The sequence below is a fragment of the Callionymus lyra genome, chromosome 14 (genome assembly GCF_982586985.1).
Source record: "Callionymus lyra chromosome 14, fCalLyr1.hap1.1, whole genome shotgun sequence".
Lineage (NCBI taxonomy): Eukaryota > Metazoa > Chordata > Actinopteri > Syngnathiformes > Callionymidae > Callionymus > Callionymus lyra.
Genome location: NC_141831.1, coordinates 22,426,117 through 22,498,021, shown reverse-complemented (window position 1 = coordinate 22,498,021; position 71,905 = coordinate 22,426,117). Strand labels below are relative to the sequence as shown.

At 38.4% G+C, this 71,905-nt stretch overlaps 4 protein-coding genes across 8 annotated transcripts; 3 read left to right on the top strand and 1 right to left on the bottom strand.

Moving 5' to 3' along the window:
- Window positions 1-22,856: 22,856 nt before the first annotated feature.
- samsn1b (SAM domain, SH3 domain and nuclear localisation signals 1b) lies at window positions 22,857-36,109 on the top strand. The gene is made up of 14 exons (XM_087807404.1): window positions 22,857-22,935; window positions 26,109-26,240; window positions 26,302-26,345; window positions 26,413-26,453; window positions 26,675-26,745; window positions 29,749-29,872; window positions 29,943-30,310; window positions 31,728-31,799; window positions 31,865-31,972; window positions 33,744-33,852; window positions 34,028-34,173; window positions 35,217-35,414; window positions 35,486-35,636; window positions 35,947-36,109. Exons 1-14 carry the CDS (start codon window positions 22,912-22,914, stop codon window positions 36,084-36,086), a joined length of 1,728 nt encoding a protein of 575 aa, XP_087663530.1. The 5' UTR covers window positions 22,857-22,911; the 3' UTR covers window positions 36,087-36,109.
- Window positions 36,110-36,324: 215 nt separating this feature from the next.
- gdpd5a (glycerophosphodiester phosphodiesterase domain containing 5a) lies at window positions 36,325-49,870 on the bottom strand. 5 transcript variants are annotated; one of them, XM_087807508.1, is made up of 17 exons: window positions 49,607-49,870; window positions 47,092-47,266; window positions 44,352-44,455; window positions 44,183-44,276; window positions 44,060-44,119; window positions 43,894-43,992; window positions 43,085-43,178; window positions 42,178-42,323; window positions 41,795-41,877; window positions 41,478-41,628; window positions 40,504-40,734; window positions 40,101-40,246; window positions 38,711-38,858; window positions 38,346-38,428; window positions 38,033-38,047; window positions 37,097-37,209; window positions 36,325-36,851 (listed from the first exon to the last, which is right to left on the bottom strand). In XM_087807508.1, the coding sequence occupies exons 2-17, from the start codon at window positions 47,206-47,208 to the stop codon at window positions 36,763-36,765; spliced, it is 1,773 nt and encodes a 590-aa protein (XP_087663634.1). In that variant the 5' UTR covers window positions 47,209-47,266; window positions 49,607-49,870; the 3' UTR covers window positions 36,325-36,762. The 5 variants fall into 5 exon arrangements, with proteins under 5 accessions (XP_087663634.1, XP_087663636.1, XP_087663635.1 ...); XM_087807510.1 differs by having other exon boundaries at window positions 40,513-40,734; XM_087807509.1 differs by having other exon boundaries at window positions 49,602-49,619.
- A 2,512-nt stretch (window positions 49,871-52,382) lies between these two features.
- On the top strand, window positions 52,383-56,246 carry serpinh1a (serpin peptidase inhibitor, clade H (heat shock protein 47), member 1a). Its single transcript, XM_087807811.1, has 5 exons — window positions 52,383-52,591; window positions 53,839-54,517; window positions 54,582-54,680; window positions 55,126-55,358; window positions 55,509-56,246. The coding sequence occupies exons 2-5, from the start codon at window positions 53,857-53,859 to the stop codon at window positions 55,809-55,811; spliced, it is 1,296 nt and encodes a 431-aa protein (XP_087663937.1). The 5' UTR covers window positions 52,383-52,591; window positions 53,839-53,856; the 3' UTR covers window positions 55,812-56,246.
- Window positions 56,247-57,637: 1,391 nt separating this feature from the next.
- On the top strand, window positions 57,638-64,139 carry acer3 (alkaline ceramidase 3). The gene is made up of 11 exons (XM_087807805.1): window positions 57,638-57,792; window positions 59,024-59,134; window positions 60,021-60,073; window positions 60,139-60,191; window positions 60,378-60,459; window positions 60,526-60,561; window positions 61,978-62,036; window positions 62,107-62,208; window positions 62,272-62,376; window positions 62,438-62,483; window positions 62,569-64,139. The coding sequence occupies exons 1-11, from the start codon at window positions 57,690-57,692 to the stop codon at window positions 62,620-62,622; spliced, it is 804 nt and encodes a 267-aa protein (XP_087663931.1). The 5' UTR covers window positions 57,638-57,689; the 3' UTR covers window positions 62,623-64,139.
- Window positions 64,140-71,905: the final 7,766 nt, after the last annotated feature.

Sequence of the window (71,905 nt, the reverse complement as noted above, 5' to 3'; positions counted from 1 at the left end):
AGAATTTAATCTCTGCAGTTGGTTTTACCGGGAGAAAGCGATACTTCTCCCTGAATTGAACATTGTGAACATCTTTTTTTCTTCATTGTTTTAAAGGGCAGCTAATGTGTTGATTTAAGTGTCTCTTAAATCGATCTTGGACCTCTATGTTACTCATCAGTATGTGTCTGTTTGTATAAGACTCTTTTCCTTGAAATATTTGCATTAGAAAATGTGCTAAAGAACCGCCCATTGAAAATGCTTCATTTTTCTGAAGATTAAATCTTGTTTACCATAACCACACCCAATCTGCTGTGATTGATTAAACATCCAGGGTTTGTCACCACACGTCATCAATCTCAGAAGTCTCCACCTCCAAGGGACTTGTTATATAAACAAAGCGGGTGTGTGAACAGCTGGCTGGAGGAGGAGAGAAGACCATAATAACATTATAATGGGCTGAGAATTCAGGCGGGGGAGAACTTTTAAAGTATTAACTACAAAACATCATCATGATGAGGGACTTACTGCATCTTGGAGAGGAAGACTTCAACATTTGAAACATTTGTGTAAATCAGGAAACGTTTTGACATGAGTCTCCCTTCATTCAATATATTTGTTTGAAAAAAAAATCCACGTTTATAAAAGTTGTTTATGTATTTGAAGTCCAACTAAAACTGGTTTGAAACACAGGTTAACTCTCAATTGACCAAAGGTCTGGCTACCTTTCCAGGTTATCCCTTTCCTTTGTAACTGGGATGTAAAGGAAATAAACTGCAAGTTACAGTGAAAATTGTTGAACAAAGAAAGACTTTACAGAAAAGTTCAATGTTTTTTTGACTACCATCCCTAACGGGTAATGGATTGGCGCCCAAATATTGTGGTCTTTCTTTCGTCATTTTCTTTGATAATTTGAAGTCGATGGGGCTGGCTAATAAAAATTATTTTGTAATTTTTATCTGAAATAGTTTTGATGCAATGGCTTACACCATATTTTGAGTCAATTGATGGTGTTGAGTTGGTTTGAGTTACTTCTTATACATCCCAAATTTGACCGTTGTGATCTCGCCCTGTTTAGCAGGTCGATTATCTTGTATTAAACGGTTTTCTGATACTTTTAAGTATGTTGTCGTTTAGACTTACTACAGCTACTGCCAAAAGCTTGTGGGTGGTCACAACATCATAGTTGAACTTTTTTGGAGTCAGTACGTTCCTCGGTCACTCAGCATTCACTACTTTGTCCTAATAGCTTATTCATTAAAGCAGGCCGGGGCAGAAGTCGAAGGTAAGGTCTCCACTTCCAAAGTAACTCTGCAGCACGGACCTCATTTGCACCCAGACAAGCCTATTGTAACAGCAAATAAAACAATATTGATTTTGCAAGTGGCAACGGGGCTGTGCATCTTATTGATTGGGATCAAGCACTTATCACTCTCCAGACCGGGAGTGTGCCAATGTTAAGCACAGGTTTCAAGTCTTAATTACGACGGTGGCCTTTACATGCCTCCTCGCCTAATGATGCTTCATTTAACCCGCTGAGTTTGACCTTCCTGAAACACCGGTCTCTTACACGTTATAAACATTTTACTGTGGTGTGATTTTAATGCCGGCGAACTGACCGACGTTTGACTCTGCCGCTGTTATTAAATCGTTTCTTTATTGTATTTACCTCAGCTGCTCGGCTCGATCACTCTGTCAGCGCGGATCTATAGAAATGGTGAGCAGACTGCAGTCAGGATAACCTTGTGTACACACACTGACTGTTCCAATAATGGGAGGCTACAGCCTTAACGTCAGGTCCGACCCTGCTGCAACACTGCTACAGGAAGATAAATAAAAAGATAATAGGTTTGTCTGTGATGTTGCACAAGAATTCATTAGGATATTAAATGATTGTAAATCATCATATCTATATGTCTGTTCTTATCAGGACAAGTGTGTTGAGATGTAGCCGATGAAAAAGAGATGTTGTTCACATGCCAGGCCTGTGTGTGGCATTGTAGCACGCTCGCAAGAAACAAGAAGTCATCATGGAAACGTCTTTTTTTTAGACCAGGGGTTTCAAAGGTTGAGATGAGGTCGGAAAAATAATTAAAGGATAACTAATGTGATGATTTAAGTGTGTCTTAAATAGTTCTATGACCTCTATTGTACTCATCAGTATGTGTCTGTTTGTCATTACAAAATGTTCTTAAGGCCTGTGATTGGTCACGCATTGAGGTTTGTCACCGTGCGTCATCAATAACAGAAGTCTCCACCTTGAATCTTGGGCTTAATCTTAATAATATGTGTGTTATTTTCCTACAACACCACTTGTATTGTTATCTGTATAATTGTTGACATCCATTATCCATGTTTCTTATCTCATTTTAAACACGGTCATATTTATAGGTCACCATATCAACATGAATATGAATCTACATTCATTTATCTAAACATAAACTGTAATTACAATCAACAAAGATATGACAAAGAGTTCACCACAGTCCTGCTGGTGCTCATGTTTTGATCAAAACTGATGGCTCTTGACATGACAAGAGACAGAGAGCTATGATGTTTTTGGATGAAGGTGTCGATGCGGCGTTAATCAACCAGTGAGATGATCTTAAAATGATCTGATATAGAGCAGTTCCATCATCTCCAGCTGTGGTAAAAGAAATTGCCTGAAACATACAAATCAGCCAGTATCACGTCCATTAACCCCTGCATTAGCAAGACAATCCACCAATTGCTGTCGGTCGAATGGATCCTTTATCGCCCCCTGCCTTCATCCACCTCGCATTTAGAATGAAATCCCAAGATTTCCCTCCAACACAACATTGCAGCTGTGTGCATCTGGACGTGGTAATAATACACACTTTAAAAAACAACAAGACACTTGTCTGATCATTTGGATGTCAATGATAATAGCACTCACACTCAGAATTAGACATAATGATAGAAATAAAGAGCAATTATCTCCCCATAGACGCTTAACCAAAACGCCTTCCAAAGCCATTGTAGCTCCTTGCACCTTTTGCAAATGTGTTTATTTAATCTGCCTCCAGGGTGAAGACGCCTGTTTAAGACACTATCGTGCCATCAGGAAGATACACCGTGTTATGAAAATGATCTCATGAATATATTACCCATAAATATAGCAGGTGGACCAATCTGGATATGACCATGAAGGAAACAAACATCCCGCTTGAGAAGAATCTATTACAAATAATGGACGTTCTTAAGTTGATCCCGAACATATTCCGTAAGACAACAGGCTTTATTTTCTGCTTTGTTTGTGGAGGAAGAGGTTTAGCCTTTCCTCTGTACGGGTTTATCAGACAGTATTCTGAAAATGAACCGGAGAGCTCAGTCGTAGATTAGCGGGCTAAGAGAGAGCAATGCCACTCAAGGTTCTCCTGTCAATCGTTGAATCTTGGTACTAGGTCAATCAATGGTTCCTCTCCTCTCTCTCCTCTTTTCTCGCTCTCTCACTCTTCCCAGTGATCTTCTCAGATCAGTGGAGGAGGGAGAAAAATCAATGAAGTAAAGTAATCACTTGGCGGAAGATACAGCGAAGGCCCGAGGCCCGCCCAGCTACCTGAGTTCCATTTCACGCATCAGCAGCTGCAACACAAACACACACAGCGAGTCTGTACTCCCATCTTAAACAACATGAGCAGCCCCGGCCCACACTAGCCCCGCTGACCTATTCCTCCCCAGAGGAAACTCCCAGATTGCACTGCAGCACATCGTGCCGTCTACCCACGAGAGGCTATTGATCTGCAGTCTACCGCACACTCTGACAGGTCTGGTCGGACCATATTTCCAAAATATCGTGTGGCAAAATATGCCTCTCTGGCTCTGACATCATCAGCTAATGCACACAAGGACACGTCTGTTTGGATTCATGTCTGTTCTCAACAAGCTCCAAGAAAGTAAGATGAATAAAATGGAGAACAGGTTAGTGATGACTCATCACAGCACGCTGAGAGTAGGAGACAAACTTTGTGAAGCCTTGACTATGAATGTATTACCCTTAATGCTGGTGCAATTTCTCAGCCAATCGATCATCCTCAACTTCTTTGACCTACCTAGTACTGCCATAGTCTAAACCTTTGGTGGCCTTTTGAGACAAAACTAAGTGTTGTCTCTGAATATGATTTAGGGCGCTGGAAAAAAGCAACCCTGATAGTAAAGTAACTGCGCACATAGTTTTTGATCTTTAAACGGACGCAGGGTTTCGCCGGGTCAAGTTTTTTTTAAACAATTATTCTATTTATTTTCAGTATCTTTGTGTCCTTTTGTGAAGAGGGGGTAAAAAGTATCTCTGGTGTTCTGGACAGTTTAGCTTTCCTTTAGATTTTTTTATTTAATCATTTTGTTCATACTGTACGATGTATCTCATAGTATAATTAAAAATGTGTTTTCATTACCATCTAAATAAGGAGCATTAATAAACGTTATTAATTATCATTATATCTCAAAGTGTTGATTTTTTTTTAATGGAATGAATATTTTCTAAGATAAGACTATTATCAACTCGTTCAATGGTATCAGCAGGGAAATGTACTGCACAAGAGCCCCACCTAGAATATTTTTCACCAGCCTCCGATGGAAATCATCTCTGTGTATTAGTTTCATCGGACCACACATTTTCATCATAACAATGTCAAACAAGTTCCAGTGTGACCACATGAGGAATACTGTACATGGTGTCAGGATTGTTGTTCTCTGTCGCATCATCCAAAACTGGATACCGATTCTAGGCGCTTGTTTGAACTTCATTTTGTAGAAAACAAATACTCTAGATACCATCCTGTTACAGAGAAATCCGCCACACCTTGAAGCACTGGTCCCTGAAAACAACAGCTATATTGAACTGGTAGTTCGGAAAAGGTTTAAAAAAGCTAACAATGAAAATGTTTACGTTGTCTTAGTCCAACTTCTGCATGAGGACATAGTCAGTGTCTGGTACTCTGCTGCAATCATGATGACCAAATTAGTATTGAACACAAAAAATAAGTTTAGCATTTGTTTTGAATTAAACATAAACTATTTATATTCGCTTGGATTGATTCGACATTCTAAAAAATTCTCCTGACTAACTTTCACGCACATTTACCCCCTTTCCATTAGAATGAGCTGAACTTTGACCCTTTGCCCCGGCAAACATTTGGAGCCATCTACCCCCCTGTTTGGCCGCTGTCACCTTTGGCTGACATGAGAGAGAGTGGGCGGAGGTTCACCGTGGGTGACAGAGTCATGGGTGGGTATTTGTTTAACAATTCTCGAATGCAAATGCGTGTGTACTCGGAGGAGCTGCTGTACTAACAAAGGTCCTGAGGGAAAGGTCAGCGGGGCTCCAGAGAGGTCAGGATGGGAAGGGTTGGCTGCTGCATTACATCCTAACAAGGCTGGTTTCACCATGTCTTCTCTGTGTGGAAGGTCAATCCATGTTTCTGTGGGATCATTCGTTTGAACCTTCGATTTAACTCGAGGGAATAATTCTGCAAATCATTATTTTAAAAAAAGGAAAAAAAAAGCTTTAGACGGAAACGAATATGCAAAACAGAGCCAGGGAATTGAATTTATTGAAATGATAATGCTCGTAAAGTTTACACAGCAATGTTGTTTGTTCACAGAACTATGGATTGAAAGACAAGTCTGTGATGTTACCTGGTGACATTTATAGGCAGTTGTCTGACAAGAAGTGCTGCATTGTATTTCAGTGTTTAAGTCCAGACTCTACTCTGGTGTATTCCTGCAGGGATTCGTCTGCTTTGTATTTTGGAAAGACCAGACTGGTGACACTGGGACATAGAGACAGGTCAGAGACAGACATTTCGGCACTGTAAAGGTATGCAGTAATGTTCTTTTGAGAATCCAGGTTATGTGTTCCAGAGCAGGATAAAACATACAGTACAGGTTGATTCAAAGTTTTTTTTTTGTCTGTATGACCTTTATTTAACTAATGATGGTCGCTTGTTTCTCTTAATTTAGCTGTTTGGTTCTTGTCATAATATGAATTCTAAGAGTTGTCCTTTATGAGTGTCGGAAGTGTTTTAACCTGATTAATGTAAGACACAACTGATGGACAAAACTCCTTAAAAAAGTCAGGAAATTCCACAAAGCAACCCAGATCTTTGTCTTTATCTTTAGACTTAGATTGTGTCATCTTGTTCTTTCTCTTTATGTTCTTGTTCTTATTTTATTTTGATTTATTTTTTATTTTTCATGAACAATTGCTGTATTTCTGTGGCTTTTGGAAAAAAACAATAGGGATCAATAAAGTTTTACCTTACCTTACAATACACACCTGTGAATTAATCAAGGAAAATGACACAAGTATGAAAAGCAGTAATTGGAACAAAGGTGGCTACTTTGAAGAAACTTGACTATAAGACATGTTTTTATTGACTTCAAATTTGTTTGTTGAGTACATTATTCTGCATGTATGCATGCCTTCCATTCAATATGCCAACACATTGAATGGAAGGGTCTTTCCAAACCTTCGACCTGTACTGTACAAACTACTTGCAAAAACCTTCAGAACATGCTAAAGACACTATTAAATGTTTGTTAGTTTTTGACTGTATCAAGCAGCTTGAATAAGAACATGTTTAAGATAATATGTGCTGTTTCCATAGTGACAAGGTAAATCATGTTTCCAATAAAATGTAGAATGATATTTTACTTACATGGAGATTATTTTGACTTTGTGTCTAATTCTCTCAAGGTCTAGCATTCAGATGAGATCATGGAGCAAAAGTAGATCTGGGGCGATTATTGTCAGCGTTTAAAAACAGTCACAGAGTTGATCTAAAATAACAGGGAAGATGGGAGATGTTGATTGTTGAGATTGTCTTTGTTAGACTCAGGAATGTGTGTAAATGCTGACGTAATTGTCGATGAAGAAGTGAGACTGGTGGTCATTTCTGACGTTGACGAAGGAACATGGACGACGGTTGACACGAGAGGTTCACAGAGTTTCTCTGTCACAGACTAATGCGCATCATAGCTCAGGCGGTGGAGGTTTGTTTGGATTTGACGGGAGGTAGACTCCATTTAACCTGACATATATCACAGCGAGACATCACTGCTGGGATGTTGCCTCCTCTTTATCCCCCCCGCTCCTCTCTCTGTTCTGTTCTGTTCTGTTCGGCTCCACGTCCCTCAACCATGGGATGAATGTTTATTATCTATCATTGAGACTCGGCTAAATGCTTCGCCTAAACACGCCCGCGTCACGTCCAGCTTTTCCCAGAGTTCCGAGAGCGGGAACACGGTCACAGCCAAGGCCGAGGCCCCGCTTCGATAACAGCGCAGCAGATTACAGCGCAGCGAAGTAACGGCTTTTCCTTAAACTTATGGGCAGAACATGTTCCTGAGCGGTGCAGGGTCACCCTGATCTCCGGTGCTCTCCTTCTCCTTGTCTGTGTGTGTTTTTGTGATGTTATCTTTTCACTCTCCTCCCACTCACTGCTGTTCCCTGAAGCGCTCTCAGGGATGAACACCTCATTGTTTTGTCCTAGCGCCGTGTTCCGAAACTGACTTTCTGGATTTGAATGTCAGGCAGACTCAGGTTTAGTTTTGTTTTAAGTTGACACGTCAGCTGCGGTGAACATCCATGGTCTTCACTCTGCAGACGTGTGAGAAAACAAGCGAGGGAACTGCTGTGGTGCAGGTGTGTCGTTCTCCTGCTCCATAATTCAGTTTTATACCCACATGGGGCAATTGAGGCAACACCGATGATTGCAAATAATAAGATTGTGTGACCTACTTTAAAAACTCTTAAAAACGCTTCATGAACAAGGACACGTTAAATGTTTAGATGCTAATGCTAACATCAAGCAGCAAACACAGTGCCCTTAAAAATTAATCGGTACTACTGTTACTACTTTTGTCACTCTTAAATGCTATTTCCATGGTCACAATTGTACATATTTGGCATCTTGAGGGTTATTTAGCCCAATTTAAAACAATAAAGTCAGTGATAAACAGTGAGGCCACAAAGGGAAGAACAATATAAATGGTTTGGAAAGTAAGCATGAAATATGAGAATCAAGTGTATAAGACACAGAGAAATGTAACATATACGTTTTTTTAGACTAAGAAAAACCCAATCATTCAAAAGAACAGGTTCACACTATTATAGCATCGTCATTCTAGCAGAGTTATATTTTTTATAACTATATTTCATATCTTTAATAATAATATACAATCTAAAAAATGTTTCATGGATGATGGATGAGTTGGTGTCAATGAAATATAATTATCAAAAACCCTTCTAATTAAGAAGTAAAATGTCCAGAACTGAATTAAAAACCATTTGAATAAATGCTTTGAAATTGCGGCTTTTACGTCGATGACTCTTGAGACCCAAACATTAACTCGTTAACTTTTACAAAAGATTGTGTTCTGTGAGGAGACACACAACATTATTGTTACTAAGAACACTAGATAGTTTGAATAAACGGAGACAAAAGTGTATTAACCAGGAATGGGCAATTCAATTTCACAACAGCTAACAGCATATACTTAGGGGGCGACAAAAAAAAAAAGCAAAGTCTTAACAATTGAAAAAAAAGATTAAATTAAAAAGATTAATATATTGACATTTATACATTGAGTATTTTATGTTGGCCTGAGGAGGTATAACTACAGAAAAAAAGAAATAAAAATAAACAAAACAAGTTTGTTAGCTTCCAGAATTTCTATAGTTATACCTCAAATGGCCAAGCTTGGCCCCTGGAGCACACTTTTCCCAGTTGTTCTCTGGACAGAAGTGAACAAGTTTTCATCTTCGTCCTAACAACTAAAGAAAACGACATAACTTGAAAGTGACTTAATCAAAACTCAAGGTGGTCTTTATTTGGCCTGGAATTTACCTCTGCTGTTCCCCTTCTCTTGACGAAGATGTTTGAAGGTAACATTTGGCTCTCAACATGCTCGCGCCGCTGTGGCGATGTGCTGCTGTGATGAAACTGCTCAGTAAGTAAAATTTACCAAACAACATACTGTTTCTGACAACTGCCAAATTTCTAATCAGCCGCCTTCCAGTCGCTCGCTGTAGCCGTCTGGAGCGGAGATGCCATCCATCTGTTGGCCCAGGTTAGTTGGGTTTTTATTCCGATCATGCACAGAAGCAGCTTCCACACAAATCAAGTGCACCTTCAGATGTCGTGTCGGCACCACAGGGGGCTGAGTGATCGAGGAGAAGACGCCGCACCTCCTCATGAGGGCTCTGAAATTGATGTGCCCTTTTGGCTTCAGTGAGGGTGACCTTAAAAAATCCCAAACACTCAGCGAGCCACAAAAACACTGATCAATCTGGAGTCTACCTGCGCCACATTCTAACTTTTAACACAAACACCCAGGTGTTTATTCTGACGCCGCCTCGCAGATGTGAGCCGCGTTTTCCTCGTATATAAAGTAAATGTTTCACATCTGAGTACCTTATGTCAGATATCGAGACAGGTGGAGAGAGAAATGTTTAAAACTAACAGATGGCTCCAGAATTCAATGTGACAGACTCTGACAAGCCTTGACGAGTCGGCACTGACTAATTGAATCTTCCTGAAAATGTTCACTCAACACCCAAACATTTGGTTTACAGAGAATCAAATTGAAAAGTCATGTGAGTCTCATGTATACGATGTGTTTAATGAGCTAACCCTCTCAAAGTTTTTACAGAAAAATAAGATTTAAAAATTAAAAATAAATATTAAAGCTGCGCTACGAGGGACTGAGATTTTTTGTTACAGGCTTTACTCACTGTCAGAACATTGTAAAAGCAACCGTGTAAACTGTGGAAAACAAATCCTTGCCATCTTTGTCACCACAGTCAAAGACAAAGGCTTCTCTGAGTACTTCAGCCATGATGGGAATGAAACCCACAACTCTGACGTACTTCAGTTTGGTGGTCACATGGTTGGTCATAAATTCAAAGTGGAAATCAACAATGAAAATTTGACTAGTCTTTGATTGTTTTTGCTATTGGTTTTAATTTATTAAAGTTTTTGGTATATTACATTTAATGTGTGTATTTCCTATTATGATGTTTATTTTTATACGTTTATTATCTTTATCTTTAGACTTAGATTGTATCATCTTGTTCTTTCTCTTTATTTCTCTTTGTTCTTGTTCTTATTTTATTTTGATTTATTTTTGTGAAAAATTGCAGTATTTGCTGTGGCTATTGGACAAAAAAACGTTTTCAATTCATGATCAATAAAGTTCTACCTTACCTTACCTTATTCTGTTCATGTTTATCATATCATATATAATAATCAAGAGAAATATTTAATTTAATAATTTTCTTAGATTTCTTTTTAATGCTGCTTTGGCCAAGGTGGGTAATAATAAAAACATTTTATGTTGCAGCATCTCGTTGACAGTTAATTCATTTAAACTATAATCTTAGTCATGCACATCTTGTCAAATCATATATGTTTTTATTTGTATGTTTAGTTTTATTCAATCCATTTCCCATTGATTTAATTCCATGTCTTTACATTCATCTTTTTTTTCGTAGATATATTCATGTCTTCTGAGGCACGATGATGTTGTTGTTTACACTCTGATAGGTGGTGTCAGAGGTAGGATGAACAGTGATGAATAAACATTTGAATCCCAAAAACAAGTCTAAAAAAAAAAACCTCCATTAAATGATATGTCGTGTTTAGTCCTTCGCTAATGTTGTCGAGTATGTTGTGTTGTGTACTGTCATGTTGTGTTTGCACGCCCGACCACCCCTGTGTGCATCGAGAGCTCCGGCCATAAATCGTTTAATGTGCATGTCTTGATGGACAGGAATGTGAGCGTACATTAAGGTCCCGTCTTCTTCTTCTTTATTGAATCGTTCGTGTCATCATTGTTTTCTCCCTCGCTGTGATGTTGACCTTGAGGAGGAGCACGCACTGTTGACAAGCAGCGTTAGCCGAGCGCACACACGGGGACTCTGGTCGTCCGCTCGAGCCAACTGGAGCAGAAAGGGAAGTTCAGAAAGCGAAAAAAAAAAAAAAGAAGTGATGAAGTGCTGTATAGGCAAGATGTCCCCCCCCCACCCCTCCTCACCCACCCTCGCTACCAGCCCGCCTCCATGGCAACCAGACACATCAGGATTTTGTAGCTGGACACACATGCACACTCTCAATAGCCCATTACCTCAATCTGCTTCTCCACCTCCCCATGACCCTGTCATCCTGTCCTTCCCTCCCTCCCCCCGCCCGGCTCATTACTCCCTCACCAGCTCTCCACCTGTTTGCTCCTCGTCTCCCTGAAGGTTGGATCCCCGTTGAGCAAGGCGGCGTGGTGAGTAAATCTCCCAGTGATCCCAGCTCCTGACCTTTTTTCTGGGCACCTGAAGGAAAAGCGGGATTTTTTCTCCCCCTTCTCGCCGGCGTCTCCCCTCATCCTCAGTGACGGCTTCTGTGGCTCCTGCTCGGACAGTGGAGGAGGGGCGGGCGGGGGGGCTGTCAAGGCGCCGAGTGTCAGGCCTGACCCCCCAGGTGGCCCTGCGAGCTGACAGCAGACAGAGCTGCTATTTGTTGGCTGAAACACCTCTGAGGAAGATGTCAGGCGGCATCACGGCAGAACATCACCTGCCCCTGAGGCCTCTTTATGCACTCTACCTTCACTTTTATGAACCACCTCCGACCAACTGTACAAGTGACATGCATCACCTCCATTTGCTCCATATACAGGTGCCTCTGAGGAGCAGGCCCAGTCACGGCGTCACCGTCATGTTCTCTATCTTCTCTTGTAAAATGGCAGCTTGACCTTTTCTTCACAACAGGACTTCGGCGTGGAGGCGAGCCGCGGATAAATGTTACAATCTTCACAAGGTTAGGATATGAGCTGCATCTCCTCCTCACCTCGGATTGGATTCCATCTTGAAAAATGAGAAGTTCAGATGGATTCTGAACTGGGATTAGATCATGCAATACAATCCTAATTTTAATCCAGATCAAACCTTCTGTTAGTGAATTAAAATTTCTGATTGAAGCGTGTATGTGAGTAAAGTGCAGCAAAATATTGGTCAAATAATCAATTTGAATCACTGTTTATGTAAATACTGGAAAAAGTAGACATGTGATATCAATTAAGCCTGTCAGTATAGATAATAATAAAAATGATCATGTCCCAATGAAACCACAACAGTTTAATAATAAGCAAATATGATAAATTCAATATCCATGTCCTTCATCACTGTATATTAATTTTTAAAAAAAGTAGTAACGTAGTAAAGGCTTGTCTTCCAAACTCCATTAACACTTAATTACTCATCTTGTTTTACAATGAGCAGTGTTACCTGTGCAGGTGAGGTGGCTGAAAGAAAACAAGTGCAGCGAACGTTCTTTATTTTTTCAACTATTTTACTTTCTTTTTTTACAAATCGACAATATGTATTTATGTAAATTAGTTATTTGTTGTAGTTTAGATGCGTGATCACTAAATAAATTATACATAGAAGTGGATGTTTAAGTTATTCTTGTGTTTTATTTCAAACAAAATGGAGGCGGAGACTTCCTGGATTGACGCTTCGGTGACGAACATCGATGCTTGACCAATCACAGCAGAGTGGGTGTGGTTATGGCAAACGTTTAACTTGAGAAAAACAAAGTGTTTTCAGTGGGCGGGGCTTAAGCACATATCACTGATGTAAATATATTTATTAAAAGAGATTTTTGTACAAACATACACTGATGAGTACAATAGAGGTCAAAGGTCTATTTAATACACACTTAAATCAACGCATTAGTTGCACTTAAAACATTACATTGTATTTGATATTTTTACTTAGAAATGGAAAGGGGAAACAAAATTACTTACCATTAACATTATATATATGAATATATTGATTAAGCTTCATAAAATATGTTATAATGGGTTATAATTTATGTATGTCGACTTGTCATAAACCATATGTATTTTATGTGGTGGACATATAGAGCTTTAATTAAACTAAGTTATAATGTGCTATTTATTTCAAGACTTCAGTTCTTCTTTCGGAAACAGAATTATAACACATTATATTTACTGTTTTTATAAAGCATTAATTCCACCATGTATAGTACTTAATAAATCTAAAGTTGACATAGTTCTTTTCAATTTAATATCCAGGTCTTCAAACTATTTGGACTGGTACGCGGCCCATTTATCCATAACATAAAAATGTAGTTTCGCCCATCAGCAGCATTCTGCGACAGATTATTGTTGTTTTTTACGGTAAACCGAAGAGCTCCAGTTTATAAAGTGCAACATGGCACTCTCAAAGTTATGTAAAGTTGACACGAAAACAGAAGATTTAACAACCCATGGAAACATATGAAAGCAAATGCCAGAGGTATTTCTACATGTTTGTGTCACGATGTCTGTGTCGAGTATAACGTGAGGAGACACTTAGCTGTTGCTATTACATAAGTGCTAAAGGAGTTATGACATCGTCTTTCTATTTTTCATCTGTTTTTCTAACATTCAACAGGAAATAGTAGTAGAGGGGTCGACCGGCCCACAGGCTGGACATCCTTCCGACAATCTGACCCTTGTTTTTACATGAATAGCCCTGGTACACATGCATGACTCCAAACCATCAAAGCTTCTTCTACAAATGATTATTATAAAGTCTTATGAACGTGTTACACACGAGACCCTCATAGATCCATTAGCTATTAGCTAATGTCTGTCCAGCAACATTTAAGATGGCGTTTTGCTGGTGTAGCTTTTTCCTGATCTCCATTCTTTAGGCTGACCTAGAAAAGTTTCCGCTAACACATCGTCCTCTTCATTGTCCCTCCAGTGTTGAAGGAGCTGCTGAGACTTCCTTTTTTCTTTCATCAGTTACCAGAATTCTAATTCCAGCAGCACTTTGAGTATGTTTTTGACCCAGATGATCTCGTAACGAAGTGAAGCGGTGTTTGGTCTGGACAGACGCAGAAGATTAACGCTGGCTTCCGTTCACCGAGAACCTCTCATTCTTCCTTCGGCGACGTCGTAAACAGTCATATAATCCCCGCATGTCCACACACATGACACCAGAGGCAGATGGAGGCGGGGTCGCCGGGGTCCGCTGTCCTCTGTAGTTCAACATGAGTGGGAGGTGTTTGATTTCCTCCCTGCCAGAAGCCAAATAACCGCTTTCAGGAACACAAAAATCCGGCAAACAAATTTGATAGCACGACATCACATGGAGAGACGGAGGGAGGGAGGAGGAGGAGAGACGGGTTCACGACGGGGTCGACCAGGTCAAGATGAAAAGATGTCAGCGAGACACAAATACATCTCTTCCCCATCTGGCCTTCAAAGATCCTCGCCGGCACTTCTCTCGGAGGCGAGATTCGGGCTAATTGCCGAGAGAAAGCAGGTTTATTTTTCCGTTGGTGACAGTGTCCTTCCTGTGCTGATCAGAGAGCAGCACTAATGCTCCGGGCTTCACTCACATGTTGAAGTGGGATTCTCAAAATTAGATGTGGGATCACACTGGCGCTATAACAAGTGACAGCTCCTCTCTTTAATACCCTTTACTTCTCCATCCAAGGAGGGAGCTGGTTGTCGAACAAGGCTCAGGAGTCCTCGCTTCCTCGCGATCCCACTGTGACACACTCTTTGTCAGCGACGAGAGCTTTGTAGATATTCCAGTGCCAGGGGAGAGCATTTTCTTCTTTTTTTAATTACTATTATTGCAAACAATGGAGCTCACGCAGGGACAGAAATGGGTCACAAATGGATTATCTATTTTGTGTTTGTTTGTATTTTGACAAGACTTTCATGCTGTTCTATATTTAGTGGCTGCAAGGAAGCGTTTCATTATTCGCTCTTTGATAAAGTTGTGGTGCGCTGCTGCGCACTGGGCCACTTTAAGGCTTCAATTGAAAACACAGGAACTCTTCTCATCTCCAGCTCGGTGGGTAAGTCAGCAGAGAAATATTTGGCGGGAAGAAACACACCCGGATATACCAGGGTGGTTATGAGCAGAATGTTGTAACAAATAAATGAGGCAATGAATTGACATTTGTGTATCATTCCTGGAAAAATATATCAAATACATTTCTTCAATAATATTTTTCTTAATTGAAATTAATTAATATATCTTTTAATTGAAAGCAAATTTTACTAGCATACATGCTAATGAGCACCTTTACTTGACTTTTGTTATGAACTGACAAATAACACTTGTGTTATCTCTGGGTCAAGGTGACCCAAAGGCCTGAAAACGAATGTGTTTGAGGTATCCCTTGTGAGAAATACATACGCAGTGGTGTAGGTTCACCTTGACAGCAGAGATGGCACAAAACCAAAGATACATTTTTTTTCGGGGTCACCTTGACCCTGAGATAACAAAGGGTTAAACTAATCTACTGAAACATTAGTTACAAATCAAATCATCTTTATCATTTAAAACCTTTTTGAAAAGTCAACTGATGACAAAACCCTACATAAAGTAAAAATGTTTTAAATTATGTATTATAACGTTTCCAGTAACTATTCATTTAAGATTTGATCTTTGTCGGTTTTGTAAATACTTTGGTAAAGGTTTATTTTTTAAGGTTTTGGCCAGTAAGAGTATTTATTAAAAATCCCAAACTATTCTACAAAGAAAACAAAACTCTTTAATAAAATTCTCCTAATTTTGCTGATTAAATTAAATATGACTCAAAAGGTGATATGATTTTAGCTCATGGCGACACTAATTATGACATTTTCTTTCATCTGCAGTCAGCAAGTTCTCATCTCTTGACCTTGAGATCATCTTTCAAGTCAAACTTTAGATTAAATAATGTTTTTTATCATATTTAACACTATCGAGAGTGAGCCAACTTTTCTGTGTGGAGTATCTGGAGATAGATAGATGGATAGATAAAACTTTATTTGTTGAGAATTGTATGTTCTCCCTGTGTTGCGTGGGTTTACTCAGGGAACGGTTTCCTCCTACAGTCCAAAAACATACAGAGGTTGTTTGGGAACTTGGGGACATTATCTGTAGGAATGAGTGATTTAACATTTTAAAAATATAAAGAATCCGTTGAGAAAGCATCTCAAGTCGTTATATCACCCCTCAAGCCTCTTGCATCATCAATCATTTGCTTAAGCTTTATTTTCTTTAATTTTCCTTGTTATTTTTCACTTTGTGTCATACACAATCTTCGGGTTGTGTACATCACACACTGATACGGTGTGTGTCCATTAGAAAGACTGGTCAAGTGTGAAAAAATGAATCATAAACTACATTTTAGGGGCCCAAACACACCGAGCATTAAGCTCCATGACCCGGAACATTGAGGTCTCTTCACTCAATCAATCTGGAATTACAACATTCCGCGTCTTTGTCCCATTCCTCATGGAAAGAAGGAAAATGGTGGGCGCTGGCGTGAGAGAAGCGTTTTGAGGCGACCTGTCACGTTCTCGTCCACCTCTGCTCACCTTCATTATTGGAAACACAGCAGCACTCATCGAGACCTCACACTTCCTCGCCATTCTTCACCTCCTTTTATGGCTCTCGGTGACTCACGTTGTGTGTAATTAGCTGAGCTTTCACCACGGCGGCGGGGACGACCTCTGACCCCTGGGTTATCCGGGTCCAGAGGTCACTCCGGGGCCCGGCAGTTAGAAGCTCCTCTCTCCGTGTATCACAGAGTTTAACGACCTGCAGTGACACAATGGATTATATAAACGTGGAGTAAACAGTGACATGAAGACTGGTCTCTGGTACATTACTTTGGGGGTGAAGGGGGGACACAGCCGGGGGTGGGGGGAGGATGTGGGGGTGGTAATGGTGATGGGCTTAGCGAGAGTGACATTTAAGATAAAAATGACATGAAGTGTGGCACTGCAGTGTCCTGTGGCAAGCAATGTCAGCATAATCTGACGTGCCCCCCTTACGAATCTTCTGGGAATCCCACCACCTCTCCCGTAATGCGTCCCCCCCCCTCACCCCTTCCTCCCCCCCTATATCTCTTACACGTGTCAAAAGCATCTCATGCCGAGTGACAGTTAACAAGATTCGGCACCCTCCAGATGTGGATGTGCTGCTTTAGCTGCGGGGCAGATTTACTAAGATGGCTCTTACAGCAGAAAGACAATAAGTGGTCCTTTATTTTGGGGTCTTTTTTTGGGGGTGTATGTGGAGGGGGGTGGGGGTATTACAGCTAAATCCACCCCTGATGTTTTTAAAGTTGTTTGCAGCACAGTCTGTTGACTCAAAGTGTGTCATGTTTTCTATCTGTCTGCCTCTGGATGATCTCGTCACGGGTGGACAGACCCAAGTGGAGCTGAAGGCTCCGCCCACATTAAGGGGGTCTTTCTCTTGTCATCATCGTCATCATTATCACCATCATCATCATCCTCATCATCATCATGCTAACGAGTCATTAAAAGGGAGTAAACAGTTTCATATCAGATTGTGATTTAATCCAAAATGAGTCTCGTGTGTGCGACCACTGGTTCCATCCTGAGGGTCTGCAACTCTGGTTTCCTCCCACCGTCCCAAATACAGAGTTCATTGAATCGCCTTGAATTCTGTGTCAGTGTTTCCAGAACCCAGCCTTTGAAGGAGCTTGAAAAACAATCAAGAGCACATACATACACCAAGAAGCTAATTTCACATGAATGTATAAAATATATGTTTGCTCACATAAAATGCCATAGTAGAGAAGGATGGCAACTACATTTATCAGGGGCCACATTTCATACATAATAATAAAGAGTGAAAAGTATAAAATCAAGCTATATACGCTAGCTACTATTTTTTTAATATCTTTTATTTAAAGAAAATATTACATAAAATAACCTTTTTTTACTTACTAAAGTCGTTTTAAGGGCCAATGAAAATTAAGTGATGAGGGCCACATGCCAGTCAAGGGGCCCCTAACCCATACTTTGCCCAGGTCTGTCATAGCAGGACTCAAACACGTAAACCCTTTTTGCTTCAGAGGATCTTCAAGCAGCACTAAATAAGATGAAATAGTTTCTCTATTGCATCTCTGTTCTGTTTAATCTTCCTGATGACATCATCATCATGAGCGACATGATGTCATTTTATTTTGTGCCTGTTCAACAAGCTAGCTCACGAGCAGTGAGAGACGATACAAGTGAACGTGAAACCCTAGAAATCTTCCTAAATTAAGATGAAATAGATGATATTTGGCAGGACATTTACAAGAATTGTTTTTGTATGTATTTTAAACCACATTATCTTCAATATTGCCTCCAAACAAATGGATTATTCATGCGTTCAAATGTTGTTTAAATATTTTATTAAAACAAATATTTTGTAAATTAATGTAAAAGTAATAATAATAGTAATATGTAGTAATTTCAATTTAAATAATGATCGATAACCAACCAAGAATTAAATTAAAGTATAAAAATTAAAGCCTCATAATCAATACAGTAATATGCAAGGGAAAAAAAGCAAATACAGAAACAAAACTGCAGTTTGTTTATTAGTTGAAGGTATTTATGATGTATTTCACAAAAGAATCTGTCATATATGACGTTTATTTTAAAATGTATCTGCTCAGCTCCTGCCCTGTTGATGTGTATCAACGCTAAGACTTTCTTTCTCGTCCTTCACATCATATATGATCTGAAAGCGTGTTGCAGCGGGCACTTGCGTCACCAGGTAAGCTCTCGCTATCCACAAGGCGCAAAATTCAATTACCTTATCCGTACATGGCTGGGCGACCTTTGACTTCGCATTCAAATGGTGTGTTGGAGCGAGCTGAGCCACAGGAGAGGCGAGGAAATCTTGTTTGTCCTCTGGCTGCGAGCTTATCTCAATCTGGAGCTATATTTTAAGACGAGATTTGTTCTGCGTCCTCCATAAGTCATCAGAACTACAACTCCCAAGGAGAGTGTGGATCAGATACGGAGGTCCAGCATCAAGGACAGGGAAGCCATCTAAAGGTGACGTTTCAGTCAACGCAGCAGATGCCGCCAATCTATCTCCCTCCTCCACGGCTCCTGTACTTTCACGTCCATATCTCCTCTCCCTCGCTATCTTCCTCTTTTCTTTCTCTTCCCTCCTTTTCCTCAATTTGCCTCCATCCCCCCGCTTGTGCTGACGAGGCAGCCGAGAGGAAGCGGTGCAATAAAAGGAAGCACTAATGAAAGGTCAGGCGGGGTCATCGCTCGTGCATACCTTTGCCGGACAAGAGGACCAGAGGTCATTGATTCCAAAGGGGGGAAAGAACTGTTTCACATTTCTTTGACTGAGGGGTGTCGAGAGTTCAGGAGGTCTTGATAAAGGTCACAAGGTGGTGGCCTCTGGGCGAGGTTCTGTGTGTCCTGGGGTCAGAGGTCACCGGAGGAATGTCAGGGTGTGGGGAGGTGCGGGGACATGTCAAAGGTGTGGCCTCCGTCAGGCTTTTAAATGTATTTTTTTCATGAAACTCAGAAACCCTCCACCTGACGTCCTCATTAAAATAGTGATTGACAGGTGTGTGTGTGTGTGTGTGTGTGTGTGTGTGTGTGTGTGGGGGTGTGTGTGTGTGTGTGTGTGTGTGTGTCTAATTAATTACAACACTTAAATCCGTCTTTCAATTGCATTGGAAACAGTCGCTTGGTTCTGCTGGCTCTTGTGAGAAAACCGGCTGAGCAGACGTTGTAGTGGCAGGTTGAGGTGAGTTCAGGGCCACAGCGACCCGCACAGAACCGCAGAGGTTACACTGCCATCTGCAGGAGCAGCGCGGTACTGCAGGAAGGCGCGACAACACCCTACAGTCGCTTTGTTTAACGGAAAATATCCAATCTAAATGATTTAAAACGTAAAAGAATGTATATAATGTTAATTTAAAAACGATATTTGCACAAAGTTAATTACAGGAAGTAAGGTTTTTAGACAGTCAGTATTTTCAGAAGAACAAAGAAACGACAGATGAGAGCAGGTGGACACTCAGGTGTTTGAATTAAAGGATAGTTATTCCTCTATTGTTCTGTTGATAACGTGTTCCTACATAATAACAGATGTGACTTTAAGGCTCTGCCAGTTTTACTCATTCATTATAGTTGCAGAAATCTGCGATTATGTGAGACATAATGAAGGAAAGAAATAAACTGTGATACAACTAAAACGACACAATCTTTGATTTTATGATTAATGGCTGAAATAGTTTCCAATAGGCCTGGTGGCACATAATTAAGTTCAATTGAGGGCTTTGTGTTTGGTTGTTTATTGTGTCTTGGAACAAAGCTCAGGTGACTCCTAAAGGTCAAAACACTCACATGACAATCTCAATCCCGCTGCCATTTGTCACGCTGTGTAGGTCATACCTCTCCCGGCCTTCTCTAGATCATGATAATAGTCGTGTAAAATAAATGAATATCAATCAATTTGAAGAACAGTGAGCAAACACGGCAGCAGCAACAAAGACGTTCGTGCAGCAGAACATTTCTACACCAGGATTATCACAGTTAAACCTCTGTTTGCCAGATGTTCCCTAGTAGAGGTCAGAGGTCACCGACAGCTGCTGAAACCCGTCAACTGTTGACCTTATAATTGTGCTGCGGTGTTTCTCTTTCAGTCGCTTTTGAGCAAGACAGTTGTGAAGTATTCTAAGCTCATAGAATGGAAACAGATTCTGCCCTCTACAGGTTTTTAACGTTGAACCATCTGAACGACTCTGGTCAGACCACTTGTGATTTAAATACAAGATCTTATTTTATATTAAATAGAATAAAGGACAGACACGTATGATCTTTTTTCACAACAACAATCAACATCTAACTCAATTTAGTATTAGATTAAGGTCTAAAATAGTGATGGGTCGACGAGGCTTCATGAAACAGCTGATGAGGTACCATTTTGCAATGTCTTTATTTTGAAAGTCCACTAGATGGCACTATGTGCGTTATAACCTTTGTTTCTAATTCAACAAAACTTGGCATCATTTAAAAGAGAGCTCCATTTAGTGGCCTTTCAAAATGAAGACACAGTATCATGATACCCCATCAACTGTTTCATGAAACCTCATCACCCAAACATATATTTTTTTATCTTTAAAGAACTTTCCAACCATCATTTTTATTGAAATCCATTTTCCTTATTGCATTATTTTAACCTTTCTGATTAAAATGTATTCCCTGTTTGTTTTTTTTTACATTAACACATTGTATTTATTATTTTTTCAAATTGTATTTATTAAACTATTTCTAATAGTCAACTTCATTATGATCACATTATTGTAAAATGTATTTCACTTCCTTGTCACAATTTTTTGCTCACAATATTGCACTTGTTTTTATGAAGATTAAATATTAAGAACTAACTTTGTATTTTATTATAATATCTCTTTTACTTATTTGTACATTTTTACACAGTTTATGTCATTCAACGTATTTATTTTGTATACATAGAATAATTACACTTTTCTAGCTGGTGCCAGATGACAATAAGATACAATTAATTTAAAAAAATGAATTAATTGAAATATTCATGTGTAGATCTAAGAGGAATAAATAAATAAAAACGGTGTTGGTTTAGATAAATACACATTTTAAAACAAATCAAATACATATTACAAACGCAGTGAGGTATCGTTTGGCAGTGGTAAGTACCTGTGCTGGTGTGCTGGATCAAGTGCTATCATCCCTACAGCAGCAACTGTGCTTCAGTGACTAGTAATGAACTAGTTTATTACAGTCTATGACAGCACACACCCAGATGAAAGGGTCTAAAAGACGCATTTTTGACTCGCTGCTACAAATGTAGGTCTTTAGATGTATTTATAGAAAATCCGCCTCTGCTGAATCAAGAAACCGCAGCTGCCAGGGATATGTAACAGTAAGAAACTTTTATATCCCGTGAACTGGGAAATATTGTCCTAATTCTCTGACCTAATTCTACGGCGAGGCTCTGATCACAACAACATGAAAGGTCTTCTTTATCTCCGGATGAGAGCGCCGAAGACAGCGGGGCAGAAGAAGGTGTCGACAAGTGAGCCGCGGAGGGAGATTAACATTCAGCCTGACATCAGTAATATTCGGAATAATGTTATTTTCAGACCGAAGAGAGCCGGAGACTTAAGAACAGATTCTTATCCTGAGAGCAGACGAGTGTAATGAGAGGAGTGCAGGTGGAGATTTACGGATTTACCGGAGTGATGTTTCATCAACGCTGTGATCTTTGACACCTCTTCACATCCCAAATCCTGCGTCATGGTTACTCTTAAAACATGGATGGGTTGGACCTGATCCATAGCTCTGCTTGTCTACGCTCTCCTCTCCCATTCAACAGCTCAATTTTTTTTTATTTCAATCCCAATAATTCATATCTTGTTGACGGCATCATTGAAACTATTGAACATCATTGCAGCACGTGCATGACAAAAAAATACTGAATCGCATTCCTCGAAATTAACCTTTTTATTCAGTTTGAAATGAATTAGGATTCACTTTAATGTCATATTCTACAATATTTATTTAGCACACTATATAAGCTAGCATAGCTTTTTACATTTTGTATTATTATTGACTCTATAAAGTCATAAATGTCATTTTTTATTGTTTTTATTTGTGTCCCGTATTGCTTCTGAAATGTGTATATTTACATTTACAGCTATAATATCTGCTACCAAGGTTCTCATGAAAGGTTAAACTTGTGTATCATCTCCAACACGACACACACACGCACACACACACTAAACAAAGGCCATCTGTGAGTTGTTTATTGTCCTGTTGCTCCGGGTGGCCTTGCCCACTCTGAGCCGTGTGCTGGACACTGACGGCTCACTGCATATATTGGATTATAGGAGGGATTTTCTGCCAGGATTAGGCCACTGGGCTGGAGGCAGCATGGGGGCTGTGTGAGCCTGTAACATCACAGGGTATTGTGTGTGTGTGTGTGTGTGTGTGTGTGTGAGAGGAGGCATGTGTGTGTGATCCCAACGTGTCTCTGGAGGAGCACCGGGACCAGCAGCTCATCCCTGGCCGGCGCTGGACGGACCTTCAAACATGAACCTGTTCTGCTTCACGCTGGTAAGACAGAGATTTCGGTGATTTTTGATCAGTTCCTTAAAAGAGTCGTACTTTCATGTGCTTACGCCGTGATGGTTGTTCTGGTGTTTTTATTGGGATCATAATTTAAAAAACATATCAAATCCTTATGTAGCCTTGCTAAGCTAACTTGCTGCAAATCAATCAACCATTTTTTAAACAACCCTAAATTAAATAATATTTATGTTACTCAAGTTAAATATACGTTGTATTGAATTGTCTTTATTATGAATTTTATGGAAAGTACAAACATGAAACTGCAAGTTTGATGTAAGTAAATTTTTAATATACACGTGATTGATTGTTTCTTTATGTACATGCTTTTAGTAAACTTGTAGAATTTATTGACATTTATTTGTTTTGAATAGTGGCAATTTTAAAAGCTATTAGCAATTAGCTTTAAACGTTAGCTTTGTGTATGTAGCATTCTGGCAACTTCCGCCTGTTCGTTTATACTTTTCCTTGTAAAGTGACTTTAAAAGCAATTTTATTCCAAAGAAACGACAATAGCCTTGGATATATTTTTGTGTTCATTTTAAAGTAACATTTAGTGGTTTTAAATGAGCAAGTATGTCCGTTGATTAACTGATCAGCAAAAGGCAATTTATATAAGTTTAATTTAGCTTTGTAATTTTTATTCATCAATAAAAGTTTATGTTGAAGTTTTATCTATTTTTGCCACATTTATTGAACTTTCAATGAAGCGAAACTAATGCACGTTTTTCTATCTAACTATAGGAAGATGAAGACAACTGACAGATAATAACTTAACTGCTCCCATATTTGATACTGAAATGAACAGGATTGTAACAGTATTGATTGTAAACATAAAATAAATACATTTTAAATTGGGTTTTTAACAACGTTAGTAATCCTTGTCTTGAAATATTGTGGCTCGCCCTGCAGAACTGAACCTGTCAGACACATAGGATAATATGAAGCATTCATTTATAAGTGGCTGTTTGAGACCAAATTCTGTTTGTCTTTCACACCTTCTATCAAACTCTGTCATATCTTCTATCAAACTCGCTCACATCTACTATCAAACTCTCTCACATCTACTATCAAACTCTCTCACACCTTCTATTAAACTCCCTCACATCTACTATCAAACTCTCTCACACCTTCTATTAAACTCCCTCACATCTACTATCAAACTCTCTCACATCTTCTATCAAATTCTCACATCTACTATTAAACTCTCTCACACCTTTGATCAAACTCTCTCACACCTTCTATCAAACTCTCTCACACCTTCTATTAAACTCCCTCACATCTACTATCAAACTCTCTCACATCTTCTATCAAACTCTCACATCTACTATTAAACTCTCTCACACCTTTGATCAAACTCTCTCACATCTTCTATCAAACTCTCTCACACCTTCTATCAAACTCTCTCACACCTTCTTTCAAACTGTCTCACATATTCTATCAAACTCTCTCACATCTACTATCAAAATATATTACATCTTCTATCAAACTCTCACATCTTCTATCAAACTCTCTCACATCTACTATTAAACTCTCTCACACCGTCTATCAAACTCGCTCACATCTTCTATTAAACTCTCTCACACCTTCTATCAAACTCTCTCACACCTTCTATCAAACTCTCTCACATCTTCTATCTAACTCTCTCACATCTACTATCAAACTCTCTCACACCTTCTTTCAAACTCTCTCACATCTCCTTTCAAACTCTCTCACATCTACTATCAAACTCTCTCACATCTACTATCAAACTCTCTCACACCTTCTTTCAAACTCTCTCACATCTCCTTTCAAACTCTCTCACATCTACTATCAAACTCTCTCACACCTTCTATCAAACTCTCATATCTTCTATCAAACACTCACATCTTCTATCAAACTCTCTCACGCCTTCTTTCAAACTCTCTCACACCTTCTTTCAAACTCTCTCACATCTTCTATCAAACTCTCTCACATCTTCTTTCAAACTCTCACATCTTCTAGCAAACTCTCTCACACCTTCTATTAAAATCTCTCGTCTTCTATAAAAACTCACTCACACCATCTATCGTTTAAACTCTCACACCTTCTATCAAACTCTCTCACACCTTCTATCAAACTCTCACATCTTCTATAAAAACCCACTCACACTATCTATCAAACTCTCACACCTTCTATCAAACTCTCTCACACCTTCTATCAAACTCTCTCACACCTTCTATCAAACTCTCTCAACAGAGCTGTTTCAGAGTTTAAAAGTCAAACATCTTGTATCAACACCAACTAAAGCCAGTTATTAAGGAAACTATCCTGCCCAGAGATGTCCGATCTTGCCTGAGGCCTTACATGAAAACAAATTCTATAATTGGTCTGATATGTTTTGAGCTAAAGACTCCTGACTGGGGTTCCCTGAGGTAAGTCGGCCTGCACAGCAGGAACTGTCTTGCCAAGGGTTGTGGCGTGTCACCAATCCTTTTGGTGACCTTTAAAATCGGATTTCTCTCTGCTCTTCGGCCAGGGAGTCATTTTGTGGCCTGAGCATGGTCTGTCTGGTCTTCAAATAAATATAGAAAACTGTCTGGACAAATGTAGTAAATTATAACAAAGGTTACACTTGCATAACACACACGGTCATCTCTTGTGACAGCTCTAGACTCAGACCAGCAGGATCAATGGACAGATTTCCAGAGGTCAAGTTTGTGTCCTAATTTGCTCCTGCAATCTAGACTTTAAAGATTTGTACCAGGTGTGTTTATCTTGTTTTACAACATGGTGGGAAGAACAAAAATAAGTAAATTTACTTACCCATTACAAATCAGCTGTAATAGTGATCATTTATGAATAATATCACAAGTGTGATGTGTATTTGTTTGTTGTCTCCTCCTTGCCATGCCACAAGTTACGTCTATATATCCTACTTTTGTCGAATGTATTCCAACAAGTAGTAGTTTGCGGGTACAATCAAACAGTTTCTCTCTTGACAATCACTTTAGACATGCTTTTATTACAAACCTTTTCACAATTAGCCTCCGCTTCCTGATGTAGTTTGTCTATTGGGGCTGCCGTAGTTCCTCCTAGCAGACGTGCATTGACTTTTTTTTTACCAAACCAAAATCGACAAAACAAACCAACAAATACAGGAAACCATCAAAATGTGTTCACCAATTCGATTATTCTTGCAGGACGGCTCCACAGAAAGCGTTTATGAACCAGCGAATGATCCAAATTTAAAAGAACGTAAGTCCAAGTGTCATAGAAGTCCTCTTCTGAGACGAAAACCAGAGTGGGCCAACTCAGATCCTTCCATTAACTGTGTAAGTTTGAGTAGTTCTGATTGTTTACATGTTCGGTAAAATGTTGCTTTTTTTCGCACAGAACCAACTCCAGAGTCCAGTCAGGCCCAAAGGCAGCAACAGGAGGTACTGTATGTTCATCTTATTCTCATTAACAATAAAAGATCATGACATGTTATCTATAACATTTTAGATCGTGTGCACCTTCAACATCGCTGGACTTTGAGACGTTAGGTCAGTAGATTCAAAACAAAGTTTACTAGACTCATATCAGTGAGTGTTTTCAAGTTGACTTGCATCTTTCAGAAGTACACGACAATCATGTCTGCTGGGTGTCATGTGGGGAAAGAGAGTCGTCACACCGCAGACAGACCAGAGGTAGAGAAGCATGTTCAAGCCATATAAACCAACATTAGTGTGTTTAATATTGTGTTGCATGTGTGCGTGTCCTGCAGAAACACGCGAGTCTCCATGTCAAAGCGGGATCGTGATCCGTGAGAGGAGGAAAACAGATCTACAGTCCAGGGTTAGTCTCAACACTTGTAATCAATACACTTTTATTTCATTTATTTTGCCTAAATCTGTGATGTGAAACCTGCTTACCACAAGAACGGTTGTGTCATTTAAGGGTTTAATTCCTAGGACTGAATAAACAGGGCAAGGTGTCAAACTTTTACATGTATCTGAGTCATTGTGGCCTGATTTTCTGGGACTCCTGTGTTGTTCTCAGTGTTGTTATCTTGATCTTTTTATTATATCTTTTTGAGTATTTTTCTTTGATTGTTTAATGTTTTTTTTAACCGTGGTCTAGAAAAGCGCTCTATAAATATAAATTACTTACTTACTTATTTACTTACTTAACTTGAGTGGAAACACTGCCACCCGTGGCTGGAGGTTGTAACTACATTATTTGACATTTGCTTTTTGGTTCTTTAATTCATTTATATCATAGTTTGTTTCCACTATTTCAACTGGTTTAAAAGTTTATTCTTTGATTAAATTACTTAAGATAATGTTACTTAAAAAATACGATATTTAAAAAAAAAAGCCTTTCAGACATTAATAATCAATAGAAGAGAAATTATAGGAATGAAAATGACTGCTTTCAAGGGCTTGAGTCATCTCTCTGGTTCCAGCAAGTCGAGTCGCCAGTGAGCTGCAGGGAAATCAAACTTTCAATTTTGATCAGGTCTATCAGAGTCAGTCTCCGCGACATCTCTGCCGGTGAGATATTACCTTAATTGACACAGAGTTTATTGGCAGCCAACTGAAATAATAATGTTAGCTAAAAAAGATGAGACACAGGTTAAAAAGTACATCGCCAACGTGCCAATGATTCCAATTTTCAAAGACCGGGTCACTTTGAACTTCTGATTGGAATTGAAGTGAGTTTGAACTGTTGTAAACAGAAGGGCAGGCGTGTGTAAAAAAAATCAACAAGACAAATGGCGATTGTTTGCCACGCTAAGCAGTTGTAATCCCTGTTGGCTCTGCGTGACTTCCTGTCATGGTACCTGGCACACCTCAAATGTCAGTGCACGTGACTGACACATGACCCAACAGTTTGTTTTTCCACCCCCAAGTGGAAATATTGACACAAAAAGGCGTGTGACAGAAGATCGAAGCAGGAAAAAGGAGCCACACATTCAGGAAGCAGAGATAACGTGAGGCCGGGCGTCCAGTGTCAGCCAAATCAGATCCACTGGTCACTTTAATCTGCTTCATAATCTCTAATCTCCGTCATAAAGCCCCTTTATACCTGAACAACAGGATTTACTGTTTGTCAACACGGTTAAACACTCGACACCGGTCATCTGCCTCTCATCTCTCGAGGCACCCGAGCAGATCTCGGGGGGCCAAGAGGAGCCACCAGTGGCAGGTTATATAGCAGGTTCTGGGAGCATTAATGTGATTAAAAGATTATCTTGATGTCTCCTCGTGAAGGTTCTGTCAGGATAATTTAGTTGATTAAGAGTTTAGGATTACCAGTATCTTGGGAAAACTTTCCAACACAGGTGCTGGGGGGGGGGGGGGGGTCAGGCACAAAGTCAGAGTAAAACACTTACATTTTCAATTTAACAGGAAGGTTAAAGGACGATGCCAGATACACTCTTTTCATTCCTTAGTATTGCTGCTTTCATACTTTTTATTGTAGGTTAGTTCGTGTCAAACTCATTTTACACAAGGTCGCGGGCCAAACAAATATATACAGTTGTTACTATTTATTACTATTTTTTTTTTTTAACTCCCACATTGAAGGAAATTCACAAAGATATGACATTTTCATCTTCCACTTGTGGAAGTAAACATTTAATAAGAATGATTATTTAAACTGCACTGACTTGCAAACTCAATATTGCATATAAGGAGCCATCCCTATAAACATTCTACTTAGTAACGGTAACTTGAACGCTTTGCCGCCCAGCCAACCAATCACAGTTGATCTGCCATTTAAATTGATCACCAGTTTTAACATTGATATTAATGACAAGGAACTTTGCTCTTCCTGATTGAATCTTGCTACAATATACAGTACAATGTGCAAAAAAATAAATATTATTCTGATTGTGACAGTATTTTCACACTCATCACAAATTCCTTTCCCTGGACACGACTTTTATTCTTATTGGAAGTTTCTGTTTGAATGTTGACATCGATGGTATTTATTCCTTATCTTATCTTAAATACTAGCATCTTAGTAGATCAGCCACATGAACATTACACTGCGTGGATGTTGAGCGAACCATCCAGCAAATAAAATGACCAAAAACATTCCTATGCTGTGTTTACAACACTGGCGATGAAAGTTTCTGATTCTGGTTCTAAATGTTTCACTCGTCACTACAAAAACAATAAACAATAACTAAATAAACAACTGAGAAAAATCTCTAAACTTATGAAAATGTTGTCACAACATGATCTGGAGCTTGTAATCCATGCGTTTGTGTCTTCTTGGCTGGACTATTGTAACAGTTTATTTTCATGTCTAAACAAGAAGGATCTGTCTCGCCTGCAGTTGATTCAGAACTCTGCAGAATTCTGACCCGCTCAAGTAGAAGAACTCACATTTCTCCAATCCTTAAAACTCTTCACTGGCTTCCAGTTTCTTTCAGGATCAACTTTAAAATTCTGGTTCTTACTTTCAGGCTCCTACTTACATCACTGATCCAGCCTTACACCCCAGCTCGGGCTCTGAGGTCTGTGGATCAGAATCTACTGATGGTTCCTCGCACACGGTTCAGGACCAGAGGAGAGAAATCCTTCCAGGCTGTTGCTCCTAAGCTTTGGAACGATCTTCCTCTCTCTTTGCGCTTGATGGATCTACTGACTCCTTTAAGAAACATCTTAAGACGTTATTATTTGTTCAGGCTTTTCCTTGATTTTCTGGAACTCCTGTTGTGTTCTCAGTTTTATTTTGATCTTTAAAATATATACTTTATTGAGTATTGTTTTGATTGTTTAAGTGCTTTGTGACCCTGGTCTGGAAAAGCGCTATACAAATAAAAATGACTTACTTACTTACTTACAGGGAGCAGCTGACACACCTGAGTCGCCACAAACAACCACAAGGCTAAAGAAGCTGCACAACCTCGTGCAGGCGAGGAAGACACGACAGCGAGGAGCAGAAAAAGTAGTGAAGAGAAAGACGGATGGTAACAACACGAAAGTGTGTGTATTCAGAATTCTTGTCTTTTTAATCACAAATCGTGTTTTCTTACTCAGACGCGAGCGGCAACTCTGTGTTGACCTGCATAGGTCTGGGGAGGAACTCGGACAAGAGCGAGTCGTCTTCCTCCGATCTGGACGAGAAGCTCTCTGAGAATCCGTGTGGAACTCTGGGTTGGAGTCCACGGCTGGACGAGCGTCTGTGGAGCCCGTTCGACCGCTCGCAGCCCCCGACCAGCCTCTCGCACACCTGTCACCTGCCGCCGCACCAGCTCCGCCTCCTCAGCGGCGACCTGACGCTTCCTCGCGCCACAGAGTGGGACAAATTCCAGCGAATGATTTCGGAGCTCGACGGGAAACAGGGAGATCGTCGAGCTCCGCAAATGATCCGCTCCATCACCGACCTGCACTGTTACCAAAACACAGTAAGAGACTTTCACACTTCATTTTATCTGAGCATAAGGAAGTCTCATATTATATAGTGTTGATAATTAGCATACTTTGGATTAGCATTTAGCACTATCCACCCACTTTCCCGCTTAAAAATGGAACAATATTTCACTCTATTATGGCTTCTCAAACAAAAGTCATTAAAGGCAGATTTGTTCTTTATTATTCCATAAAAAAAAGTTGCTTCAATTAAAAAAAAAAAACAGGCTTTCAATAAAAACGTGTTCAAGCCCTTTTTTTTTTACTGAAAATATATATTTTCATTTGAATAAAAAAACAATAAATTGGAAATACAATTTTTAATCACATTTTTTTTTTTTTTTATTCAAAAAAAATAATATATATATATATATATATATATATTTTATTGGTGATATTTGTTTGACTGAAGCTTTCTTTTTTTGATGGAATAATAAAAAAAAAAAAGCCATTCTGCCATAAAAAGTTACATACAGTGTAAACATAATTCCATATTATCTATTTATTATCTTAAACTGGAGCTGGCTGAGGATTTATTTATTCATATAACATATTTCATATGTATATACTTATATATATATATATATTATATATATAATAAATTATATGTATATGAGTATTGTTTTGATTGTTTAAGCGCTTTGTGACCCTGGTCTGGAAAAGCGCTATACAAATAAAAATGACTTACTTACTTACTTACTTACTTAATTGATTCAGACAATGTTGACTAATCATGTCACGACAAAACCGACATAGTCAACAATTCCAAAAAGCTTGAGCAGTTGATAAACTCAGTTAAGAGCTATGTTGTTATATCATGTTTCAAGCCTGTATCGTAAAGAGTTGGTGAAGCGTTTGACCTTAGGACTCTGAGGGGTCGCAGGGGTCAGGCTGTGTCGCAGCAGAGGTCAGCCCGTTGAGTAAAAATCTGCAAGCTCAGCAGAAGTTGAGCCTTTCATGTTGCTGTAAAAAACTGAAACTCTTATTTGACGTGACATTTATACACGAGAAATACTCGCAGCTGGTCACGGATATTTGTTGTTACTTTAAACCGTGGCGTCAGTTTGCTGACAGTCAACGTCGGGATCAGAGCCAAACATCAGTAGAACAGATGTTTCCGCGGCGAGATAAGCGGCCAATAAACAAGAGTAGAGGCGGGAAAAGCGAGAGTTCATTTGGTGCCATTTGTAAAATAGAGATTTATCTAATAAAAATATGCTGAGCCTGCAAAAAATGTATTTAAATACATTTTTCTTCCCTTAACTAATAAAAACCGCTATATTTTTAATGTATTATAATAGTTTTTTCAGCTCTGACCTCATTCCAGATCATTACCATCAACAATGCTTGTATTGACACGTTAATACCATCTGTCACCAAACACACATTTTAATCTCCTCTCAACCCAAACAGTCGACGAGATTCGGCAGATTTGAAGCCTCCAGAGAACACCAGGCCATGACACCGCAGGACAAAGAAGACTCGGTAGGTCGCCTCAAACCTGGGCTCCATCTAGGGACTCGCTAGCATCACCGTCTCTGTGATCGCAGAACCTCGCCACGTCCTCGCCGAGGCTGAAGAGGAGCGAGATGGACGACTCGTCGCCGGCTGAGAGGCGCGTCGAGGCCACTCCGGAGAAACCGCCGACTGCCGTCACAGTATGTCACGCACGCTACAAAGCTTCTGTTAATACAAACCACTTGAAATCTCACAGTTCTGCAGACACAGCTGTCAGCCCCGCACCTGTTCTGTCATACCTGCTCCATTAATCAACCGCCGTGTCTTGACAGACAGCGGTGAAATTAGCATGGAGAGTGAGAGCGAGAGTGACAGGCAGGAAACAAGAGTGTTCGCCGCAATAACATCTGAAGTGGTTTCTAGTGGACCATACATTTATAGAAGAAGAATATTGATGTTTATTGACATGTAGAAGTCACATTTTGTATCTAAATACAATACAAACGAAATTAATCAGTGATTGACAAAGAGTTATATTTAAAATGTTAAATGTTTTTTATTGAAATATTATTTTAAGCATTTTAAGCACTTTGTTGGGTTCTTAATAATTGATTTCAATTATTTTTATATTATAAGTTCGCCTTTTTTATGTATAATTTTAAATTGAAAGCTATGAAACGTTTTTATAATAATTTTAATTTTTTCAGTATGAACATCATTTTTTACACATAGAGATGGATATTTTAATCAAAAATGATTAATAAATACTTTTCAAAATTCAATATTTTTCTATATAAGAAGCCCTTTAATTTCAATGTATAAAAGTGAGTATAATAGCGCCACCTTACCAGACTAATCCAATCGAGCACTGAGCCATTCGCTCAAATTTTTAACCAAGTGGTCAAAGAAACTTTAATTCCAAATTGCTGAAATCTTGCCAGTACTTCTACGTCGTCACGTCATCCGTGCATCGAATGACGTCCGATCAAGTAGCTCGGTACTCTTTTGGTAATGCCTGGTGGTTATGCCAACATACATTGAATTTAAAAGGCTAAGAATTTAAAATATTGAATTTATTAACTGTTTTAGAATAACTTGAATTAGAGAATCACACTAAGTGTGAAAAAAACATTAATTTCAAAATAAATAAATAAACCTTTCAATATGCAAATTATTTATTAAATTGAAAACCCCAAACAATTGTGAGGACAAAAAACAAATTTTAAATGTTAAATTCAACCATTCTATATTCTGATGCCACTGAACTCACTGACAGGAAGGAAAACCTCTTAGCTTGATAGTACTTGACCTCCTGGTCGGTCTACGAGTTAGTCCGCGTTTGACCAGTAGGTGGACGTAATCCGCGATGAGTCGATTACGTTAAGAAGCTTGACACAGTGGTGGTCTGTCGATGTACTCGGTGAAGACCACCTGTGGTGAAGACGGCACTTCCTGTCCGTCAGGAAATAGGAAGTAGCTGCTCTTTGCAGAATGAGAAACTTTTATTGCCAGTGTTGTAAACACAAAATAGGATTTTTTTGTGGTGTCAGAATAAACGAGTGAAAATAATACTTCACACAAAACAAGCAATAAGAAGCCTGAACAAGCACCGAGGCAGCCATTGTTGTTGTCATTCACTATCACAAGTCTTTATCCACTATGACAAAAGCAGGACTCGAGTAAACACCAGACACACTCCAAGTTTGGAAAGTGCTCTCAGGGAAACCAGGAAGTTAAAAGCTGAGCGCAGGTAAACGAGGATTATCGCACAACTCTCAGCTATTAAAAGGCAACACTTGGAGGATTAAGTATTTGGCCTCCTGAAGGAGACGTGCCAGCGTAAACTGGGATCCTTCCTCGCCAGGAGAATCAAACGCGGTCCTGACTCAGCTCTCGCTGGTTTGCACGCCTGTAGCGAGCGATAACACACAACAGTGAAGGACAAGAGAAAATGCAAGTCTGTGTTTTCAGGGGGAGAAGAGGGAGGACGATCGAGGCAGGCCACCGATGAAAACACACAAGCTGTCTTGCAAGAGCCTGGAAAGTCTGTACAGCCTCCGCAGTGGACAGAGCTCCTCCAGTAAGTCTCTGACCTCGGACACAACAGCAGCTGTTGAATTATTCATCTGTGCCTTTGTAATCTGTCGGCTCCTAATGTGCAGCAGAGTTCACTCCCAGTGACTCTCGACTGATGTTCTTCTTATTGACTCGCTCATCGTATTCTAGTAATGAGCTGTTTGTCTGCCGGTCTGCAGGCGGCGTCACCAGTGGCTGCTCCAGCAACAGAGACAGTCTGAGGCTGGAGGACGAGCCGCTCTACGCCCGGCAGTCCTGCAGCAGAGCCAGAGTTCACACCGACTTCATGCCCAGTCCCTACGACACAGAGTCTCTCAAGCTCAAGGTGCCCCCCTGCTGTCCAACTCAGCTTACTGCATCCATCATGTTTCAAATGATAAAAAAGTTAATTAAAAAGCAGAGTTCTAATGTTCATTAACTTATAAATGTTATCCTTTTTATTTATTGACTATTTAACTAATATTAAGTGCTTGATTTTGAACTTAAAATACAAGTTTTATATCTGTCGAAAAATCAAAATCAAAAAATCCCAACAAAAAAACGTTAATGGAAATAACATTGTTTAAAAATATAGCTTGTTTTTCAAGCATCATACTTGAAAAAAAGATTAATACTATAATAGACAAAACAACAATGATTTGAGAATACTTCCTAAAACAACCTTCCAGAGCAATATTCTAAGTATGTTATATTATCTCTTTTTAGACAAAACTGTTTTGATGACACACTAGTGAAGTGAAGCATTTGAACAGGACTGGTATCTTAGTCCTACAGACTTTTGATAAAGAATAATATTATATTATATCATATCTAAGAAGACACAAACCAAACTTTGTTTTTCAATTCATCAACAATTCTCTATAGAGACTCATTGTTTTTCCTTCAGCGGAGAAATTTGCTGAGGTACTTACTAGGGGTTAAGGCAAACAACGATACACTTCAATTTTGAAATATTTTTATACATGATACAATATTGATATTTAACTGTATCAATTTTTGATTTGCTAAGGAAATCTTTTTTTTTCATTTGTTTATCCAAAAATTCTTAGAAATACTTGTATTTCTTCTCTTTTGAAATACAAATATACAGAATATATGTATTTATTGTTTACAATTTTCCTACAGTAAAATGATATATCAATATATCATTGTTTCTAAGTGTCTAGACATTATGTCTCCACACTCTTGCCAATACACACCCCTGGTACTTTCCACTGCACACCAGAAACCTCAGATTATGACCTCAGCTTGAATGTTCACTGCATGGATATGATTCACCGTGTTGGAAATGTCACTTGATGCTGTGTAAGAAGCAGGATTTGGCAACTGATCTGAGGTGAGAGTAACAAGAGTGAAACCTTCCTGCAGGTGGGGGATGTCATTGACATCATCGCTAAGCCCCCCATGGGAACATGGACCGGCATTCTCCACAACAAAGTGGGGAGTTTCAAGTTCATCTACGTGGATGTGCTCACGGAAACAAGTCCTGAGGGGGTTCAACCCTCCATAGCTACACACAAATGTAAATCCACCGTCCAAGAGGTGCTCAAGAGGCTGAGTCTGGAGGTATTTCATGTCGGATCATCCTCACCTGAGGCCTTCAAACTGAGCAGGGTCTTCTTTAATCCTCACACCAGGACTACTCGTCGTCGCTTCAGATGAACGGCTTCCAAACCGTGGACGACCTGATGAGTCTCGGGGAGGACAACCTGACGGAGCTGGAGGTGACTGACCCGGAGCACCGACAGCGTCTGCTGGCCGCCGTCCACTCCCTGCAGAAACTCAGCTGTGAGAGACGCACCACACCTGGACGCTCACCCCGAGACCTCCGGCCAACACGCTCACTTGCACAATCAATCATTCAACAGTCACATTTCATAGTAGAAAGGAAAGACAGCTATTAAAAAACCTTTTCCAACTTCTGTCATTTCCATGGTTCAGCAACAATACAGCTACTTTATGGTACAACAGTGACCCCTGCTGGACAACATTGCAACCGCAGCAGATACATTGTATTCTGAATAATAACTAAAATAAGAGGTGTTTTTTTAAATGCATAAATGTAGATTTAAAAATGTGTTTTATTTGCTCTTTGCAGCAACATGTCCTTCTGAGGACCAGCAGACGACCCGTGACGTGAACAGTGGACCAAGAGACTCTGGGTGTCTAATGGCGTCTGACAGTGTAGAGGACTCACAAGTCCAGTCTTCGCTCTCCGTCCCTGCTGAGACCTCCTGAGAGATATTTGAGATGAACTACTGCTGCTTCACCTCCTGGTGTTAACTGGACTTTGAATGCTGCTTGTCATGAACATCAATACTGTCAATACTGAAAGACTTTTAGTTATTTTGTTGTAAGAAAATGTGATTTACACCAATAATAAACAGAGTGATTTTAACATTTATTTCTCTCAAGTGGTTGTTTCCTGTAATGCACATGTTCGTAGCATTATTTGAGTGAAGAAATGACCCTGGTGTTTATGAGAAACGATCCTTTTATTGATCTCATCTGCAGCTACTTACAGAGCAACACAAGTATATGCACTTTATTAGTAACTACGCACAGTTTAACAAGAAGGCAGCCGTGTGAAAGTCGCAGTTGCTACTTGACTCGGTCATGGCATGAGCGGAAAGAGGCAGAGTAAAGATGTGTCACTCTAGAAGACAAGCTTCGTTTTCACTCTTTTGAGATCCTCATCAATATATGGACAAATACTGATCACAGCGGGACGATGAAAACATATTTACATCTGAATGTATCACAGAACAAAAGTACACTCTTTTGTGTTTTGAATTTCCACACTTAAAACTCATAATACAAATAGAATAATCGGAATTCCTTTAATTTCTTGATGAACATGTTTGCAAACAGTAAAAGCATGAACTGGAGTTTTTTCTTCAAGATCGGGCAGTTTTCATCGACTCAGACCTCGAGAATAAGTCACATGGCCGTTCTCTGGATGCAAAGCCAGCTCTTCCGTGCTGCTCATTCCGTTGTCCAGATCTGACAGAAATATTTGGATTAATAATTTGATTAAAATCCAGATAAAATGAAGATAAATTAAATTGCAATACAATCCAGTTTTATGATAATATTTCAAATGAAAAATCAGTTGAAAAATGAATAAACTGAACCAAATGAATGAAGTACAAAAAAAATAAATTAGCATCAATATTATTAAAAATTAATAAAAATTAAATTTAAAAATAATTCAACAACATTCATGCGAGCATATAATGGATTTAAACCTGCAAAAATAAGTTTCTCCTTCATGATGTTGACGTCTCTGGTTGCTCGGTGGTTGACAGCACTCAACATGATCTGCTCTGGGTTGTAGTTCTGCATGCCACTCATCCTCCACCTGCAAGAAACCACATATTTATATCAAACAAAAGGCAAAAGGGGCCAAATTTGGTCGACCATGTCATTTCACATGATCCACTTTAGCTTGTAATACATTTCCACATCCACGTTATTTACTTTGTGTAATATGCTCTATGCTCTTTCTATTTGCTCTTTGTTCTTGTTCTTGCTTTTATGAAACTTGCTGTACCTTCTATTATCTGCTGTGAACTGGAAATCTTATTTCCCGCAGGAGATCTCCAGAGGGATTAATAAAGTCAATCTGGATCTGATCTGATGTAGACATGATTTGAATGCACGTTATTTTTATCCACACATTTCTTTGTGCTACATTTTAGGGCAAATATTCACAAAAAAATCAAATTTAAAAATGAGAAAATACTTAAAACAAGTTAATGACTAAAATATATACCTGATCAGTTTGATTTTTTTACCTTGTTTGTTTTACCTATTGAAAGGGCCACATTTGTTTCGGCGTCCTTTTTTTTTTACCAACGACATTACGGCCTCCCGCCACTAGAGAGCAGCATTCTACCTGCTGTATGGCAAAAAAGAATTTAACCACAATTGATTGCTAGGAAAAATAAAACCCCCACGAACATAAAGATTGTAGAAATTAACTTTTTGGTTAAATATATTTACTCTGTGTTGAAACTAAACTAGTTATTGTCTTTGAGTTCATATCTGACTTTTGATTTTTTCTTCAAACTAACAAAACAAAAAAGCTTCCTCAGTCACAGAAACATGGCAAGGAAAGAGCTGCAGTGACTTCATGGAGCAGATGAAAAAACACACAGAGGCGGAAGCAGCCCTGAACGTACCTGATCATATGAAAGCTGACAGAAGCCAGGGGGCAGCGCAGCAAAGGTTGCATGCAGATCAGGAGAAATGAAGAGAGAAGAAGACAGGAGAGAGGAGGAGGCGAAGGTCAGAGAGTGGAGTTGAGACATGAAATACAGAAGCGCATGAACTCTTTAAAGAGCTTCAGTGGAATCAAATGTTTAGTTAATGACAAAAACAATTAAAACAGAAACGCCATGTTTGTTATGTTGCAGGAGGTGATTCTGCTGCCACCTGCTGGTGGCTTTCCATACATTTCTTCCTCCTGATTTTACTGACTAATGTTAGACTTACTTCTGAAAACCGAAGATGACCAGGATGATGGCGAGGGAGAGCAGATCGGACGCGATCCAGATGAAGTTAAAAGCACTCTGGCTCTGCAAGACGACAAGACACGCATCAGCCACCGGAGGTCACTGTCGGCGCGCACGTCACGCTCGCGGCTAAAACCAAAGACAGCTGCTTCTAAAGATGTGTGCCCCTCGTTCCCATGCTCGGGTTGTTTTGTAGCGCCACGCTGGGCGCCCTCGTATTTCTCTGCAGCCCTCTGGTCACGCTGCTCTCTCGTCAGTCTCTGTCCTCGCCGCCGCTGTCTTGCTGCGCGACCTTGTGTGTGTGTGGGTGTGTGTGTGTGTGTGAGACCAAGGAGACTTGTTTACCATCAGCCAGATGGGGTAAGGCACCTTTCGAAGGACTTGGGGGGCATCAGAGGACACAGAAGGCACCCCGCTACACCACAGCAGCGAGTAGAGCCAGGGCTTGTTCACCGGGTAGATGCTCACGCTGATGTTGTTGGCCAGATATTCCCTGAAGGGAGACTCATGTCAGGACTGCAAAAAATAACTCTCACGGTCACTCTGCTTCTTCTCCAACACTACATTGTGACTGTCAGTCATCTTAGACGGGTCAAAACGAACCACTAAAAAGTGTTTAATGGAAGGTCAAACATAAACTGTTGCATGTTCAATCAAGCATTAGATCATAGGATATCTAAGAGTGACATCAAACGGAGCTTGGGATGGCAACACATTTCCTGTTTCACTCTGTGTGTGTGTGTGTGCTGAGAAATCTAACTGGAAAACACATTTATCACACTTGCCCAGCACTGTTCAGGACTGTGTGATGGCTTTTATTTCGTCACTGTCCTTCCTGTTTCCCTTTTTGGTTTCACAAATTGACCTATTTTCTCTCATACAGGGCTCTGCAGCTGTACTGCACACTCTTGGTGCAGCTCATGCAGTTTAGAGTGAACACATTTAGATATAAATCCTTATTAATGTGAACAAATAACACTCAATTAAAATATATTTACTGTACTTTTAGACTGACTAGTTGATTTATGATGAGTAAAGTTAGTAACTCTGCTGAGATTAAAATAAAATCTTATTTTTCTTATATTTGTTTGTTTGTGAGTAAATCTCACCCCAGAAGCTTAATTTGGTTTTGACTATAGATTCACTAAACTACATTAAAGCTTTATCGAGAAAAAAAAACAACCAATATCTTTTTTATTTTCGATGTGATGGTTTTTATATAGCGGTAATATATTTTAATGGACTTTTAACAGTGTTAGCACCAGGAGCTCTAAAGGGAGTTTTTAAATTTGACCCGGAACTCTCTTAAGTGACTGTGCATGAAAGAAAGTTGCGAAAAATGGACTATAAGAGCCTTCGTGTTTGGACGAGACGCTGCATCTTAATGAATCAATCTGTGAGTGTGAGTCTCAGTTGAACAAACTAATAACTTCATGCATAGTTTTCCCACAAATGTATGAAAAACAACAACATAACAATTATTGTTTGGAACAATAACATCCAATAGATCCAATAATAAGATCCAGATGTGTGAACAAAATAAATTGTTGGAACTTACATTTTGATATTAGACACTGATGCTATGTTTATATTTAACTAAATGAACAAAACATATGTGAACATGTTTTTTTTTCAGTTTTTGTTGTGGACTACAAAATCCCGTTCACACTGAATTTTGTACAGATGTACACACATATCTGTTGTGGTGAAGGAGTTACATGTTCCTTCTTCTTACTGTATGTCCTCGTGGCTGACTTTGCTGTAATGGAGAGTCAGGCTTGTGATTCCTCGCTGACGTATCTCAGCCATCGACAGCTTCTCATGCGAGGCCTGCTGAAAACCTCGGACCCTCCCCCTGTCTGTGTCAGGGGTCCACGTCACCTGTCGCAAACACATTTGTACTCAGGTCACTATAAAAAACTATAACAGAGTCAAGACAGGAAATAAAATGCTTGCCCCAGTAAAATTATACTTATAATTATACGAAGGAAACATGTCTTCCTTTTTCTTTCTTTGAATATTGAGCATCATGTAGTAAAAACGAGCAGCAACAAGATAGAAACTTGATTTTCTCAAGAAGTACAAGAACATTTTCTTTGCATCAACTGGTTTAAGAGGATGTTTATGGAGGCACATACAGTCCTCACCCTCTTCTGGGGAATGCCGGCCTTCTGCACGGCCCACATGGTGTCCATGAACCAGTTCCTGGACCTGGGGTGCTGCGGGGGAGGCTTGCGAATGTTGAGCAGCACAGAACTGTTGGCCCGGACAGCCAGACGCAGCAGATCGACCAGACTGCACACCGTTTGGTTCTGGATTCTGTTGCGATCCCTCGCTGTCAGTGTTTCCACCGTCCAGTAGGGGTCAGTCTAGAGGCAGAAGATGTTTTGGTGGGATGGAAAAAAAATGTCCAGTCTTTTCAGCCAGTTCCTTTGAACCTCTAAATAGTTTTTCTTGATTTTACATTTTTAGATGGTTTAGACTTAATGATTCATTTTCCTCCTTATCTTTCATGAAATGGATGCTTTGAAACTTAAAGAGATAATATATTCTCCACAATATAAAAAAGTTCTGTATTTCATGGATTACTGATTTACATTTCATGTAACATACTCTGTTGTTTGAATCTGGTTGCTATAAAAACATGGCGAACCAAGACGGTCCATTGAGCTTATGCGTTCAGGGATCGTGCAGGTTTCACAGAATGTTTATAGACAAGATTATATAAAATAAAAATGTGTCCCAATCACTTCCTGTTGTATTTTATTTTGTATTCCACTTCCTGCTTTTTTCTTTAATAAAGAAGGAGAAATGCTTATCGATCAAATGTTTCTAAATCACTTCCTGTTTTCTTTGTCTTTTATTTTGTCTCTCTGATTCCTTCTTTTCTGTTTAATAAAACAAACAAGAATAGCTAATTATCCCTTAGTTACCTTCTTGTCTGTTAATAAAATGTGTATATTTATCATATGTATTGATAAATGTTTTTTTGATTGATAAACAAGAAGTAGTGATTTATAAAATTGGTCACTATTACTTCCTGTTGTCTTTTATTTTGTCTCTCAGCTTCCTCTCTTTAATAAACAAGGATAAATGCTTAAATGTGTCACACCTTCAGAAACCACTGCCCGGCGTTGAGCGAGCGTAACTCTGTCCAGTTGAAAAGCGAGGCATCTTCGTACTGTCTGGACGGGAAGACGGTGTCGACATCCGTGGTTCTCCTCAGGGTGCTGTCACGCATGAGGAAGGGAACGCCTTCCACGCTAAGAGACGCCAAACACATCAATCAGTTCTTCATTATTAACGCGCTTAATCATCTGGGCTGTTTTTCCTCGGCGCAGGAAGCGCACGTGAGACTGGAGATGAGTGTGAATGCATGAGTGACGGGGAAGCGAGGATTGACGTGCGATGAGTGTTTAGACTGATAACCTGAGCGTGACGTCGGCCTCCAGGGAGCTGGCGCCGTACTGCAGCGCTCGGTTAAAGGACACCATGGTGTTTTCAGGAGCCAGCTGCCGGAGAGAGGAGGATTTCTGTCAGTAACCATGGCAACCGGCACACATCCAATGAGGTGTATTTAACGAAGAAAGGAGCTTTAATTAAAGCACATGCTAATGAAAAGGTGAAAGAGGTGCCAGAAGTGGCGAGAAAGTCAAACATGTCTAAATGTGAAAAGAACACAGTGAGACTCATTTTTTCTCTCGGTGCAGAGATAATCGCTGAGGTCTTGACGGTGACATCATGTCTCCTGATGGCTCTGCTGGAACAGTTATCTGGATCAGACAATGAGGTCTGGCAGGTCACCAACTCACCATGGGCGCTCCCCGCCGGCCTATGACATCAGGGCGAGGTTTGAGGGCGTGGCAGTCCATGATGCACGGGCAGGTGAAAGTCAGCGGGGCCAAGTACACTGCCACGACGACCAGGATGTAGATGAGCAATATGATCATCTGAAAACCTAAACAGAATGAATCAGGAGTTACTTCTCATCAATTATACCATCTTTAAAATATGGAAAAAAAACAATTGTAAATGTTTCAAAATCATAAAAAAAACATGCATCTTTTCATTCAAATGATCATCATTATTCACAAAATGACCTTGATTCTGATTTAAAACTTAAATTATATTTTCTAAATCAAATTGAAAACCTGCAGTTTTTCAATACAACCTGTTACGTTTATACCAGGCATGTCCAAAGTCAGAACTGGGGGCCATTGAGCAGATTTTATTCGGCCCGAGAGGGTCATTACAAAAAAAAAACATTTTAAAAATTGGAAAAATAATTTAAATGCTACACAAGTCAAATGGAAAGAAAACAAAGAAAATTTAAAACAGGAGCTTTTATTTTGAACTTCTGAAATGGTTGGATGTCTTGGTACATATTTGTCCCCCGCTTGTTTTCCGTTCCTGAAACCCCGGCTTATACTGTATTTTCTAGTTATTGCTCGGAGTCAAACATGGAGGGTCAATCTGTCCTTATTAACTCTTTGTTTGTCCTACATCGAACAAAGGATTTCCTTCCCTTCAACATCAGTCTAACTCTTATCTAATCTTATCTTATTGGAAGCCTCTGTATAATTGTTGGCATCCATTGTGACACGTGTGGCATCGCTCAAATCCTTGCAGACATCTTAAACTTTAGTTTTTTAAATCACAAAATTACAAAAAAATTACAAGAAAATAACATTTCACCATAGATTTGAAGAAGACACTTACTTGATCTCTCCCTGCGCACCACATATCCAGCCACCAGCCAACTGACGGCTGTGATGGTTGCCAGAGCTCCAATGTGGAGAAAAGGTGCTGTGGACTGACGACAAAACAGAATCTCAAGACATGAGGAATCACATTATTGAAGATAAACATCGGAATCCGCTCGCTCAGTTTTAACAGAAATACTAACACAGCTGTGCCATGAGATATGACACATAGGAACAACAGTACTACTTTACTCCAAACCAGGAGCAAATAGTAAGTAAGTAAGTAAGTAATTTTTATTTATATAGCGCTTTTCCAGACCAGGGTCACAAAACGCTTATACAATCAAAACAATATTCAATAAAGTATATACTTTAAAGGTCAAGATAAAACTGATAACACAACAGAGTTCCAGAAAATCAAGAAAAAGCCTGAACAAATAAAAACATCTTAAGATGTTTCTTGAAGGACACAAGTCTTGACTTAACTTCTGACTACATAATTTGTTTTTTAACATAATAACACATTTTTCAAATAGTTTAGATAAGGATAAACATATCAGACAGACAAACACGTGCACCCACGATAATCCTCCCCCCTGAAAAAACAACAACAGCTGGCAGTATTACTTGTACAGGTGTAAAAACTAAAAACTATAATTTAAATAAATATAGACACAAATGTACACATATCCATATTTCGAGATATTTGAAAAATTTTGCAGTAAAAACAGAATTTATTCATCTCCATTAATTCTTTAAATCACAACTGGAAGGGCTCAATTATATATTTTTAAATAGTAAAAAGATTTACGGCACAGAACTCACCTGCAGTGACACCATCAGAACGTCCCACTCGTCTCCCCACAGGTCATCCACAGAGACGACACCAGATATGGTGGTGACCAGCGTCGCCAACACTCCAATCTGTCGAGAAGTTCATTTACTTATAAGTGGTCTCGGTGAGACGGTTCTCGAAGAAGGACTTCTTCACCTTGTGTAACCAGTAGAGGTTCAGCTGCTGGCCCAGAGACACGTGGAAAAGTGCTAATATCTGGGAGGAAAATAAGGTTTTATTAGAGATGAACAGGTAAAAGTAACCAGGAGTTCAACCAACCGTCAAGAATGAGATGTAGCTGAAGCCGACCGTGGTGGAGGCCAGCAGAGGGACGGTCTCGTCCTTCCATTCTCCAGAGCGGTTGTACACTGACCTGCAGGGTCACGACATGGTCATATTTCTATAGATCCTTTATGTGTGGAGATTCTTTTTTTTTTTGTCAACTCACCAGTTGAACTCGTTGAAATCATTCTGAGCCAACAACCAGAAATAGGCCCAGAAGAGAAGCAGGAGGAATGAGCTACACAAGAGGATGAACCACGTGCACTCCCACTGTCAACCAGCAAAAACACATTTCATTTAATAATAAAATATAAGCAAAGTTACACATTCAGATGTTTTATTTAGGTTTTAATAAGTCTTTAAAGGCACTTTAGGTCAGTTTCTTGAAAATTTGTTTTGAAATGTATGAACATGAGTTTCACTCAAAACAAACGCATGAAACAATATTTGTTTTATTTCAAACTGTTGGTTAAAAAAACATGTATATTTAATACGAAATACTTCTCCAGGGCCACAATATACTAAGTGGTGTCCAGGAAATACTAATTTGTGACCATGAATAAAAAGCCATTACATCGTAGCTACATAAATGATGATGAAGCCTTTACTCAGAATATTTCTTTACAATTCTAGCCTTTAAAAAAAAAAAGGCATAGATGGTCAATATATAGGAACCTCTGTGCGAGTTCTGTCTCACGTGTGAGGTAAAGGTATTAGGCAGATCCTGTTCCACCTTCAAGGACCCTCCATCACTTAACTGGATCACGGGAGCTCATGTCGTGTGAGCGGAGGTGTGGACGATGATCGGACAGTCAACAGATCTTCAGCAGCTCTACAACTTGCAGCTTACATAAGAGGCTGGAGACACTGTGGTGCATGCGAATGACCCTGTTCTGCAGGAGCTTTTGGATTAGTTTAAGGGTTAAAAGTCAGGTGTGGGGTCAGAAAAAGGTGCCAGCCGTCAACTGAGCTAATCTGAGACGGATCTCATTGGTGCGAGGAGGTATAACTCTCCTCAGTCAATGCTGCTGAATGTCAACAGAGTTCCATGGGAAATATATTATTTATTTAGTCATTTATTTTAACAGGAAATATAATATCTATTTTCTTTTGTTAAATATATTTCTAACAACATCTTAAAAAATATTATTTTTATTGAAAAAAGTTTCGTCTTTCAGAGTAAAAAATGAAACACAAAAATGAAGGAACTTTAATCTGAGCCGTAAAAGTGCTTTATAGCAGAAGCGCTGACAGTAAAAGACCCTATAAAATTATATTGCATGTCGTACACTTGACACAGCTGGTATGTTAGCAATACTGTTTTTAATTGAATGGTACGGTTTAAAATGAGGTCATTCTGGTTGTAATCCAAATGTATCAACATAAATGTGTCTCATTAAATTCAAACACACAACGCCTTGAGGACTCTTGTAGTGAAATACTTGTTTTGTTAATACCTTAAATTTAACCACACAATTAACTAGTCATGGATATTGGAAGATAAAAAGCTGTTTCCACCTCCGCATGTAGACAAAGGAATAAATGAACAATATTTGATCAATTTAACAAAAGGAGAAAATATTCGATTGTTAAGTGGAAGTTTAACTCAAGCGTGGAATTCTTACTGTAATGTAGTCATGGCAACACTCTTCTGGCATAATAACCATCCACACTTCTTGTCGTCATACTAAACAAATAACTAAAATCCATCAAAACATTTGGACAAATATTGCTAAGCAACCTGTCATTTTGATTAAGATGAAGTTTGTAGGATAAACAATGAGATGACATGGTCCCGTCATTACAACTATGTTACTTATACAGTACATATGTTTATTGTCATGATTATATATAATTATTCTTCATTTATTTTATTAAAAGCCAAGTGTTTTGTCCATAACTACCGAGTCTCTTAATAGTGTTTTTAGAAAAGAAGTCAATCAAAAGTCAATGTATTTAATATCACTTATCAGTATTAGTTTATGAATATTGGACACTTTGAAATTCAAACAAAGGATAGATTTTTTTTTTTTTAACAGTTTAGTACAACCTGTGTCACTGCTCGTGACCACGAGGACACAGACAAGAACGGCTTAATGAAATATTCAAGAGTACATCATTTCAAGACCCTGGAGCCACCGGTGAACATTTTTTAAATTCTAAGAGGGGCTCAGATCCATCCATTAAATCTAAAATATATATTAATGGAACTGTCTGGATCAGCGCCAAAGGACAATTGAGTCTCTCTTGGCGCTCACTTTACCCGATCCATTAAGCTGCATAAAAATAGAAGAAAAGAAAAATTGGAGAGTCCAAAAGTAATTTCATTACAGGCTCTTTTAATCTTGCTCTTTTATTATTACATTGTATTCCCTAATGTAGCACATGGTAACAGTCTGGAGCTAACCGTTCCAATTGTTATACTATGAAATAATTAAATGAATGTAAGTAAGTAAGTAAGTAAGTAATTTTTATTTGTATATCGCTTTTCTAGACCAGGGTCACAAAGCGCTTAAATGTACCAACATGCAGCGATGTAAACAAAATAAATAGAATAAAAAACGTAAAGATTGTCAACAAAACAAAAGATTATTTAGAGACAAAAGTGACACAAGAGGATATGTTGTGTTATCACGTGACAGAAAAAAAAAATGTTTTAAATACAAATGTCATGTGTTGTTGTTTTTGTTTGGTTAATATAAAACAAGTATGACTTATTTAAGTTTCTATATATATATGTTTCATTTGTTAGCTTTGTAAAATGCTTAGCAACTATTTAGCTAATGATGTCCAGTTACAAAAAAAAACAAGCACCGAGTATCATGAAAGCAAGAACATGGCTTTTTACTTGTTTTTTTGAAGTTTTATAAAGTGTCTCTTCAATAGCTCAGCAGAAAAAATCTTACCCTGGAACTGTCTTCTTGGGAACGCTGGTAGCGTTTCCAACGGCAACCATAGATGCCGGTGACAAAGGACACAAAGACCTGCTTCTCATAGACCTGCAAGGGTTGGTGTTTCACCATGCTCCTTCAGCATCAACGCGCCGCCAGTTAGTGAACATCCCACACCGGACCGGGCACCCTGAGGGAAAACATCAAACTTCTCTTCAGCAATTGCATGTTGTTCTGCAGCAGGGGAGTATTTTCACAACACAACGCGGACAATTCCCAGCTCTGTTGAGAGTGAAAACACCTGCGAGGGGAAGTCAGAGCGAGACAAAGGTGAGAGAGACATAATAATACAGTCGGAGCTTAAGAGCTTTGTGGTTGACAGTTCTCTTACAACAGCACGATGACATCAAACGCTCCAGTTTGATCAGCAATCAAGAGATTTGACTTTAACGTAATGATACAAAACTGAACATTTAATTAAAAGGGCGTTAAGTAAACTTATTTTTCCAGTTTTACCACAAAAATAAGTCGAAATCTTTAATCAGGAATTAAATATACTAAACCAGCAATTAAAAATATGTCACTGGATATCTAAAGTACTGTGTGTCTTCAAAGGTGGGGTAGATGCTCCTCAGAACATTGTGAACAAGCTGCATTTTGAATTAAAAGTCAAACACTGTTCAGAATGTTTCTTTGCTAACTTTTCCTAATGGCTCTGTTGAAGCGCACAGATAAGGCGGGACAAATGGCGTGTTTGTTTGATTGACATCTCAACATCTACTCATTTTGAACAGGTCACTCAAAATGATTGGACAATATTTGGAAAAAAAAAGAAAAATTGAAAACAGGTATGTTACTGAACAATCTCTACTTTTAAAGATATAAACACAACTATATTGTTTTCATTCATAAGGATATTCTGATTATCCTGGTGTTGCAATCACGAAATAAACCATTAATTAGAACTTAAAAGATAACTTACCGTTGTTTTCCTTGAATTCTAGACATTTTTTTGTGTTAGATTTACCCTAAAGCGTCTACAGTATATATTCAACGTATTTTCATTTATATTAAAGTTTATCACTATTTTAATTATTTTTCAACAGACATTTATGTATGTGCACATAATTCACATCACTATATCGAGCAGGGGTTACCTCAGATCATTTACAACATCCAGTCTGAACTCTTGTTTGTGTTTACTGTGTCAACATTGTAACTCCTCGACTTCTGGCCACAGTGTAAACAAACACTGAACACATCAGCAAAACCTCTATTGCTTCTATCGCTCAGCAGGTTTATGGAAATGTCATTATAAATGTTTTTAACATGAGGTCTTGTGAGTTGTTATTTTTGTTTGACTATAATTCAGCTGACATCATCTCCATGTGGGACCTGTTTACCCAACACATGTTTCCTTATCTTCACATTATTCGATTTAATCTGAGCCAGTGTGTTTGTGTCGTATCCTTCCATAATTCCCATCCTCGTTTATTTATTTATTTTTGTTTCTAATAGAACTACCTGGTTTATTACATGAGCTGCTAGAGACCAGGAAGTCTTAAGAAGCTAATGAGTGATTCATTTGTGATAATTCAAGTTTGACGAATCATGTCAATGATTCTGCTTGAAGGCTTGCACGGGGGCAGAGAGCAGAAGATCCAGTTATGATCCTAGCTACATACAAAAGTCACTTTTAAAATATTTTTTTACATTTCTAGCCTCACTAGCAGCGATAGATAAACGTCAATCATCTAGTGAGTGTGTTCATTGATAGGTCAATCTCTGATATTTGTAGTCTATATCTATTTTATAGCCACCATAAGCTTTAAATATATTTTCTTAATAGTAACAAAAATGTGCAGCAACATGTCAACATCATTTAGGTCCAACACAAAATTAAAATGTAAGAAATATACAGCAATTTTTCGTTTTGAAATCTTGTCCAGTTGTAGCAGAAATTTCGATCTCAAGGGGCCAAAATGTTTTAGCACTCTTGGTCATGAGTCAAACTATTTTAATATTTACCAATCTTTGTCAAACATCGTCAAATTTCCTCAGTTTTACTGTTATTGATAGTTAATGTAAATTCATTAAGAGTGAAACTGGAAGATTTATATGTCACATTATCAACATGAGCATTCAAAATTTGGCAAACCATCTGGCTGGCCACGTTAACTGACTCCACGGACGGATTTAGCCCCCAGGCCATGGGTTTTACTTTGGTGTTGTAAAAGATGTAGTAATGTAAGAACAAACTTGTCCATATCCTTTTTTTTTTACATCCAACCTGATTTATTTGTACCTAAAATGCTAAATAGAAATTCATAAAATAGTTCTAATAATAAAACTGATAATGACAACAAAATTAAACAGTACATTGTATTTTCCATTTAAACAAAATACCGTCAATGTGGTGTAAGTGTGAGTAAATCCGACAAAACAACAACAGTTTGCCAATTGACAGTAACTGAGATTATATGAAGATAATCGGATTAGACACACGCACACATTCACACTCACACTTTACCTCCACGACAGCCGATTGTCAAGTTATATTCAAATGTTTGTGAAGATCGCTTCTCTCCTCATGTCCTCATGGTGTCTCCTCGGATGGATCCAACAGGATCAGATGTTCATCAAAGTTCTCTCCGGAAATTAATCCAAATCCAGAATTAATAAAAATCTAAAAAAAACTGTTGTCACCTCTCTGCCGAGCGAACATAGATGTTTTTAAGATGTTTAAAAAGCATTGGTTGCTCTTCAGTTGAGGTCTGGCGAGAGCTTCATACAAGAGTTCTGCGCCCTAATCCGTCCGCGGTACCAGGTGGGCGGAGCCTAACCTGATGATCCATCATAGGTGGATTTATGAGTCTGCAGAGATGTATGAGAAGATATGATAACTTTCCAACAGTGCAATCTAGGTATTGTAAATATTTCATTTAGTTTTCTTTAAAAAATGAGATTAAAAATGAACCTTGGATAAATCAATTAAATTGAATAATTTCCCTGTAAATTAATACAAAATAAATAAGAAAAGTCCCTTATTCTTAAATGCTTTTGCAAATGTTTGACATCACTTCAAAACAATTTTGACTTATATTGTCTCCTTCTCTAAAGAAATGTATAAATGAATGTAAGTAAAACTTGTGACAAACAGGTGGCCTAGTGAAAAGTGAGCTGAGCCAAAAGGCAAGGCTCTTGATATAAAGGTAAATATGGTTTCAATATTCACCTACAATCACAATCTTTAGGTAAGGATCAAAAGAAACAAGTGTGAAAATACAAAGAAAACTTTTTTTTTAAGAGAGGTTTGTCATCTAAAAGAGGCTCAGAGTAGAACCAGTGCTTCCTCATAGCAAGAGAGGCTCATCCATACTAGAGGCCTCTCTAGTTATTTGAGTACAAATCAGAGACATTATGTTATTAAAAAAACATTTACCTTCATCTAAAAACCTTAACCATAAAGAAAAAAAAAAACCATAAAACTTTGACTATTTCTGACCGTGGGTGATGATGTCAGCAGTGGTTTCATTTAAGGAGATGTTTAATGAAACTTCTCAGCGGGGCGTTCAGGTTGCCAGGCGGTATGTGTTGGCCTGTGGTCAATCCTCGGCATTCCTGGAATTAACAGAACACAACCTCAGCAGGAGTTTTGGAACGAGCCAGACAGTTCAGGGAACATAGGATGAGATACTTAACTAATTAAAAACAGTGAAAAGTATAGAATAGTTGGTTATCCTGTCATAAATATCGACAATACTATCCTTGATGGTCACCAGAGTGTGTCTCGTGCTGTGTTCTGTGGCCCTGTTGGGACCAACCAAAGACTGAGGCAGAGCAGATGAGTCAGGTCTTGTGCACATCTATTCCAGGACTCACAGTCAGAGATTAACCCTTAGCTTGTGCTAATTACGTCAGATCCCCTTAATCCCGCACTTTTTACCAGAGATTTACCCTCATCAAGAACCTTCCTCTCACCGGTCAGCGAGTCTCTCTGAGATGGTCCTGTGTGGTTGTTCACACCTCAGATCATGTGTGTGTTTGTGTGAGACGGATGGTGTTGGTGGAGCAGAGACCCGGACATGAGTCTCTGAAACCTGGATTATCATCCGTTAATTGATCTCCAAACACTCTTGACCTTGGCAGGTTGAATGTAAGCAGCATGTTGCCCTCTAGTGGACGCTTTAAGAACTACTGTTGCCATAAAACAAATGCACAGTGAAGGAACAAGCATAACCGCAAAGATTTTTTTTTAACGGAGAATGTCCACTACAACCTGAGGTGATACACTTATATATATATATATATATATATATATATACAATATATTTGAAAGACAATTTTTCTTTTTTTTTTATCTAACTCAAATTAACGCAAACACTTAAGTCACCTGACTGTCATTTTTATTTTCTATAGGTTCAGATATTATAGCAATACATGTCCCTGAACCTAATTCTAAATAAGTTAGATGCTTTAAACGTGTATGTGGCTCATTCATTACTTTACTATGGAAGTAAATATGTGACATCAATTATTGAGCAAGTGGCTCGGTACTCCATTGGCTTTGTCTAGTTTAAGATGCGGTTTCATCTATTTCATCTATCATAATGATTTTCTTAAACAATAAAGTAGGTCAATTCTCTTGTCTTAATGATTGATTTCCCTTTAAGGGAAAATAGTATCCTTATCTTGCAAATAAAAAGGGGACTAGTCATTAATTTAAAGGTATTTTTCAGTACAGAACAACACAGAACAACAGTCCAGAGAACCGGGTCAGTGTTGCACCGGACACACATCCGCTTTGCTGTCACTTCCTGCGCCCTGATCCACTCACAAGCAGACACCATTCCCTAGTCGGGGGAGGTGCCTGAGGAGGAGGAAAAGAACAGCATTCATGGTAAAAAATACACCATGGAAATATCCTAAAACTCTTGACTTAAACCTCAACAGTATGATTTTCTTTGATGATATTAAGTCTTAAAATCCATGTGTTCAACATGACAGAACAGCAGTATTGGAGGATCAAATGAAGACTCCTCAAACGACCAGAAGATTTGACAGTAGAGATGCTAGATTCTACATCAGCATAAAACAGCTTAAGAATGCAAACATGAACCGCAAGTCCAAAACGTTCTCTCGATGAGAATGCATCAGATTCTTGGCATCCTGTCATTCCCACAGTTGCAGCTGTGCAGCATCTGTATATCAGAAATGTTAACACTCTTAAAATGAACTGTGTTTGTGGACATAAACTTCCTGTCTCTCTGTAAAGCAGCCTCTGTGAGGACTTAACTAAAGGCTCTAGGACCTGGTGGGGGAGAATTCCTCTCCCACTGCCCATGGATTTCTGGGCGGGTCTCCTGGAAATAAGATTCCAGTGCTGGGATTTGGAAAAGTGAGCCGGCATCTCCCACAAGTCTCTTATTCAACTTCTTCTCGTAGGCCAACTCAGCACTGGAGTCTGCTAGCTGCTGTTTTTAGGACAACTTGACCACCTCAAGAACATAATAAGGTAAGTTGGATGAACTTAAAGTTTTGGGGGAAGGGATGAGGGTTAGTTTGGAGCTCAGGGTAACTAGCAGAAATTGCCCAGGCATGTGAAAAAACCACAAAGTCAGATAAGATTTGTAGCTGGAGGCCCCACTGCAGACTGTGCTCAGTAACTTCAAAACTGTTTTATAAAAACATTGTTTAGAATGTTTTTTCTGTCTATCTTAGAATATACACTTTAAGCTAATAGGAATTTGTTAATTTTAAAGGTTCTACTTTATTAAATTAAAAGTGTAGAAATAAACACGACTACACTCAGTTACTACAAACTAAATTTAGCCTCAACTGGTGACATTTAAAGTTACATTGCATCCGAAATTAAGAGAATAAAACGATAATATTGTTTTTATTCTCCAACATTTGAACCACAATTGACATTCATCTGTGTGTGTGTGCATAAATAAGGGTTTATATTAGTGTTCTTACCATGATGATTTTCTTTTATTGATTATATTCAATAAAATGTAAATGTTTCTCCCAAACAATTATGCAGAGAAACAAAACTGTGTTCAGTGTTGCTGTAGCTGATCCATGTTTTTTTTTAATCTTCTATGTTGCTCTAAAGATCGATAGATTGATCAACAGCTAGTGGTCGCAGGCTGACACTTCCTGGGTCACAAACTTGTGATTTGATACGTTAGTATTAAGATAGTTTTGGCAGTAAGGAGAGGAGGAAAAACCCCTTGAATGTTTGGAGTGAAAGTCTGACCTTTGTCAGGGAGCAGAGCCAGTCAAGTTCGATATAGAAGCTGGTACCGGAAAAGGAACCACAGGAAGAAAGTTCGTCCACAATTTATTCAGTAAAATATAATTGAAAAATAATTTAATGTAGAAAATCAGAAACACACATTGGTGGTTCCACAGTCAGACTTATCCTCAAATCTCTCGCGTACTTGGAGGCATATTGAGCATGTTCCTGCTTGTTTCTTTGTCTAGCCCTTCAAGTCTAAACCAGAGCTTCTTTACCCCTCGAGTCTTACTAAGCGTTCAGCTGCACAAAAAAAGGGAGGAAGTGCAGATATTTAGGGCTTTAGGATACATATCTTCCAGCATGTTTTGGCTGAGATCCATCCCACAGCTGCCTACGTGGTCATTATGTAACTCTACAGTTACCGCTCTGACTTAGAAGTCAAAATAAAGTTACTGAAGTCGTAAACCTACACTTGGAGTCTGATTTGATTGGAATAAAATGTGGTTTTATTCTTCTAGCTCCTACATCGAATCGCCATGTGGCCAAACCTGGCAGTGCTGGTCCTTCTTGCGACAGCAGCCTTAGCTGCTAACACTAAAGATAAAGTGCTGAGTACCACTAAAGATAAAGTGCTGAGTAACACTACAGATAAAGTGCTGAGTAACACTACAGAAAAAGTGCTGAGTAAGCACGCAACAACCCTGGCTGACAAAAGCACCAACCTGGCGTTCAGCCTCTACCAGAACATGGCTAAAGAGAAAGGTGTGGAGAACATCGTCATATCTCCTGTTGTGGTGGCGTCCTCGCTGGGCCTGGTGGCTCTGGGCGGCAAAGCCTCCACCGCCTCTCAAGTTAAAACCGTTCTGAACGCGTCCACGGTGAAGGACGACCATCTGCACTCTGGTCTGGCTGAGCTGCTGACCGAGGTGAGTGACCAGAAGACGCGCAACGTCACCTGGAAGATCAGCAACCACATTTATGGACCCAGCTCTATCAAGTTCGTGGATGATTTCGTGAAGAGCAGCAAGAAGCACTACAAGTGTGGCCACACCAAGATCAACTTCAAAGACAAGAAGAGCGCGGTCAACTCCATCAACGAGTGGGCGGCCAAGTCCACTGACGGGAAACTTCCGGAGGTGACCAAGGATGTGGAGAAGACTGATGGAGCCATCATCATCAATGCCATGTTTTTCAAACGTGAGTTAAATAACCATCAACCCAGCTTTTCAGGTTTAACCTCTTCCTCCTGTTGACCACACAGCCCACTGGAACGAGCAGTTCCACCCTAAGATGGTGGACAACCGTGGCTTCATGGTCTCCAGGAGCCTCACCGTCTCCATAGAGATGATGCATCGAACAGGTTTGTGTGTTCATAAGGTGCCTAACAATTGACCAGCAGATTAAAAACATGCATGTGCTGACAACGACTAGCAAGTACAGCCTTCACATTTTTACATTTAAATACAACTTTACAGCAATCGCCAACCACCAAAATGAGCAAACCAACCATGTCAAATTATGCGGAAACTTGCCCTTAGCTCCTGAAAGGGTTTACCTGATGTCACTGAAAGATATAGTTTGTTTGTAATAGCAAAACATCTGTTATCGTGAAGCCGTATAAATCCGTACAAAACAAAAACAAAAACAAAAAAAAGGGTAGATTTATATTTACAATCAGTGTTAAGTGTTAATTCACAACAAATAATTCAAAGTGTTTTGAACTTTTTTGTAAATATTTTTATACATTTTTATATCTTTGAGAGCTTGTATACATCAGATTTTTTTTTAATTAATACGATTTACAGGCATCTTTGGACACTATGAAGATAAAACCAACAGCTTGACCATCCTGAGCATGCCACTGGCTCATAAAAAGTCCACCATGGTCTTCCTCATGCCCTCCAGTGTGGAGCCTCTGGAGCGCCTGGAGAAAATACTGACCAAGAAGCAGCTGAAGACATGGATGGGCAAGCTAAAGCAAACAGCAGTGGCTGTGTCGCTACCCAAAGTCAGTTTGGAAGTCAGCCACAACCTGCAGGTAGGTTTTAATAGCTTTGTTGCTTGATAAAATATGCAGGTCATGATCATTTCAATCCATTTTGACCTGAGATGTTGAATCATTCAGCGATTAACTTAATAAGACCTCAGTATGATGTCGGGCTTCAATCAATCTTTCATTTAACAATAGAAAAATCTGGGAGAGCTGGGATTGACCGAGGCTGTCGACAAATCCAAAGCAGACTTCTCCAACATTTCCGGAAAGAAGGATCTGTACTTATCCAGTGTATTCCACGCCGCTGCTTTGGAGTGGACGACCGACGGGAACGAAATTGACATGACCGTCTTTGCAACGGACAAACTAAAAAACCCTAAACTCTTCTACGTCGACCACCCGTTCATCTTCTTGGTGCAAGACCTGAAGACGAAGTCCATCCTGTTCATTGGTCGAATGGTCCGGCCAAAAGGTGACAAGATGAGAGATGAGTTGTAACCTAGCCATGACCTAGGATGTTGTCATTTTTCTACAGTTAGGAGTCAAAAGAATTGATGGTTGTAAGATAACACAAGTACATTCCTTTACATTTCTCAACGCCAGCATTCCCAGATAACACTGAAAAGTAGTTTTGCAATGTGTTTGTAAGTCAAGTCGAGTCAAGTTTTCAAAATGATATCAAGGACTGAAGACTTACATTAAGTATGATTTCCATGAACTACGTCTTAAATGCTGAAGGCACCATGATGATTGTTTTAAGTTATCAGTGTTAGTCAGCTTTGAAATACCTTCTTAAAATGAATTGACAGAAACATTTCTAAGGCCTGTTATATTGATAAAGACCACTGCAGTGAAACAGCCATGGACTTTCAAATGTGATGTATATTGGTTTGGACATATTTTTTAAACATTAAAAAAAGGTTTTGTACAGTGTCTTGTTCAACAGCTGTGTCAAGTTTGTGCAGCGATGTCTTGCAACTCGACCACATTTCCTCCCATAACCACCCGGCCTGAGGACCTGTGTTGTGAAACAAAACCTCTTCATGTCTGCTTTTTACAGATTGTTTGTAGCAAAACAATCAATAATTAAAATCATAGACCGTATCAGTATGGATGTTAGTCAATAAAGCCTTATAAATAGTTAAACACATGGTTCATATCAGCCTAAACCAACCCAAAAATGTGGCTTATATGTGGATTATTTTATAAAAATGGACATGTTATGTTGGTAAGGTTGGTCTCGCTGAATTGATTTGAATCATTCAACAATAATTTAATTAGTTTAATCTTATATTATTATACCAGACCAGTGACAGCGGTTGAACAAACAGTGGCCTTAGGTTTCGTTTTCCAGAACACTGTAAATTGCCATGTGACTCAAATACAGAGATGTAAGTAAGTAATATTTATTTGTATAGCGCTTTTCCAGACCAGGGTCACAAAGCGCTTAAACAATCAAAACAATATTCAATAAAGTATATACTTTAAAGATCAAGATAAAACTGATAACACAACAGGAGTTCCAGAAAATCAAGGAAAAGCCTGAACAAATAAAAACGTCTTAAGATGTTTCTTAAAGGAGTCAGTATGTATTGTATGTTATGATACTTTTAACTGTGTATTGATAGTGATTGTTGAAGCGCTTTGTGACCCTGGTCTAGAAATAACTTTTACTTACTAACTTACTTACTTACTATACACTTGAAAAAAACACTTTAATTAACTTTAATTCAAACATAGCTGTAACTGGAAAATATGACTTTATTTTAATTTATATAAAGGCGTGCATTAATAAACTATAATAATAGCAGTATTAAATAATGCTGCTATTGTCCGTTTTATTATGTTTATTATTAAGATTGAAAAAAAAGACTTCCATAATATAAAATAGGAATCGTCTAAAAATGTGTGCATTAAAAAAACATAATAATAGCAGTATTAAATAATTCTGCTATTGTCCGTTTATTATGTTTATTATTAAGATTAAAAAAAAAAGACTTCCATAATATAAAATAGGAATCTTCTAAAAATGTGTGCATTAAAAAAATATAATAATAGCAGTATTAAATAATGCTGCTATTGTCCGTTTATTGTAATAATATAGGTAAGGTAAGGTAAGGTAAAACTTTACTGAGGGATCAATAAAGTTTTACCTTACCTTACCTTTATTATTGAGATTTTTAAAAAAGACTTCCATAATATAAAATAGGAATCTTCACGAGAACGCGCGTTTCCGGCTAAGGGTTTTTGTGACGTGTGCGCGCCCCCGCCACGGTTTGAGGTAGCGCGCATGGAGGAAAGGGAGGAGGAGGAAGCGCAGCGCGTGCACGTCCTCGACTGGGACTCGCACCCACAGCCTCCTCCTCTTCTTCCATCATGGCTCCCTCGCTGGACAGACCAGGATACTGGGGCCGGCCGACCTCCACGCTGGACTGGTGCGAGGACAACTATGTGGTCTCCTTCTACGTCGCCGAGTTCTGTGAGTGAAGCGAACAACAACAACAACAACAACAACAGCTGCTGCTGTGGAAGAACAACTCTCGTCATTGTTGCTCGCGCGAGCGTGAAGATCCACGGCGAGTGGGCGGAATGTCAACAGTAGTTCATGTGACTTCTAGTGGAGATGAATCACCATCTGACCCGTTTATTTCAACGTGTCCGTGGAGCTGACGTCATCGTTATTATCAGTTATTATCCTGGTGTCGTCATAGGGGGTCTAGCTACAGGGCACTAGGAAGGATTCGAGTTCATATTGGGTTCAGATTGTCTCTCACCCTGAGTAGCTGGGACATACCTGCGTCCACGAGTGCCTTCTGAGCATCAATATTTTTAGAGAAATAAAAAATAAATGGTGTGCATCTTCAATAACTATAAAATATAAATGCATATTTATTCCATTTATTTGACAAGAAAACCCCTTTTTACTATATTTGTTTTTGAAAATGTGAGGATCATGATGAGGAAGTGAAGTAGGAGTAGCATTGATCTTTTTTTTGTGTGTTGTGTTGCAGTGTGAGTCCTTTAAAGCAGTTGTTTCACTTTATATGGTAAAGAAAAAGAAGGTCGTTCTCCTGATAGTTTGTTATCATGGCCCTCCCTTTATTAGTGATGCAACACAGTCCAAGGTCGCCTCCAGCAAGACCGTCCAGAGCGATTCCAACAATGGCTTCTTTTTTTCATACATTCAAATCGGCTCCATTAACGACACTATGACTCTTTAGTTGTTGTTGTTGTTTGTGGCTTTTGTCTGCTCCACACTGTCACGCGTGACCGGCTGGAGAGTTCTTTGCTACTACAGCGTTTTCACTGTGATTCCATTAACGTGACGGAAACGACCAGAAGGCTTTGTTTCCGTTACAAATACTGACAATAAACATTTTAAACTCCAGTCTAACAGTCTTGCCTAGATCATCATTATTCACAGAAGAAGAAGTCGTGCCATGAAGTAACGTCTATCTCTACTTCCTTGTTTGGTTTTTTTTGTCATGCACGACTTGGAAAAAAATGCACGAGCAGGACAAATATTTGATCTTACAATGGTGGATAATTCACCTTCAGTTCGCACTCTCACTGTACCATCAAGTACTGATACACATCTAAACATTTGTTCAGCAACAGTCTCTCTGTCGCCTGGTCTTCGATCACACACTTGATATCATGTCACCGGGAAGTTTATATGTCAAGTGTCTCCTGTTTATCTCTGTGTTCAGGGAACACCGTCAGCAACCTGATCATGATTCTGCCTCCTCTCTGGGGAGCCGTGCAGACGTACCATCATGGGCTGGAGTTCCGCTACATTTGCTCTTTCCTGGGACTCGCAGGTGAGTGAGACCGACATCTCAAATGATCGCCTGACACCGGTGAGAAAATATCATTCAAACATTTGACACATTTATTAACATTCAAACAGTGGGCAGTGAACAATTAAACAAACAACTGTTAAAGTTGCTGAGATCAACAGTTAAATATGAGAAGTTTCTGTTGACTTCCTGAAGCATGTGACCTTTTTTTTTCTCGATGTTGTCATCAGAGTTTGACTTGACTTTTGTATCAAAGGATGTGAAATCAAAAAGATGAATTGAAAAAATATTGAAATGTATCACAGCCGGATTCTTAATCATATTAGTACTTTAATCATAATAGTACTTTATTAATCGCTGTATGACGTGTTTTATGCTGATATTAATTCATAAATGAATTGTTTTTAAATGAGGTATAAACGCCACATTGATATGAAATTAAATCGTTCTTGAGGGACATAATTCTGCCCTTGACAGCTTTAAATATACATTTTCAACAACCTCATGTTTAATAGCTTTTTCTAGCATCGCTTGTGACAATAATATGATTTATTTCGTTTTACTTTATTTTCACGTGTGTTTTCATGAAGACCTCTCACAGTTTTTATGGAGAAAAAGCTCCAGAGAGTTTTTATTCCTGCTTCATATATCAAGTCATATATCAAACTACATTGTAGTGGAGTGTTTAGTTTTGCATTTGACTTGTACTGGTCATTTAAGTCAATATTTATACAGCATTAATAGTGTGGATATTGTGATGGTCTGGTTCATGGAGACAGTTGTAGGTCTGCAGGACGACTGGGGTCACGATTGTTAACGATGACAAGATGATCTACTGAACTCTGTAATGACAGTAAATGAATATAAACAACATGAATGTCATGGTATCACTGTGGCTTTTCTGCAGCTGTCGGCGTGGGTTCATGGTGCTTCCACATGACTCTTCTTTATGAGATGCAGGTGAGCAAATGTTGGTGCGATAAAGTGTGTGTTTTTTTTAAATAACCCCCTCTTTTGTTTCGCAGCTACTCGACGAGCTGCCAATGATCTACAGCACATGTGTATTTGTATACTGTGTGTAAGTATTCATTGTTATTTATTGTTTTTTTATTAATTTATTCTCGTTGTAGATTGAAACCGGAGCCTTTGGTGAAACCATTAATTGCTGCTTGGCTGTAGAGTGCACTCTCTTTGTATTGATGTTTTCTGGAACACCCTCTCACATTAGCCAGTTACTTAAGCTTCACCTTCATTCTGTTTCCAGATATGAGTGCTTCAAACAAGAGAACAGTGTCGGGTGGTTTCCGATCGCACTGTTGTTCATCTTCAGCGTCACGGTCACCGCCGTGAGTATTTTCTTTTCACGTGATTTCAACCCTTGACAATGTCTCTGACGGCCGGTGGTGTTGCAGGTGTACCTGCAGTGGAAGGAGCCAGTGTTTCACCAGGTGAGTGTTTTGTTCCCGTGGATCAGATTGCTCATTGTTGCTGTACTATTGTGCCGACTCTTGGTCTCACCAGTGAAAGCAGCAACTCGTCAGCATAGTTTTCAGGAGTATTTAGATCACAGTTTTTACGTTAAATAAACTAGATTTCGTGGAGTGTTTTGGGATCAGCAGGTGTGTGTGTGTGTGTGTGTGTGTGTTGGTTGTCCGTTCAAGATAATGTGATAAAGTTGCCAAGGGAGTTGGCTGTGTTTACTAATCACACTGGCTCACAACAGAGACGCCGTGGTCGCCGCTGATAGTATTGAAAACTTCAAAGAACCAAGTGAACACATCGTCAGTTTAAAAGATTTATGTGCTGGTGAAATCATTCAATGTTGACTGTTGCTGCTGTAGTTTTTATGGTGTACTAAGATATTTTAGAATAGAAATGTCAAAGTTAATCAAGGGGTCCAAAGGTTAAGTACATTTTTCTCAACAATGTAGGAAACATACCGGGGTAAGTAGGTCAACAAGGTATTTATGTAGTATTTACATTTAACTGTTGAAACTTAGATTTGTTGTTTTATTTTAATGTTATTGTTTTTTAAGCTCTGATTTTTTTGAATGATTCAATTCAATACTTTCCTTATTGAAAGCTTGAATAAATTGTTAGCAGTACATTTAATTTAATCATTTGTTGAGTTGGTTGAATTCCTTTATAAAATAAACTGAAACTGAATCTAATTCTGATATTTTCAAAGTCAGTGGGTTTTTAACACATAGTTTGAAACTAAATCCAATAATTCAGGTATACATTTTCTAAATTCAACTTTTTTTTTAATTAAATTCGTAGCCTTTTTAAATGAAATACATCACAATTTCGGTATAAAAATGATAAAACATAAATTATTTTTTTGAACACAGAGTTTGATTCTTATTCCAATTATTCATAAATACATTTTAAATATAACATTCATACTTTTAATTCCAATAATTCTGAAAATATTTGTGAAATTTTAAAATTAACACAAACATTTTGGCTCAAAAAATGTGACCTTTCAATAAATAATTAAATACATAAATGATTAATCATAAATTATATTTTTTTTAAATACAACTTTTAAAATTTAGAAATTATTGAATTTAATTGTTAAAAAAATATTTTGATTAAAAATGACATTTGTCTCGGGACCTTGAGTTGAATTAAGACTCATAATCATGTCAGAAACAAACGGATCATAAAGTGAAGCCAGTAAACAAACTATCTTACTGTGTGCACCTTGCATGCTGAACGTTTGTACAGTATATATTTGAGGAATGAGGAAAAAGGCTGGAGGCTCTTACTGTGTAAACAACGCTCTGTAGCTAATTTGAACTTGAACATCATGAAAACACCGTTGAAATGAGGAACAATAAATAGTGTCTTCTTCGCTGCAGGTCATGTATGGTGCTCTCGTGGCTTGTCTAGTGGCTCGCTCCATCTTCATTGTTACATGGTAGGTTCGTACACAAACGCTCAAAGCATAATGATTGTTTACACAAACTCACGAAAGGCTTCCTTCTCAGGGTGTACCCCTGGCTCAGACCTCTGTGCTACACCTCACTAGGTGTCTTTCTGTTCGGATTCCTGCTGTGGAATATCGACAACATCTTCTGTGATTCCATAAGGTGGGAACTTTTAAAAAACAACACATTATCAAATGAATATTTAACCAGATATTGGTGTTGCAGAGCCAGCAGACTAACGCTGCCTCCTGCTGCTGGAGTGGCGACACAATTCCATGCGTGGTGGCACATCTTCACAGGCCTCGGCTCCTACTTGCACATACTTCTCAGGTACGTTTCTGCTTTTATCCCTGAGGAATTCCAGTCGTTAAATCCATTTCCTCTACTGTAGCCTACAGATACGATCCACCTACCTCAAGTTCAGACCAAAAATAAAGGTAAGAATCTCGTCATGAATGAATCATATCCTTATTATTATTATTATTATTATGAAGAAAAGCTAAATCTCTTTTGTTTGTTTAGTTTGTATGTGGCATTTGGCCGACACTCCACATTGAACCGCAGAAGAATGGCTGATGGAAAAAAAAGGACATAGACCAGCCAAAAGTTGGTGATCAGTTCCAGACACCATCGGCCCTGAAGACCCTCCATTGATGCCAGGGGGGCCGGTGTGGACCAACGTAGAGACCCTTCTGCTCGCTGGTCTGAGGCGTCTACTAATCCAACAATTTTTGTTATCAAACCTAATTTATTAGATGTGTTTTTACCATGTATTTAATCATGCCATCCTGATTCGTATTATGTCGTTCTCACATTAATTGTATTTGTAGTTTAATGCAATGGGAGTTATTGATAATTGCTGATACACATGTTTATGTTCAAGGGATAACTGTGCCATTTAGAGAAAATGTAATTGACAGTTATGCTGATAATGTATTTACAACCTATACTGGGTGGAGAAGATGAACTCACGGAAGTTAGCCAAACTACTTGATTCCACTTAATCATAGCTAAAATGTTCACTGCAATAGCTGACTGATAATATTTAGAAGATAAAAAGACAACACTAGCAGTTGTTTATAGTTCTCAATAGCTAATGTTAGAAGCTAACAGTTACTAGCTAGCTGTCTTGGTCTAGCTGCTTTCGGTTGTTTAAATCACTAAGTAAGTAAAGAAAAAACAACCTACAATTTGTTTTTAAAATATCATAGTGTTTTACTGTAGTTATCTCGTGTCTCAAAATGTTACAGCTCGAGATGACATAAGCTAATGGCTAAGCTAGGTAGCCACATGCTGCATCAGAATGAAATGCTTATTTAATTTCTGTCATTTGGGGTAAAATCACTGCGCGTCATAATCTAGAAAAAAAGAATGGTGTTGTTGTTTAATTTGTAGTGAAATGATGTAGCAGTTACCTACCTTAATAATGTTCACGCTGACTAAAATGAAGGTTAAGATTGTTTTAAATCGTCATGTACGTTGTAAACTGAGAGGCAGTACTGTATAACTAACTGGAAGCACTAGGGGGCGCACTTGTCATTCTTTTTCGAACATACATCCTAAACCTCGCGTTAAAACGTCTGCTGTGATGGGATTGAAGGGATTTTGATATTTTAACTGTGAAACAGAGGTGAAGATGCACATTCTTTCATGTAAAAATGTTACTTAACGTTGTCCAACACATTTGTTTAGCAAGCAAAACATGATCCATGGTGTCATAAAAGCACAACGTCTGAAAGTATTAGCATTGCTCATGCATCCATATGTTGAATTTCATCTTTCAAAACTGCTGCCAAGTGTAGCAGTTATTCAGTGGGTGCCTTATTGTAGACCTTGCAGTGTACTCCGAAGTTGCCTTGATGTTGATCTCCTTCAGACGTGTTTTGCAGCCGTCCTGTTGTTGCCGGGAGGAGAAGGCAGCAATGGCTTGGACATTTTTCCAGCTGTGAGTCTTCTAACTTCTATACATTTCACGTGTCTTTCAAATGAGTGTTGTGATCGTGGCTCGACCTGTCCAAACTGCACAATGCGTAGACTTGTGCCAGTGAGTCCTCATTGATGTCTGGTGTTGATTAAAAATTGATTGTGTCATTGATCGTTGTCTTCTTTCTTTTGAAGTCATTTCCAATGTTGTTTTCAAAGCTATTACAGCCTGAAACAAGACATTGTGGGATGAAATCTTCTGTGAAATAATTCACATATTTCTTAAGAATCCTGAGTATTTTTTTTTACAAAATCTTCTTTATATAAAAGTGTAAACATACAGTTTTTATATTTATAAATACAAAAAGTATCACAATACAGGGGCAGCGATATGATATATTGCAATATATTGCGATACTGTAGGAACAAGGATTTATTTGCAGTGTTTGCAGTGCCCAAGTATTTTTCTCCGGGTTTGCAGAATTTATGACTCTTGATGAAGTCGTTATTGCTTTAATTTGTTTTAAAACCAAAATTTGTCCAAACACCAGCTTTCAAAACTGCAGGAGTCCACTGTATCCTCTTGTCCTCAGTCATAACCCGGGTCTCGTTGGATTTATATACAGGTACATACATATAGAGTATGTGTATAGATAGATAGATAGATAGATAGTATATTAAATATTGACAACTTACAGGGAGGGGCATTTGTGGCAGGAATTTGGCCACTTGCGATCGGCAAACATTTTATCCAAGAGGGAGAAAAACTGTCCTTTTAACATATTATTTATTGTTAAACTTATATATAATATTTATCATTGTCCTCAAGTACTACCTGGTTACCTGGTCATTGTTGTTCTACTCATAACTTGCATATTACTGTACCGTGAATTAATATTTTCTTCTTTTTAGCTTGATAGCATCACTATTCAATAGCATGTTAGCTAAAACAGCTCATTATTAAAGCATCTTGACTTTTTTCTTTTGTTCCACTGAACGTGGATGAGTTGTGTCACGTTTTGACAATAAAAGTTCCTCTGAATGATCACAGTTGACCATGGAAATCAAAAACAGAAAGAAGAAGAGCACCAAAAAATAACATTGATTATTTGACTTAAATAATATAGAGGAACAAAAGCGACACACTTTTAAAATGAAAAAATACTCAAAAATGTAAAAACAACGTTACATTTTTATTCACAAGGCCAAATGGATGAGTCAGAATCCAATTCTGCAAAGAGACGATTTTCCACCAGCTATTCATTTTCCAGGTACAGTGGTGACCTTAACTGCTACGCTTACTTTAACGCATCTATTTCTACCTTCTTGTTATTGCAGTACTTGGAGTGTCAAACCAAGATGCCTCCATTCCAACCCCTGATTCAAGTACACATATACAAGTACTATCATTTAAAAGCATTTACAGTTTTTATGTCTTTTTTTTAGCCTCCGGAAACTGCTCAGAAACTGCTCAGCACTTTGGCCAGAATTATAATGGTTAGTGAACCGCTTTACTTCCTAGGTGTGTTGTCCAAGTTAAAACATTTCCTTACTGCATTTTAGGGTTAAGTGGAAGCTGCTTAATGAAGGTAGGTATGTGTTGTCTAGAATTGTTGTTGTAATATAAGTTCATTATATTTTGTTATTTTTGAATAAATTATTTAAGTCTGATAAAAAATTTTAATAATGTATTTTAAGACTTCAAGACATGTAATTTAATTCTGTTTTTAAGGTTCAGCTCCTGAAACACAACAGGGAATGTTCTGCAGTAAAGAGCCGGATCATGCAAGGCAAGTATCATTTTCTTATAAACTTCATAACATTTAAGTATTCACAATTATTCAGCTGGAAATAATAAAAATAAAAAAGTACATAATTTTAGAAAACTGTCTTATCCAACTAATGTAACAGCCCTTTGGCCTTTTTTGTTTGTTTTTCAGCTGCTGCTCGCCAATTTGACCGGAAACTGACAGCGTTGCAGTGCAGGAACACAGTCCAGAAGTGACTCCGCTATGCACCTGATAGGAAAGGTGGAGTTGCAAGTCCAAGGAAGGAAAATAGCTAAGAGGGCGAATTGTTAAGTTACATAATTTGTTCAAGAAATTATTTTATGTTCCATAAATGTGGAAAACATTTAGATGTTACAATGTGTCACTATGGTAATTTAGAACTAACTGTCTAAATACTTAATAAATATCTAAACGAATAACGGACTTTTTATTTTGTCATTATACCAAGACGTTTGTGTGTATTTTTTTGTAATATGTTGGGTGAGATCACTTGATAATGTGTTGTTATTGACTAGTTTGGATTGCTGCTTGTTTAACTATAACTTAAATAGTTTTAAAAATATTTTTTTTAATACGGAATATTAAAAGCATACAGAGGATGGATGAAATTTTTAAATGGCCTTTATATAATGACATGTTGAGTTATTGTTAGAATTGTTTATGTATCCAATGTTGTTTCAATGTTGATAATAACATAGTTGAAACAACATTGAATCAATGTGAGAATTTATTGAAAATCTAACATTGTTTCTATGTTGATCATAGTGAGCACTTTCAGTGTAAGTTTAAATATCAGATATCAATGTTGAAAGTAACCAGCCCGACAATATATCAACGTTGATTCAATGTCATTTTGCTATCTGGCTTATTTACTTTGATACTTCGTGAGCAATATTACACACTTGTCACTCAGCAACTACAAAACCCCTACATCTGACTGAAGATTGATGTGTAAGAGTAAGTGAGGTTTTTGGGAAGTTGTGGCTTTTGAGTTTCAAGAGCCAAAGTTGCAGGCGTCTTGTTCCTGAAAGACTTTGTTTGTGTTGTTCCAGACCCCTGTGAGTCATCGTGGTTAATGTAGATGTTATCTTGCAGCCAATAAAGAGTGTGTCAGTAGGATAATCAGCAAGCCTTGTTACAAGTGGTAATAACACATTTGTTATTGTGGAATTCTGTCTGATGTTGTCACATGGAATGAATGACTTTGATAAGATCGTTGATTGAGAATGTAATGAAGTGTAGATAGATCTGGTCTTTTTTGGCAACAAAGAGCAGGAAGAGCATGCTCCAACACAACTCAATACCTACTAGACATACGTCACTTACTTCCAATCGTGCTTATATAAAGGCAAGAGCACTTATAGTCGTCATCCATCAACATTTGTGAACACCAGTAAATATGAGCCATCTATAATCTGACAGCTGCTCCGGGCCTTGCAGCTGCTCATGTTAAACACACAGTTAATATTTTCTTTCGTTCAAATTGATTTTAAGATATTTTTTTAAATATGACATTTTTAAACCGATTTAATTCAATATACATTTTGTATATATTTTTCATATTGAATCGAATTCTATGCCATTTAGGTTTCATTTGTTATCTTATTATTTTATGTTGGCTTATAACATTAGCAGCTTTATAAGTAAACATGCAGCTCATTGTATCTGACTTTTAGAAAATTAAAAAGGCTTTTAACTCTAAAAAGCTTCAACATTTTATCTGACAATCTTGGCTTTTTATAATTTCTCCTTCCTCATTGTAATCACATTAATAAGTTAATTTCATGTGTTGGAAAACCATCAACTATCAGCCAGAGTCAGTGAACAATTTTATGTATATTCAATATAAGGGACGATAGTAAATGGCGATTTTCCTGTTATTAGTGTTATTATTATTGATCTCTAGACTTGTTCATAGTCCTCTAAAAGTGAAAATCAACAAGGTATTGGAACATTGATCAAGAAAAATCTTACAGAGAAACTGTAAAGTGACGCAATTAACTTGTCATTTTTCAATAATCCAGTAGCACTCAAATTGCAACTATATTCCGTTTATCCTGCTTCTGATGTTTGTTCCAGAATACATGACAAACATCAAGGCCCATTACTCGTGAAGTCAAAGCCACTGTGGGCGTTCGACCCACACACTTCTCCAGCTACTCGGTCTTTCCCAAAATGAGTCAACACACTCCTGTTATGACCTCACCACGTCTTAAACTCCAATCAGTCTTCAGTAGCTGATCACAATCTGATCCTGAGTTTCAGTTGTTGTGAGTCAAAGTAAATCAGGAAATAAACTCCTCAAACTCTGACTCATGGTTTTTTCCTTATTTTTGAAAGCTTGTTAAAGCAGGAAAACATTAGTTTTAAACATCCTATTTTACATTAATTTAATTTAAAGCTTGAAAATCCATTTTAATTTTATATTGTCCTTGTTAAACTGTGGATAATATTAAGTTGTTTATGTTGATAATTTAATCATGAAGAGACTAAGGAAAATATGTTAAAAACAGTTATTATTCACAAGACACACAAATAAAGTCAGTATTCTGTAACATCAATACCAAAAAGGCAAATGAAAAAATAAAGTCAATATTCTAATAGTGAAATAGAAAGTTTGAATAAGGGGCAGGATTTTTTTTTTTCGTCATACATTTATTAATTAATTAATTTGCCGCTTTTTCCCATATGGGGTTGAATGAATGAATGAATATTGTTTATTTCGGGCATGACATTTTAAGTCATCAACATCACATTTGATAGTAATTCACATATTACATGCATGTCCCGAAAGGAATGCGGGAGAAGCAGAAGCCCGCCCCCAGTATCTTCAAAATAGTAGTAGAAGTAGTAGTAGTAGTAGTAAAGAAATAAAATCATAGATATAATAATATCTTATATTAGCCCTTGTTTCACTTTCACTTAACAGATTATAGTTATGTATGACAATTTCCACATAACATGTTACAACAGTAGATCACAATTGTTCCGGTCGAAGTTGTGTTGTCCTCCCTCGCGCCGGTTTGCACGGCTGCGATCTTCCTTGTTTTCAGAAACAAATTGAAGATACCAAATCCCAGGACGATCATTCCAATTATCATGAATGAGAATATGTACATATCCTCCACAGTGGAGCAAGGCACAATACTTTCCATTCTTCCCAACTGTCCAGGGTGTAGCCGGACACGGAGGTCCTGTCCAGGCATGTAGGTTCACCAGAACCCGCATGACGTGTTGAAAACACGCCCAGTTTATCTCAACTCTCATGAAACATATTATGTCACATCCTGATATGTACAACTGTCATGGGTTTTCTCCAACTCAGCCCATCGTTTTGTTACAGAGTGTTATATGTTATTATCTCACGCCGTCACAATAACATGTCTCACTTAGGTCTCTGACTTTGTCAACCTTCAGGAATCATTTTGTACCTTTCAATGGTTAAATTTATAAACTTCTTCTTGAAGACCTTTAGTGTAGCTGAGTGTTCGATATCATTTTCTAGTGTATTCCATTGTTTTACACCTGTGACCGATATGGAAAAGGATTTTAAAGTAGTCTGTATCGCTGAAATTCATATTTCCTCTAAGACTATGTTTATATTCTTTCTCATGAAAGGTCTCTTGTACGTTACGAGGGTGGCTTTTGTTTGCGGCCTTGTACATCATTAGTACAGTGCGATAATTTATCAAGTCATGTAGTTTAAGGATGTTGGATTTATTATATATCTGTTTTTTTCTAATATATATATATGTTTTGTATGTGCCCTTTAGCTGGCGTAGTACAAAAAAAATATTTTAAATTATTATTACTTTTTTTAAGTAATAATATGGGTGGTATGGAACCTTGGTATGTATTGCCCCAGATCTAAGCGCAGTATTGAAGGTGTGGAGAGATCAGTGCGCCGAACAAAATATGGAGTGCTTTTTAATTTACCATTTTCTGAGCCTTCCATAATAACAATAATAATAATAATTCCACAAACTTACTTTTTAATTGTCTGATGTGTGGCTTCCAAATGACCATTTCATCTATTATAACTCCTAGTACTTTATTTTCATTTACCCTTTCAAAGCTCACTCCATTGACTTGAATGTTGACACTTTCGATGCATCCTTTTTTCCCGTATATATTTAGTTTTTACTAGATTTAAGTTATTTATATTAAACCATACATGAAGCTTAGACATTTTCTGACTCACTGTTTCCACTAGTTGGTTCAAGTTACTCCCATAACAGAAAATATTTGTGTCATCCGCAAATAGTATTAATTCCAGAATATTTAAGACTTAACAAATATAATTTATGTATAGTGTAAACAGTTTTGGTCCCAGAACCAAACCCTAGTGGACACCACAGACTATGTCCAGGCAGGTTGATGCTTGTGTCAATAGCTCTTGAAATCCAGTACTATTCCTCTTATGCCATATCTGTTAAGTTTAGCTAATAAAATATTATGGTTAAAGGTGTCAAATGTTTTTTTCAGGTCTATGAAAATTCTTATTGAGTGAAGTTTTTGGTCGATTGCATAAGTTATAATTTCCTCAGATGGAAATGTTTTCGTGAGCCATGGTTTCAGTCAAGGTTCCCTCTAATTTTGTTCGCGTCTGAGCAAACACACCATCTCCCTGAGGGGTCCCTTGTACCACTGTGAGCAACATCAGACGTAATGTCATCAGGCCAGTATCGCATCCATTCAATATTAACTTGGGATAATATAATTGATTTATATAATAACCATGTCATCTTTGACAATTAATATTATGCTTCCTAGCTACAATATTATGATTTAATTATCAATTTCTCTAAATTCTACATTCAAATGATATAATATTTTGTGGAATAGTCCACATCTTCAAGAAGACATCAATGTCCATGATTGCTACCCATGGAAAGTATTTATTTATCATAATCTTAAATTTTCCATTTAAATGATCTAAAATAGGGGTGCCCACACTTTTTCGGTTTGCGAGCTACTTTTATAATGATCAAGTTCAAAAGATCTACCTTCATCAAATTTGCTCAACATAAGTAAGTACATACTTCACTCAGATCACTTGCACTGAATGAAGTGAATGGACTGATAATCAGTCATGATGGAAGGATATGTGGATTTAATCATCTTCATAAAAATGATGACTTACATAAATAACTAGATTCAAATAGTCCGTGAGGAGCATATTTCCTCATAAGAAGATACTTTTCCTCTGAGAGTAACTTCCAAAGATGTCCATGAGACCTGGTCTTAAGCTCAGTGTCAGCATGTGCGTGACACAAATTTGAGCCTTTTTCCATGTCAAAATCAACAAAGAATTAAGACGGGTTCATCCCTTTCCATGCCTCCATTTCAATATGTCGATCATATTTAAATGAAGCACAAGACTTAAATTTCTCCATTTCTGTGGTCATGAAAAAAACAAAAAAAAACGAAAACATGAATTTAAACTAACAGTTTACATTTGCTAATTTTAAACATGTCTGACATGAATCACTCTATTGTAAATTAGTCTAGATACGGTGTAAATGTTTATATTTTACATACACGCTTATTAACAAGAATACTGCATTTACAGAGGCGAGCAGTGGATTATTTACATTTTCATAAAACGCGCATTATTTTGTTCAATATATTATAAAAAAAAAACAAAGCTTATAATTCTATATCGTTTTTCTGAACTGATTAAAATGACTGTCGGGAAGAATGCACGTTTTGCTCTTTTTATTCTTGATTCATATAAACTTTGCCGTGCGTACACTGGAAGAGGCGGGAGCTCAGATTGGCTGTTGTTCATGTCAATCAAATTGACAACCAATCGGCGCCATAACTATTTGATTGACATGCACAGCAGCCAATCTGAGCTCTCTTCACTATTTTCTTATATCATATTTTATTAATTCACGCGATCTACTAGCAGCAGCTTGCACGGTGCCACCGCGTGTATGCAGGGCACATACACAAGCGCTGTGTGCTATGATTGGCTGCGTAGCGTAAGTAAAACGCATCGTATCATTGGCTGGACACCTGTCACTCACTGAGTGAGGTGCGCTGCAGAGTATGTTTGAGCGATGCGCGATTGCGCAGGCGCGCATCTTAGAGGGAACATTCAGTTCCTTCAGTTTCAGTTCCTTTTTCTGATTTGATTGTTT

Coding starts and splice junctions, on each gene's coding strand:
- acer3 (XM_087807805.1), top strand. CDS start 57,690: ATGGCTCCCTCGCTGGACAGACCAGGATACTGGGGCCGGCCGACCTCC. Junction 62,209..62,271: donor ATCTTCTGTGATTCCATAAG/GTGGGAACTTTT, acceptor TTGGTGTTGCAG/AGCCAGCAGACTAACGCTGC. Junction 62,484..62,568: donor AGTTCAGACCAAAAATAAAG/GTAAGAATCTCG, acceptor TTGTTTGTTTAG/TTTGTATGTGGCATTTGGCC.
- gdpd5a (XM_087807508.1), bottom strand. CDS start 47,208: ATGGTGAAACACCAACCCTTGCAGGTCTATGAGAAGCAGGTCTTTGTG. Junction 41,878..42,177: donor GCCGGCGGGGAGCGCCCATG/GTGAGTTGGTGA, acceptor TCTCTCCGGCAG/CTGGCTCCTGAAAACACCAT. Junction 38,429..38,710: donor CTTACCCCATCTGGCTGATG/GTAAACAAGTCT, acceptor GTCGTCTTGCAG/AGCCAGAGTGCTTTTAACTT.
- samsn1b (XM_087807404.1), top strand. CDS start 22,912: ATGAACCTGTTCTGCTTCACGCTG. Junction 26,241..26,301: donor CAGATCCTTCCATTAACTGT/GTAAGTTTGAGT, acceptor TTTTTCGCACAG/AACCAACTCCAGAGTCCAGT. Junction 31,800..31,864: donor CGCAGGACAAAGAAGACTCG/GTAGGTCGCCTC, acceptor CTGTGATCGCAG/AACCTCGCCACGTCCTCGCC.
- serpinh1a (XM_087807811.1), top strand. CDS start 53,857: ATGTGGCCAAACCTGGCAGTGCTGGTCCTTCTTGCGACAGCAGCCTTA. Junction 54,518..54,581: donor CAATGCCATGTTTTTCAAAC/GTGAGTTAAATA, acceptor TTGACCACACAG/CCCACTGGAACGAGCAGTTC. Junction 55,359..55,508: donor AAGTCAGCCACAACCTGCAG/GTAGGTTTTAAT, acceptor ATTTAACAATAG/AAAAATCTGGGAGAGCTGGG.